We start from the raw sequence: 72,089 nt of genomic DNA, 5'->3' as shown, positions 1-72,089 counted from the left end.
CGTCTCTTAACATTTTGCCATAGCTCGCTTCGTTTCCGAGATATTTGCAGATTTATCTCAAGGGAAGGGGCCTAACGGACATATTTCGAGATATTTCTTCTTCTTGTTGTTCTTCTTCTGCACAGCTAAGCTGGAAGCGGCATTTGCGGCTCGCACTAGTGCAGAGTTATCTCAAAGAAAGGGGCCACGGTGTTTCTGTATCTCTGTTATGTTGGTGCGGTTTCGGAACTTTTAAATATCTTGATATATCTCGAGAACTACGCATCTGATCAAAAAATATCATAGAAGATAAAAAGTAGGAAACTTAATTCTCTACAAAAAAGGTCTCTTAACATTTTGCCATAGCTCGCTTCGTTTCCGAGATATTTGCAGATATATCTCAAGGGCAGGGGCCTGACGGACATATTTCGAGATATTTCTTCTTCTTGTTGTTCTTCTTCTGCACAGCTAAGCTGGAAGTGGCATTTGCGGCTCGCACTAGTGCAGAGTTATCTCAAAGAAAGGGGCCACGGTGTTTCTGTATCTCTATTATGTTGGTGCGGCTTCGGAACTTTTAAATATCTCGATATATCTCGAAAACTACGCTTCTGATCAAAAAATATCATAGAACATAAATTGTAGCAAACATAATTCTCTACAAAATACGTCTCTTAACATTTTACCATAGCTCGCTTCGTTTCCGAGATATTTGCAGATTTATCTCAAGGGAAGGGGCCTAACGGACATATTTCGAGATATTTCTTCTTCTTGTTGTTCTTCTTCTGCACAGCTAAGCTGGAAGCGGCATTTGCGGCTCGCACTAGTGCAGAGTTATCTCAAAGAAAGGGGCCACGGTGTTTCTGTATCTCTGTTATGTTGGTGCGGTTTCGGAACTTTTAAATATCTTGATATATCTCGAGAACTACGCATCTGATCAAAAAATATCATAGAACATAAATTGTAGGAAACATAATTCTCTACAAAAAAGGTCTCTTAACATTTTGCCATAGCTCGCTTCGTTTCCGAGATATTTGCAGATATATCTCAAGGGCAGGGGCCTGACGGACATATTTCGAGATATTTCTTCTTCTTGTTGTTCTTCTTCTGCACAGCTAAGCTGGAGGTGGCATTTACAGCTCGCAATAGTGCAGAGTTATCTCAAAGAAAGGGGCCACGGTGTTTCTGTATCTCTATTATGTTGGTGCGGCTTCGGAACTTTTAAATATCTTAATATATCTCGAGAACTACGCATCTGATCAAAAAATATCATAGAACATAAAAAGTAGGAAACATAATTCTGTACAAAAAAGGTCTCTTAACATTTTGCCATAGCTCGCTTCGTTTCCGAGATATTTGCAGATATATCTCAAGGGCAGGGGCCTGACGGACATATTTCGAGATATTTCTTCTTCTTGTTGTTCTTCTTCTGCACAGCTAATCTGGAAGTGGCATTTGCGGCTCGCACTAGTGCAGAGTTATCTCAAAGAAAGGGGCCACGGTGTTTCTGTATCTCTATTATGTTGGTGCGGCTTCGGAACTTTTAAATATTTCGATATATCTCGAAAACTACGCTTCTGATCAAAAAATATCATAGAACATAAATTGTAGGAAACATAATTCTCTACAAAAAACGTCTCTGAACATTTTGCCATAGCTCGCTTCGTTTCCGAGATATTTGCAGATTCAGCTCAAAGGAACGGGCCTGACGGACATATTTCGAGATACTTCTTCTTCTTGTTGTTCTTCCTCTGCACAGCTAAGCTGGAAGTGGCATTTGCAGCTCGCAATAGTGCAGAGTTATCTCAAAGAAAGGGGCCACGGTGTTTCTGTATCTCTATTATGTTGGTGCGGCTTCGGAACTTTTAAATATCTTGATATATCTCGAGAACTACGCATCTGATCAAAAAATATCATAGAACGTAAAAAGTAGGAAACTTAATTCTCTACAAAAAAGGTCTCTTAACATTTTGCCATAGCTCGCTTCGTTTCCGAGATATTTGCAGATTTATCTCAAGGGAAGGGGCCTGACGGACATATTTCGAGATATTTCTTCTTCTTGTTGTTCTTCTTCTGCACAGCTAAGCTGGAGGTGGCATTTACAGCTCGCAATAGTGCAGAGTTATCTCAAAGAAAGGGGCCACGGTGTTTCTGTATCTCTATTATGTTGGTGCGGCTTCGGAACTTTTAAATATCTTAATATATCTCGAGAACTACGCATCTGATCAAAAAATATCATAGAACATAAAAAGTAGGAAACATAATTCTGTACAAAAAAGGTCTCTTAACATTTTGCCATAGCTCGCTTCGTTTCCGAGATATTTGCAGATATATCTCAAGGGCAGGGGCCTGACGGACATATTTCGAGATATTTCTTCTTCTTGTTGTTCTTCTTCTGCACAGCTAATCTGGAAGTGGCATTTGCGGCTCGCACTAGTGCAGAGTTATCTCAAAGAAAGGGGCCACGGTGTTTCTGTATCTCTATTATGTTGGTGCGGCTTCGGAACTTTTAAATATTTCGATATATCTCGAAAACTACGCTTCTGATCAAAAAATATCATAGAACATAAATTGTAGGAAACATAATTCTCTACAAAAAACGTCTCTGAACATTTTGCCATAGCTCGCTTCGTTTCCGAGATATTTGCAGATTCAGCTCAAAGGAACGGGCCTGACGGACATATTTCGAGATACTTCTTCTTCTTGTTGTTCTTCCTCTGCACAGCTAAGCTGGAAGTGGCATTTGCAGCTCGCAATAGTGCAGAGTTATCTCAAAGAAAGGGGCCACGGTGTTTCTGTATCTCTATTATGTTGGTGCGGCTTCGGAACTTTTAAATATCTTGATATATCTCGAGAACTACGCATCTGATCAAAAAATATCATAGAACGTAAAAAGTAGGAAACTTAATTCTCTACAAAAAAGGTCTCTTAACATTTTGCCATAGCTCGCTTCGTTTCCGAGATATTTGCAGATTTATCTCAAGGGAAGGGGCCTGACGGACATATTTCGAGATATTTCTTCTTCTTGTTGTTCTTCTTCTGCACAGCTAAGCTGGAAGTGGCATTTGCAGCGCGCAATAGTGCAGAGTTATCTCAAAGAAAGGGGCCACGGTGTTTCTGTATCTCTATTATGTTGGTGCGGCTTCGGAACTTTTAAATATCTTGATACATCTCGAGAACTACGCATCTGATCAAAAAATATCATAGAAGATAAAAAGTAGGAAACTTAATTCTCTACAAAAAAGGTCTCTTAACATTTCGCCATAGCTCGCTTCGTTTCCGAGATATTTGCAGATTTATCTCAAGGGAAGGGGCCTGTCGGACATATTTCGAGATATTTCTTCTTCTTGTTGTTCTTCTTCTGCACAGCTAAGCTGGAAGTGGCATTTGCGGCTCGCACTAGTGCAGAGTTATCTCAAAGAAAGGGGCCACGGTGTTCCTGTATCTCTATTATGTTGGTGCGGCTTCGGAACTTTTAAATATCTCGATATATCTCGAAAACTACGCTTCTGATCAAAAAATATCATAGAACATAAATTGTAGGAAACATAATTCTCTACAAAAAACGTCTCTTAACATTTTGCCATAGCTCGCTTCGTTTCCGAGATATTTGCAGATTCAGCTCAAAGGAACGGGCCTGACGGACATATTTCGAGATACTTCTTCTTCTTGTTGTTCTTCCTCTGCACAGCTAAGCTGGAAGTGGCATTTGCAGCTCGCAATAGTGCAGAGTTATCTCAAAGAAAGGGGCCACGGTGTTTCTGTATCTCTATTATGTTGGTGCGGCTTCGGAACTTTTAAATATCTCGATATATCTCGAAAACTACGCTTCTGATCAAAAAATATCCTAGAACATAAATTGTAGGAAACATAATTCTCTACAAAAAACGTCTCTTAACATTTTGCCATAGCTCGCTTCGTTTCCGAGATATTTGCAGATTCAGCTCAAAGGAACTGGCCTGACGGACATATTTCGAGATATTTCTTCTTCTTGTTGTTCTTCCTCTGCACAGCTAAGCTGGAAGTGGCATTTGCAGCTCGCAATAGTGCAGAGTTATCTCAAAGAAAGGGGCCACGGTGTTTCTGTATCTCTATTATGTTGGTGCGGCTTCGGAACTTTTAAATATCTTGATATATCTCGAGAACTACGCATCTGATCAAAAAATATCATAGAACGTAAAAAGTAGGAAACTTAATTCTCTACAAAAAAGGTCTCTTAACATTTTGCCATAGCTCGCTTCGTTTCCGAGATATTTGCAGATTTATCTCAAGGGAAGGGGCCTGACGGACATATTTCGAGATATTTCTTCTTCTTGTTGTTCTTCTTCTGCACAGCTAAGCTGGAAGTGGCATTTGCAGCGCGCAATAGTGCAGAGTTATCTCAAAGAAAGGGGCCACGGTGTTTCTGTATCTCTATTATGTTGGTGCGGCTTCGGAACTTTTAAATATCTTGATACATCTCGAGAACTACGCATCTGATCAAAAAATATCATAGAAGATAAAAAGTAGGAAACTTAATTCTCTACAAAAAAGGTCTCTTAACATTTCGCCATAGCTCGCTTCGTTTCCGAGATATTTGCAGATTTATCTCAAGGGAAGGGGCCTGTCGGACATATTTCGAGATATTTCTTCTTCTTGTTGTTCTTCTTCTGCACAGCTAAGCTGGAAGTGGCATTTGCGGCTCGCACTAGTGCAGAGTTATCTCAAAGAAAGGGGCCACGGTGTTCCTGTATCTCTATTATGTTGGTGCGGCTTCGGAACTTTTAAATATCTCGATATATCTCGAAAACTACGCTTCTGATCAAAAAATATCATAGAACATAAATTGTAGGAAACATAATTCTCTACAAAAAACGTCTCTTAACATTTTGCCATAGCTCGCTTCGTTTCCGAGATATTTGCAGATTCAGCTCAAAGGAACGGGCCTGACGGACATATTTCGAGATACTTCTTCTTCTTGTTGTTCTTCCTCTGCACAGCTAAGCTGGAAGTGGCATTTGCAGCTCGCAATAGTGCAGAGTTATCTCAAAGAAAGGGGCCACGGTGTTTCTGTATCTCTATTATGTTGGTGCGGCTTCGGAACTTTTAAATATCTCGATATATCTCGAAAACTACGCTTCTGATCAAAAAATATCCTAGAACATAAATTGTAGGAAACATAATTCTCTACAAAAAACGTCTCTTAACATTTTGCCATAGCTCGCTTCGTTTCCGAGATATTTGCAGATTCAGCTCAAAGGAACTGGCCTGACGGACATATTTCGAGATATTTCTTCTTCTTGTTGTTCTTCCTCTGCACAGCTAAGCTGGAAGTGGCATTTGCAGCTCGCAATAGTGCAGAGTTATCTCAAAGAAAGGGGCCACGGTGTTTCTGTATCTCTATTATGTTGGTGCGGCTTCGGAACTTTTAAATATCTTGATATATCTCGAGAACTACACATCTGATCAAAAAATATCATAGAACATAAATTGTAGGAAACATAATTCTCTACAAAAAAGGTATCTTAACATTTTGCCATAGCTCGCTTCGTTTCCGAGATATTTGCAGATATATCTCAAGGGAAGGGGCCTGCCGGACATATTTCGAGATATTTCTTCTTCTTGTTGTTCTTCTTCTGCACAGCTAAGCTGGAAGTGGCATTTACAGCTCGCAATAGTGCAGAGTTATCTCAAAGAAAGGGGCCACGGTGTTTCTGTATCTCTATTATGTTGGTGCTGCTTCGGAACTTTTAAATATCTTGATATATCTCGAGAACTACGCATCTGATCAAAAAATATCGTAGAACATGAAAAGTAGGAAACTTAATTCTCTACAAAAAAGGTATCTTAACATTTTGCCATAGCTCCCTTCGTTTCCGAGATATTTGCAGATTTATCTCAAGGGAAGGGGCCTGACGGACATATTTCGAGATATTTCTTCTTCTTGTTGTTCTTCTTCTGCACAGCTAAACTGGAAGTGGCATTTCCAGCTCGCAATCGTGCAGAGTTATCTCAAAGAAAGGGGCCACGGTGTTTCTGTATCTCTATTATGTTGGTGCGGCTTCGGAACTTTTAAATATCTTGATATATCTCGAGAACTACGCATCTCATCAAAAAATATCATAGAACATAAAAAGTAGGAAACATAATTCTCTACAAAAAAGGTCTCTTAACATTTTGCCATAGCTCGCTTCGTTTCCGAGATATTTAGAGATTTATCTCAAGGGAAGGGGCCTGACGGACATATTTCGAGATATTTCTTCTTCTTGTTGTTCTTCTTCTGCACAGCTAAGCTGGAAGTGGCATTTGCAGCTCGCAATAGTGCAGAGTTATCTCAAAGAAAGAGGCCACGGTGTTTCTGTACCTCTATTATGTTGGTGCAGCTTCGGAACTTTTAAATATATTGATATATCTCGAGAACTACGCATCTGATCAAAAAATATCATAGAACATGAAAAGTAGGAAACTTAATTCTCTACAAAAAAGGTCTCTTAACATTTTGCCATAGCTCGCTTCGTTTCCGAGATATTTGCAGATATATCTCAAGGGAAGGGGCCTGCCGGACATATTTCGAGATATTTCTTCTTCTTGTTGTTCTTCTTCTGCACAGCTAAGCTGGAAGTGGCATTTGCAGCTCGCAATAGTGCAGAGCTATCTCAAAGAAAGGGGCCACGGTGTTTCTGTATCTCTATTATGTTGGTGCGGCTTCGGAACTTTTAAATATTTCGATATATCTCGAAAACTACGCTTCTGATCAAAAAATATCATAGAACGTAAATTGTAGGAAACATTATTCTCTACAAAAAAGGTCTCTCAACATTTTGCCATAGCTCGCTTCGTTTCCGAGATATTTGCAGATTTATCTCAAGGGAAGGGTCCTGATGGACATATTTCGAGATATTTCTTCTTCTTGTTGTTCTTCTTCTGCACAGCTAAACTGGAAGTGGCATTTCCAGCTCGCAATCGTGCAGAGTTATCTCAAAGAAAGGGGCCACGGTGTTTCTGTATCTCTATTACGTTGGTGCGGCTTCGGAACTTTTAAATATCTTGATATATCTCGAGAACTACGCATCTGATCAAAAAATATCATAGAAGATAAAAAGTAGGAAACCTAATTCTCTACAAAAAAGGTCTCTTAACATTTCGCCATAGCTCCCTTCGTTTCCGAGATATTTGCAGATTTATCTCAAGGGAAGGGGCCTGTCGGACATATTTCGAGATATTTCTTCTTCTTGTTGTTCTTCTTCTGCACAGCTAAACTGGAAGTGGCATTTCCAGCTCGCAATCGTGCAGAGTTATCTCAAAGAAAGGGGCCACGGTGTTTCTGTATCTCTATTATGTTGGTGCTGCTTCGGAACTTTTAAATATCTCGATATATCTCGAAAACTACGCTTCTGATCAAAAAATATCATAGAACATAAATTGTAGGAAACATAATTCTCTACAAAAAACGTCGCTTAACATTTTGCCATAGCTCGCTTCGTTTCCGAGATATTTGCAGATTCAGCTCAAAGGAACGGGCCTGACGGACATATTTCGAGATACTTCTTCTTCTTGTTGTTCTTCCTCTGCACAGCTAAGCTGGAACTGGCATTTGCAGCTCGCAATAGTGCAGAGTTATCTCAAAGAAAGGGGCCACGGTGTTTCTGTATCTCTATTATGTTGGTGCGGCTTCGGAACTTTTAAATATCTTGATATATCTCGAGAACTACGCATCTGATCAAAAAATATCACAGAACATAAAAATTAGGAAACTTAATTCTCTACAAAAAAGGTCTCTTAACATTTTGCCATAGCTCGCTTCGTTTCCGAGATATTTGCAGATTTATCCCAAGGGAAGGGGCCTGACGGACATATTTCGAGATATTTCTTCTTCTTGTTGTTCTTCTTCTGCACAGCTAAGCTGGAAGTGGCATTTGCGGCTCGCACTAGTGCAGAGTTATCTCAAAGAAAGGGGCCACGGTGTTTCTGTATCTCTATTATGTTGGTGCGGCTTCGGAACTTTTAAATATCTCGATATATCTCGAGAACTACGCATCTAATCAAAAAATATCATAGATCATAAAAAGTAGGAAACTTAATTCTCTACAAAAAAGGTCTCTTAACATTTTGCCATAGCTCTCTTCGTTTCCGAGATATTTGCAGATTTATCTCAAGGGAAGGGGCCTGACGGACATATTTCGAGGTATTTCTTCTTCTTGTTGTTCTTCTTCTGCACAGCTAAGCTGGAAGTGGCATTTGCAGCTCGCAATAGTGCAGAGTTATCTCAAAGAAAGGGGCCACGATGTTTCTGTATCTCTATTATGTTGGTGCGGCTTCGGAACTTTTAAATATCTTGATATATCTCGAGAACTACGCATCTGATCAAAAAATATCATAGAACATAAAAAGTAGGAAACTTAATTCTCTACAAAAAAGGTCTCTTAACATTTTGCCATAGCTCGCTTCGTTTCCGAGATATTTGCAGATTTATCTCAAGGGAAGGGGCCTGACGGACATATTTCGAGATATTTCTTCTTCTTGTTGTTCTTCTTCTGCACAGCTAAGCTGGAAGTGGCATTTCCGGCTCGCACTAGTGCAGAGTTATCTCAAAGAAAGGGGCCACGGTGTTTCTGTATCTCTATTATGTTGGTGCGGCTTCGGAACTTTTAAATATCTTGATATATCTCGAGAACTACGCATCTGATCAAAAAATATCATAGAACATAAAAAGTAGGAAACTTAATTCTCTACAAAGAAGGTCTCTTAACATTTTGCCATAGCTCGCTTCGTTCCCGAGATATTTGCAGATTTATCTCAAGGGAAGGGGCCTGACGGACATATTTCGAGATATTTCTTCTTCTTGTTGTTCTTCTTCTGCACAGCTAAGCTGGAAGTGGCATTTGCGGCTCGCACTAGTGCAGAGTTATCTCAAAGAAAGGAGCCACGGTGTTTCTGTATCTCTATTATGTTGGTGCGGCTTCGGAACTTTTAAATATCTCGATATATCTCGAAAACTACGCTTCTGATCAAAAAATATCATAGAACATAAATTGTAGGAAACATAATTCACTACAAAAAACGTCTCTTAACATTTTGCCATAGCTCGCTTCGTTTCCGAGATATTTGCAGATTCAGCTCAAAGGAACGGGCCTGACGGACATATTTCGAGATACTTCTTCTTCTTGTTGTTCTTCCTCTGCACAGCTAAGCTGGAAGTGGCATTTGCAGCTCGCAATAGTGCAGAGTTATCTCAAAGAAAGGGGCCACGGTGTTTCTGTATCTCTATTATGTTGGTGCGGCTTCGGAACTTTTAAATATCTTGATATATCTCGAGAACTACGCATCTGATCAAAAAATATCATAGAACATAAAAAATAGGAAACTTAATTCTCTACAAAAAAGGTCTCTTAACATTTTGCCATAGCTCGCTTCGTTCCCGAGATATTTGCAGATTTATCTCAAGGGAAGGGGCCTGACCGACATATTTCGAGATATTTCTTCTTCTTGTTGTTCTTCTTCTGCACAGCTAAGCTGGAAGTGGCATTTGCGGCTCGCACTAGTGCAGAGTTATCTCAAAGAAAGGGGCCACGGTGTTTCTGTATCTCTATTATGTTGGTGCGGCTTCGGAACTTTTAAATATCTCGATATATCTCGAAAACTACGCTTCTGACCAAAAAATATCATAGAACCTAAATTGTAGGAAACATAATTCTCTACAAAAAAGGTCTCTTAACATTTTGCCATAGGTCGCTTCGTTTCCGAGATATTTGCAGATTTATCTCAAGGGAAGGGGACTAACGGACATATTTCGAGATATTTCTTCTTCTTGTTGTCCTTCTTCTGCACAGCTAAACTGGAAGTGGCATTTCCAGCTCGCAATAGTGCAGAGTTATCTCAAAGAGAGGGGCCACGGTGTTTCTGTATCTCTATTATGTTGGTGCGGCTTCGGAACTTTTAAATATCTTGATATATCTCGAGAACTACGCATCTGATCAAAAAATATCATAGAGCATAGAAAGTAGGAAACTTAATTCTCTACAAAAAAGGTCTCTTAACATTTTGCCATAGCTCGCTTCGTTTCCGAGATATTTGCAGATTTATCCCAAGGGAAGGGGCCTGACGGACATATTTCGAGATATTTCTTCTTCTTGTTGTTCTTCTTCTGCACAGATAAGCTGGAAGTGGCATTTGCGGCTCGCACTAGTGCAGAGTTATCTCAAAGAAAGGGGCCACGGTGTTTCTGTATCTCTATTATGTTGGTGCGGCTTCGGAACTTTTAAATATCTCGATATATCTCGAGAACTACGCATCTGATCAAAAAATATCATAGAACATAAAAAGTAGGAAACTTAATTCTCTACAAAGAAGGTCTCTTAACATTTTGCCATAGCTCGCTTCGTTCCCGAGATATTTGCAGATTTATCTCAAGGGAAGGGGCCTGACGGACATATTTCGAGATATTTCTTCTTCTTGTTGTTCTTCTTCTGCACAGCTAAGCTGGAAGTGGCATTTGCGGCTCGCACTAGTGCAGAGTTATCTCAAAGAAAGGAGCCACGGTGTTTCTGTATCTCTATTATGTTGGTGCGGCTTCGGAACTTTTAAATATCTCGATATATCTCGAAAACTACGCTTCTGATCAAAAAATATCATAGAACATAAATTGTAGGAAACATAATTCACTACAAAAAACGTCTCTTAACATTTTGCCATAGCTCGCTTCGTTTCCGAGATATTTGCAGATTCAGCTCAAAGGAACGGGCCTGACGGACATATTTCGAGATACTTCTTCTTCTTGTTGTTCTTCCTCTGCACAGCTAAGCTGGAAGTGGCATTTGCAGCTCGCAATAGTGCAGAGTTATCTCAAAGAAAGGGGCCACGGTGTTTCTGTATCTCTATTATGTTGGTGCGGCTTCGGAACTTTTAAATATCTTGATATATCTCGAGAACTACGCATCTGATCAAAAAATATCATAGAACATAAAAAATAGGAAACTTAATTCTCTACAAAAAAGGTCTCTTAACATTTTGCCATAGCTCGCTTCGTTCCCGAGATATTTGCAGATTTATCTCAAGGGAAGGGGCCTGACCGACATATTTCGAGATATTTCTTCTTCTTGTTGTTCTTCTTCTGCACAGCTAAGCTGGAAGTGGCATTTGCGGCTCGCACTAGTGCAGAGTTATCTCAAAGAAAGGGGCCACGGTGTTTCTGTATCTCTATTATGTTGGTGCGGCTTCGGAACTTTTAAATATCTCGATATATCTCGAAAACTACGCTTCTGACCAAAAAATATCATAGAACCTAAATTGTAGGAAACATAATTCTCTACAAAAAAGGTCTCTTAACATTTTGCCATAGGTCGCTTCGTTTCCGAGATATTTGCAGATTTATCTCAAGGGAAGGGGACTAACGGACATATTTCGAGATATTTCTTCTTCTTGTTGTCCTTCTTCTGCACAGCTAAACTGGAAGTGGCATTTCCAGCTCGCAATAGTGCAGAGTTATCTCAAAGAGAGGGGCCACGGTGTTTCTGTATCTCTATTATGTTGGTGCGGCTTCGGAACTTTTAAATATCTTGATATATCTCGAGAACTACGCATCTGATCAAAAAATATCATAGAACATAGAAAGTAGGAAACTTAATTCTCTACAAAAAAGGTCTCTTAACATTTTGCCATAGCTCGCTTCGTTTCCGAGATATTTGCAGATTTATCCCAAGGGAAGGGGCCTGACGGACATATTTCGAGATATTTCTTCTTCTTGTTGTTCTTCTTCTGCACAGCTAAGCTGGAAGTGGCATTTGCGGCTCGCACTAGTGCAGAGTTATCTCAAAGAAAGGGGCCACGGTGTTTCTGTATCTCTATTATGTTGGTGCGGCTTCGGAACTTTTAAATATCTCGATATATCTCGAGAACTACGCATCTAATCAAAAAATATCATAGATCGTAAAAAGTAGGAAACTTAATTCTCTACAAAAAAGGTCTCTTAACATTTTGCCATAGCTCTCTTCGTTTCCGAGATATTTGCAGATTTATCTCAAGGGAAGGGGCCTGACGGACATATTTCGAGGTATTTCTTCTTCTTGTTGTTCTTCTTCTGCACAGCTAAGCTGGAAGTGGCATTTGCAGCTCGCAATAGTGCAGAGTTATCTCAAAGAAAGGGGCCACGATGTTTCTGTATCTCTATTATGTTGGTGCGGCTTCGGAACTTTTAAATATCTTGATATATCTCGAGAACTACGCATCTGATCAAAAAATATCATAGAACCTAAAAAGTAGGAAACTTAATTCTCTACAAAAAAGGTCTCTTAACATTTTGCCATAGCTCGCTTCGTTTCCGAGATATTTGCAGATTTATCTCAAGGGAAGGGGCCTGACGGACATATTTCGAGATATTTCTTCTTCTTGTTGTTCTTCTTCTGCACAGCTAAGCTGGAAGTGGCATTTCCGGCTCGCACTAGTGCAGAGTTATCTCAAAGAAAGGGGCCACGGTGTTTCTGTATCTCTATTATGTTGGTGCGGCTTCGGAACTTTTAAATATCTTGATATATCTCGAGAACTACGCATCTGATCAAAAAATATCATAGAACATAAAAAGTAGGAAACCTAATTCTCTACAAAAAAGGTCTCTTAACATTTTGCCATAGCTCGCTTCGTTCCCGAGATATTTGCAGATTTATCTCAAGGGAAGGGGCCTGACGGACATATTTCGAGATATTTCTTCTTCTTGTTGTTCTTCTTCTGCACAGCTAAGCTGGAAGTGGCATTTGCGGCTCGCACTAGTGCAGAGTTATCTCAAAGAAAGGAGCCACGGTGTTTCTGTATCTCTATTATGTTGGTGCGGCTTCGGAACTTTTAAATATCTCGATATATCTCGAAAACTACGCTTCTGATCAAAAAATATCATAGAACATAAATTGTAGGAAACATAATTCACTACAAAAAACGTCTCTTAACATTTTGCCATAGCTCGCTTCGTTTCCGAGATATTTGCAGATTCAGCTCAAAGGAACGGGCCTGACGGACATATTTCGAGATACTTCTTCTTCTTGTTGTTCTTCCTCTGCACAGCTAAGCTGGAAGTGGCATTTGCAGCTCGCAATAGTGCAGAGTTATCTCAAAGAAAGGGGCCACGGTGTTTCTGTATCTCTATTATGTTGGTGCGGCTTCGGAACTTTTAAATATCTTGATATATCTCGAGAACTACGCATCTGATCAAAAAATATCATAGAACATAAAAAATAGGAAACTTAATTCTCTACAAAAAAGGTCTCTTAACATTTTGCCATAGCTCGCTTCGTTCCCGAGATATTTGCAGATTTATCTCAAGGGAAGGGGCCTGACCGACATATTTCGAGATATTTCTTCTTCTTGTTGTTCTTCTTCTGCACAGCTAAGCTGGAAGTGGCATTTGCGGCTCGCACTAGTGCAGAGTTATCTCAAAGAAAGGGGCCACGGTGTTTCTGTATCTCTATTATGTTGGTGCGGCTTCGGAACTTTTAAATATCTCGATATATCTCGAAAACTACGCTTCTGACCAAAAAATATCATAGAACCTAAATTGTAGGAAACATAATTCTCTACAAAAAAGGTCTCTTAACATTTTGCCATAGCTCGCTTCGTTTCCGAGATATTTGCAGATATATCTCAAGGGAAGGGGCCTGACGGACATATTTCGAGATATTTCTTCTTCTTGTTGTTCTTCTTCTGCACAGCTAAGCTGGAAGTGGCATTTGCAGCTCGCAATAGTGCAGAGTTATCTCAAAGAAAGAGGCCACGGTGTTTCTGTACCTCTATTATGTTGGTGCAGCTTCGGAACTTTTAAATATATTGATATATCTCGAGAACTACGCATCTGATCAAAAAATATCATAGAACATGAAAAGTAGGAAACTTAATTCTCTACAAAAAAGGTCTCTTAACATTTTGCCAGAGCTCGCTTCGTTTCCGAGATATTTGCAGATATATCTCAAGGGAAGGGGCCTGCCGGACATATTTCGAGATATTTCTTCTTCTTGTTGTTCTTCTTCTGCACAGCTAAGCTGGAAGTGGCATTTGCAGCTCGCAATAGTGCAGAGCTATCTCAAAGAAAGGGGCCACGGTGTTTCTGTATCTCTATTATGTTGGTGCGGCTTCGGAACTTTTAAATATTTCGATATATCTCGAAAACTACGCTTCTGATCAAAAAATATCATAGAACGTAAATTGTAGGAAACATTATTCTCTACAAAAAAGGTCTCTCAACATTTTGCCATAGCTCGCTTCGTTTCCGAGATATTTGCAGATTTATCTCAAGGGAAGGGTCCTGATGGACATATTTCGAGATATTTCTTCTTCTTGTTGTTCTTCTTCTGCACAGCTAAACTGGAAGTGGCATTTCCAGCTCGCAATCGTGCAGAGTTATCTCAAAGAAAGGGGCCACGGTGTTTCTGTATCTCTATTATGTTGGTGCGGCTTCGGAACTTTTAAATATCTTGATATATCTCGAGAACTACGCATCTGATCAAAAAATATCATAGAAGATAAAAAGTAGGAAACTTAATTCTCTACAAATAAGGTCTCTTAACATTTTGCCATAGCTCGCTTCGTTTCCGAGATATTTGCAGATTTATCTCAAGGGAAGGGGCCTCACGGACATATTTCGAGATATTTCTTCTTCTTGTTGTTCTTCTTCTGCACAGCTAAGCTGGAAGTGGCATTTGCGGCTCGCACTAGTGCAGAGTTATCTCAAAGAAAGGGGCCACGGTGTTTCTGTATCTCTATTATGTTGGTGCTGCTTCGGAACTTTTAAATATCTCGATATATCTCGAAAACTACGCTTCTGATCAAAAAATATCATAGAACATAAATTGTAGGAAACATAATTCTCTACAAAAAACGTCTCTTAACATTTTGCCATAGCTCGCTTCGTTTCCGAGATATTTGCAGATTCAGCTCAAAGGAACGGGCCTGACGGACATATTTCGAGATGCTTCTTCTTCTTGTTGTTCTTCCTCTGCACAGCTAAGCTGGAAGTGGCATTTGCAGCTCGCAATAGTGCAGAGTTATCTCAAAGAAAGGGGCCACGGTGTTTCTGTATCTCTATTATGTTGGTGCGGCTTCGGAACTTTTAAATATCTTGATATATCTCGAGAACTACGCATCTGATCAAAAAATATCATAGAACATAAAAATTAGGAAACTTAATTCTCTACAAAAAAGGTCTCTTAACATTTTGCCATAGCTCGCTTCGTTTCCGAGATATTTGCAGATTTATCTCAAGGGAAGGGGCCTGACGGACATATTTCGAGATATTTCTTCTTCTTGTTGTTCTTCTTCTGCACAGCTGAGCTGGAAGTGGCATTTGCAGGTCGCAATAGTGCAGAGTTATCTCAAAGAAAGGGGCCACGGTGTTTCTGTATCTCTATTATGTTGGTGCGGCTTCGGAACTTTTAAATATCTTGATATATCTCGAGAACTACGCATCTGATCAAAAAATATCATAGAACATAAATTGTAGGAAACATAATTCTCTACAAAAAACGTCTCTTAACATTTTGCCATAGCTCGCTTCGTTTCCGAGATATTTGCAGATACAGCTCAAAGGAACGGGCCTGACGGACATATTTCGAGATACTTCTTCTTCTTGTTGTTCTTCCTCTGCACAGCTAAGCTGGAAGTGGCATTTGCAGCTCGCAATAGTGCAGAGTTATCTCAAAGAAAGGGGCCACGGTGTTTCTGTATCTCTATTATGTTGTTCTTCTTCTGCACAGCTGAGCTGGAAGTGGCATTTGCAGGTCGCAATAGTGCAGAGTTATCTCAAAGAAAGGGGCCACGGTGTTTCTGTATCTCTATTATGTTGGTGCGGCTTCGGAACTTTTAAATATCTCGATATATCTCGAAAACTACGCTTCTGACCAAAAAATATCATAGAACGTAAATTGTAGGAAACATTATTCTCTACAAAAAAGGTCTCTTAACATTTTGCCATAGCTCGCTTTGTTTCCGAGATATTTGCAGATTTATCTCAAGGGAAGGGTCCTGATGGACATATTTCGAGATATTTCTTCTTTTTGTTGTTCTTCTTCTGCACAGCTAAACTGGAAGTGGCATTTCCAGCTCGCAATCGTGCAGAGTTATCTCAAAGAAAGGGGCCACGGTGTTTCTGTATCTCTATTATGTTGGTGCGGCTTCGGAACTTTTAAATATCTTGATATATCTCGAGAACTACGCATCTGATCAAAAAATATCATAGAAGATAAAAAGTAGGAAACTTAATTCTCTACAGAAAAGGTCTCTTAACATTTCGCCATAGCTCGCTTCGTTTCCGAGATATTTGCAGATTTATCTCAAGGGAAGGGGCCTGTCGGACATATTTCGAGATATTTCTTCTTCTTGTTGTTCTTCTTCTGCACAGCTAAGCTGGAAGTGGCATTTGCGGCTCGCACTAGTGCAGAGTTATCTCAAAGAAAGGAGCCACGGTGTTTCTGTATCTCTATTATGTTGGTGCGGCTTCGGAACTTTTAAATATCTCGATATATCTCGAAAACTACGCTTCTGATCAAAAAATATCATAGAACATAAATTGTAGGAAACATAATTCACTACAAAAAACGTCTCTTAACATTTTGCCATAGCTCGCTTCGTTTCCGAGATATTTGCAGATTCAGCTCAAAGGAACGGGCCTGACGGACATATTTCGAGATACTTCTTCTTCTTGTTGTTCTTCCTCTGCACAGCTAAGCTGGAAGTGGCATTTGCAGCTCGCAATAGTGCAGAGTTATCTCAAAGAAAGGGGCCACGGTGTTTCTGTATCTCTATTATGTTGGTGCGGCTTCGGAACTTTTAAATATCTTGATATATCTCGAGAACTACGCATCTGATCAAAAAATATCATAGAACATAAAAAATAGGAAACTTAATTCTCTACAAAAAAGGTCTCTTAACATTTTGCCATAGCTCGCTTCGTTCCCGAGATATTTGCAGATTTATCTCAAGGGAAGGGGCCTGACCGACATATTTCGAGATATTTCTTCTTCTTGTTGTTCTTCTTCTGCACAGCTAAGCTGGAAGTGGCATTTGCGGCTCGCACTAGTGCAGAGTTATCTCAAAGAAAGGGGCCACGGTGTTTCTGTATCTCTATTATGTTGGTGCGGCTTCGGAACTTTTAAATATCTCGATATATCTCGAAAACTACGCTTCTGACCAAAAAATATCATAGAACCTAAATTGTAGGAAACATAATCCTCTACAAAAAAGGTCTCTTAACATTTTGCCATAGCTCGCTTCGTTTCCGAGATATTTGCAGATATATCTCAAGGGAAGGGGCCTGACGGACATATTTCGAGATATTTCTTCTTCTTGTTGTTCTTCTTCTGCACAGCTAAGCTGGAAGTGGCATTTGCAGCTCGCAATAGTGCAGAGTTATCTCAAAGAAAGAGGCCACGGTGTTTCTGTACCTCTATTATGTTGGTGCAGCTTCGGAACTTTTAAATATATTGATATATCTCGAGAACTACGCATCTGATCAAAAAATATCATAGAACATGAAAAGTAGGAAACTTAATTCTCTACAAAAAAGGTCTCTTAACATTTTGCCATAGCTCGCTTCGTTTCCGAGATATTTGCAGATATATCTCAAGGGAAGGGGCCTGCCGGACATATTTCGAGATATTTCTTCTTCTTGTTGTTCTTCTTCTGCACAGCTAAGCTGGAAGTGGCATTTGCAGCTCGCAATAGTGCAGAGCTATCTCAAAGAAAGGGGCCACGGTGCTTCTGTATCTCTATTATGTTGGTGCGGCTTCGGAACTTTTAAATATTTCGATATATCTCGAAAACTACGCTTCTGATCAAAAAATATCATAGAACGTAAATTGTAGGAAACATTATTCTCTACAAAAAAGGTCTCTCAACATTTTGCCATAGCTCGCTTCGTTTCCGAGATATTTGCAGATTTATCTCAAGGGAAGGGGCCTGACGGACATATTTCGAGATATTTCTTCTTCTTGTTGTTCTTCTTCTGCACAGCTGAGCTGGAAGTGGCATTTGCAGGTCGCAATAGTGCAGAGTTATCTCAAAGAAAGGGGCCACGGTGTTTCTGTATCTCTATTATGTTGGTGCGGCTTCGGAACTTTTAAATATCTTGATATATCTCGAGAACTACGCATCTGATCAAAAAATATCATAGAACATAAATTGTAGGAAACATAATTCTCTACAAAAAACGTCTCTTAACATTTTGCCATAGCTCGCTTCGTTTCCGAGATATTTGCAGATACAGCTCAAAGGAACGGGCCTGACGGACATATTTCGAGATACTTCTTCTTCTTGTTGTTCTTCCTCTGCACAGCTAAGCTGGAAGTGGCATTTGCAGCTCGCAATAGTGCAGAGTTATCTCAAAGAAAGGGGCCACGGTGTTTCTGTATCTCTATTATGTTGTTCTTCTTCTGCACAGCTGAGCTGGAAGTGGCATTTGCAGGTCGCAATAGTGCAGAGTTATCTCAAAGAAAGGGGCCACGGTGTTTCTGTATCTCTATTATGTTGGTGCGGCTTCGGAACTTTTAAATATGTCGATATATCTCGAAAACTACGCTTCTGACCAAAAAATATCATAGAACGTAAATTGTAGGAAACATTATTCTCTACAAAAAAGGTCTCTTAACATTTTGCCATAGCTCGCTTTGTTTCCGAGATATTTGCAGATTTATCTCAAGGGAAGGGTCCTGATGGACATATTTCGAGATATTTCTTCTTTTTGTTGTTCTTCTTCTGCACAGCTAAACTGGAAGTGGCATTTCCAGCTCGCAATCGTGCAGAGTTATCTCAAAGAAAGGGGCCACGGTGTTTCTGTATCTCTATTATGTTGGTGCGGCTTCGGAACTTTTAAATATCTTGATATATCTCGAGAACTACGCATCTGATCAAAAAATATCATAGAAGATAAAAAGTAGGAAACTTAATTCTCTACAGAAAAGGTCTCTTAACATTTCGCCATAGCTCGCTTCGTTTCCGAGATATTTGCAGATTTATCTCAAGGGAAGGGGCCTGTCGGACATATTTCGAGATATTTCTTCTTCTTGTTGTTCTTCTTCTGCACAGCTAAGCTGGAAGTGGCATTTGCGGCTCGCACTAGTGCAGAGTTATCTCAAAGAAAGGGGCCACGGTGTTTCTGTATCTCTATTATGTTGGTGCGGCTTCGGAACTTTTAAATATCTCGATATATCTCGAAAACTACGCTTCTGATCAAAAAATATCATAGAACATAAATTGTAGGAAACATAATTCTCTACAAAAAACGTCTCTTAACATTTTGCCATAGCTCGCTTCGTTTCCGAGATATTTGCAGATTCAGCTCAAAGGAACTGGCCTGACGGACAAATTTCGAGATATTTCTTCTTCTTGTTGTTCTTCCTCTGCACAGCTAAGCTGGAAGTGGCATTTCCAGCTCGCAATAGTGCAGAGTTATCTCAAAGAGAGGGGCCACGGTGTTTCTGTATCTCTATTATGTTGGTGCGGCTTCGGAACTTTTAAATATCTTGATATATCTCGAGAACTACGCATCTAATCAAAAAATATCATAGATCATAAAAAGTAGGAAACTTAATTCTCTACAAAAAAGGTCTCTTAACATTTTGCCATAGCTCTCTTCGTTTCCGAGATATTTGCAGATTTATCTCAAGGGAAGGGGCCTGACGGACATATTTCGAGGTATTTCTTCTTCTTGTTGTTCTTCTTCTGCACAGCTAAGCTGGAAGTGGCATTTGCAGCTCGCAATAGTGCAGAGTTATCTCAAAGAAAGGGGCCACGATGTTTCTGTATCTCTATTATGTTGGTGCGGCTTCGGAACTTTTAAATATCTTGATATATCTCGAGAACTACGCATCTGATCAAAAAATATCATAGAACATAAAAAGTAGGAAACTTAATTCTCTACAAAAAAGGTCTCTTAACATTTTGCCATAGCTCGCTTCGTTCCCGAGATATTTGCAGATTTATCTCAAGGGAAGGGGCCTGACGGACATATTTCGAGATATTTCTTCTTCTTGTTGTTCTTCTTCTGCGCAGCTAAGCTGGAAGTGGCATTTGCGGCTCGCACTAGTGCAGAGTTATCTCAAAGAAAGGAGCCACGGTGTTTCTGTATCTCTATTATGTTGGTGCGGCTTCGGAACTTTTAAATATCTCGATATATCTCGAAAACTACGCCTCTGATCAAAAAATATCATAGAACATAAATTGTAGGAAACATAATTCACTACAAAAAACGTCTCTTAACATTTTGCCATAGCTCGCTTCGTTTCCGAGATATTTGCAGATTCAGCTCAAAGGAACGGGCCTGACGGACATATTTCGAGATACTTCTTCTTCTTGTTGTTCTTCCTCTGCACAGCTAAGCTGGAAGTGGCATTTGCAGCTCGCAATAGTGCAGAGTTATCTCAAAGAAAGGGGCCACGGTGTTTCTGTATCTCTATTATGTTGGTGCGGCTTCGGAACTTTTAAATATCTTGATATATCTCGAGAACTACGCATCTGATCAAAAAATATCATAGAACATAAAAAATAGGAAACTTAATTCTCTACAAAAAAGGTCTCTTAACATTTTGCCATAGCTCGCTTCGTTCCCGAGATATTTGCAGATTTATCTCAAGGGAAGGGGCCTGACCGACATATTTCGAGATATTTCTTCTTCTTGTTGTTCTTCTTCTGCACAGCTAAGCTGGAAGTGGCATTTGCGGCTCGCACTAGTGCAGAGTTATCTCAAAGAAAGGGGCCACGGTGTTTCTGTATCTCTATTATGTTGGTGCGGCTTCGGAACTTTTAAATATCTCGATATATCTCGAAAACTACGCTTCTGACCAAAAAATATCATAGAACCTAAATTGTAGGAAACATAATTCTCTACAAAAAAGGTCTCTTAACATTTTGCCATAGCTCGCTTCGTTTCCGAGATATTTGCAGATATATCTCAAGGGAAGGGGCCTGACGGACATATTTCGAGATATTTCTTCTTCTTGTTGTTCTTCTTCTGCACAGCTAAGCTGGAAGTGGCATTTGCAGCTCGCAATAGTGCAGAGTTATCTCAAAGAAAGAGGCCACGGTGTTTCTGTACCTCTATTATGTTGGTGCAGCTTCGGAACTTTTAAATATATTGATATATCTCGAGAACTACGCATCTGATCAAAAAATATCATAGAACATGAAAAGTAGGAAACTTAATTCTCTACAAAAAAGGTCTCTTAACATTTTGCCATAGCTCGCTTCGTTTCCGAGATATTTGCAGACATATCTCAAGGGAAGGGGCCTGCCGGACATATTTCGAGATATTTCTTCTTCTTGTTGTTCTTCTTCTGCACAGCTAAGCTGGAAGTGGCATTTGCAGCTCGCAATAGTGCAGAGCTATCTCAAAGAAAGGGGCCACGGTGCTTCTGTATCTCTATTATGTTGGTGCGGCTTCGGAACTTTTAAATATTTCGATATATCTCGAAAACTACGCTTCTGATCAAAAAATATCATAGAACGTAAATTGTAGGAAACATTATTCTCTACAAAAAAGGTCTCTCAACATTTTGCCATAGCTCGCTTCGTTTCCGAGATATTTGCAGATTTATCTCAAGGGAAGGGTCCTGATGGACATATTTCGAGATATTTCTTCTTCTTGTTGTTCTTCTTCTGCACAGCTAAACTGGAAGTGGCATTTCCAGCTCGCAATCGTGCAGAGTTATCTCAAAGAAAGGGGCCACGGTGTTTCTGTATCTCTATTATGTTGGTGCGGCTTCGGAACTTTTAAATATCTTGATATATCTCGAGAACTACGCATCTGATCAAAAAATATCATACAAGATAAAAAGTAGGAAACTTAATTCTCTACAAAAAAGGTCTCTTAACATTTCGCCATAGCTCCCTCCGTTTCCGAGATATTTGCAGATTTATCTCAAGGGAAGGGGCCTGTCGGACATATTTCGAGATATTTCTTCTTCTTGTTGTTCTTCTTCTGCACAGCTAAGCTGGAAGTGGCATTTGCGGCTCGCACTAGTGCAGAGTTATCTCAAAGAAAGGGGCCACGGTGTTTCTGTATCTCTATTATGTTGGTGCTGCTTCGGAACTTTTAAATATCTCGATATATCTCGAAAACTACGCTTCTGATCAAAAAATATCATAGAACATAAATTGTAGGAAACATAATTCTCTACAAAAAACGTCTCTTAACATTTTGCCATAGCTCGCTTCGTTTCCGAGATATTTGCAGATTCAGCTCAAAGGAACGGGCCTGACGGACATATTTCGAGATACTCCTTCTTCTTGTTGTTCTTCTTCTGCACAGCTAAGCTGGAAGTGGCATTTGCAGCTCGCAATAGTGCAGAGTTATCTCAAAGAAAGGGGCCACGGTGTTTCTGTATCTCTATTATGTTGGTGCGGCTTCGGAACTTTTAAATATCTTAATATATCTCGAGAACTACGCATCTGATCAAAAAATATCATAGAACATAAAAAGTAGGAAACTTAATTCGCTACAAATAAGGTCTCTTAACATTTTGCCATAGCTCGCTTCGTTTCCGAGATATTTGCAGATTTATCTCAAGGGAAGGGGCCTGACGGACATATTTCGAGATATTTCTTCTTCTTGTTGTTCTTCTTCTGCACAGCTAAGCTGGAAGTGGCATTTGCGGCTCGCACTAGTGCAGAGTTATCTCAAAGAAAGGGGCCACGGTGTTTCTGTATCTCTATTATGTTGGTGCTGCTTCGGAACTTTTAAATATCTCGATATATCTCGAAAACTACGCTTCTGATCAAAAAATATCATAGAACATAAATTGTAGGAAACATAATTCTCTACAAAAAACGTCTCTTAACATTTTGCCATAGCTCGCTTCGTTTCCGAGATATTTGCAGATTCAGCTCAAAGGAACGGGCCTGACGGACATATTTCGAGATACTTCTTCTTCTTGTTGTTCTTCCTCTGCACAGCTAAGCTGGAAGTGGCATTTGCAGCTCGCAATAGTGCAGAGTTATCTCAAAGAAAGGGGCCACGGTGTTTCTGTATCTCTATTATGTTGGTGCGGCTTCGGAACTTTTAAATATCTTGATATATCTCGAGAACTACGCATCTGATCAAAAAATATCATAGAACATAAAAATTAGGAAACTTAATTCTCTACAAAAAAGGTCTCTCAACATTTTGCCATAGCTCGCTTCGTTTCCGAGATATTTGCAGATTTATCTCAAGGGAAGGGTCCTGATGGACATATTTCGAGATATTTCTTCTTCTTGTTGTTCTTCTTCTGCACAGCTAAACTGGAAGTGGCATTTCCAGCTCGCAATCGTGCAGAGTTATCTCAAAGAAAGGGGCCACGGTGTTTCTGTATCTCTATTATGTTGGTGCGGCTTCGGAACTTTTAAATATCTTGATATATCTCGAGAACTACGCATCTGATAAAAAAATATCATACAAGATAAAAAGTAGGAAACTTAATTCTCTACAAAAAAGGTCTCTTAACATTTCGCCATAGCTCCCTCCGTTTCCGAGATATTTGCAGATTTATCTCAAGGGAAGGGGCCTGTCGGACATATTTCGAGATATTTCTTCTTCTTGTTGTTCTTCTTCTGCACAGCTAAGCTGGAAGTGGCATTTGCGGCTCGCACTAGTGCAGAGTTATCTCAAAGAAAGGGGCCACGGTGTTTCTGTATCTCTATTATGTTGGTGCTGCTTCGGAACTTTTAAATATCTCGATATATCTCGAAAACTACGCTTCTGATCAAAAAATATCATAGAACATAAATTGTAGGAAACATAATTCTCTACAAAAAACGTCTCTTAACATTTTGCCATAGCTCGCTTCGTTTCCGAGATATTTGCAGATTCAGCTCAAAGGAACGGGCCTGACGGACATATTTCGAGATACTCCTTCTTCTTGTTGTTCTTCTTCTGCACAGCTAAGCTGGAAGTGGCATTTGCAGCTCGCAATAGTGCAGAGTTATCTCAAAGAAAGGGGCCACGGTGTTTCTGTATCTCTATTATGTTGGTGCGGCTTCGGAACTTTTAAATATCTTAATATATCTCGAGAACTACGCATCTGATCAAAAAATATCATAGAACATAAAAAGTAGGAAACTTAATTCGCTACAAATAAGGTCTCTTAACATTTTGCCATAGCTCGCTTCGTTTCCGAGATATTTGCAGATTTATCTCAAGGGAAGGGGCCTGACGGACATATTTCGAGATATTTCTTCTTCTTGTTGTTCTTCTTCTGCACAGCTAAGCTGGAAGTGGCATTTGCGGCTCGCACTAGTGCAGAGTTATCTCAAAGAAAGGGGCCACGGTGTTTCTGTATCTCTATTATGTTGGTGCTGCTTCGGAACTTTTAAATATCTCGATATATCTCGAAAACTACGCTTCTGATCAAAAAATATCATAGAACATAAATTGTAGGAAACATAATTCTCTACAAAAAACGTCTCTTAACATTTTGCCATAGCTCGCTTCGTTTCCGAGATATTTGCAGATTCAGCTCAAAGGAACGGGCCTGACGGACATATTTCGAGATACTTCTTCTTCTTGTTGTTCTTCCTCTGCACAGCTAAGCTGGAAGTGGCATTTGCAGCTCGCAATAGTGCAGAGTTATCTCAAAGAAAGGGGCCACGGTGTTTCTGTATCTCTATTATGTTGGTGCGGCTTCGGAACTTTTAAATATCTTGATATATCTCGAGAACTACGCATCTGATCAAAAAATATCATAGAACATAAAAATTAGGAAACTTAATTCTCTACAAAAAAGGTCTCTTAACATTTTGCCATAGCTCGCTTCGTTTCCGAGATATTTGCAGATTTATCTCAAGGGAAGGGGCCTGACGGACATATTTCGAGATATTTCTTCTTCTTGTTGTTCTTCTTCTGCACAGCTAAACTGGAAGTGGCATTTCCAGCTCGCAATCGTGCAGAGTTATCTCAAAGAAAGGGGCCACGGTGTTTCTGTATCTCTATTATGTTGGTGCGGCTTCGGAACTTTTAAATATCTTGATATATCTCGAGAACTACGCATCTGATCAAAAAATATCATAGAAGATAAAAAGTAGGAAACTTAATTCTCTACAAAAAAGGTCTCTTAACATTTCGCCATAGCTCCCTTCGTTTCCGAGATATTTGCAGATTTATCTCAAGGGAAGGGGCCTGTCGGACATATTTCGAGATATTTCTTCTTCTTGTTGTTCTTCTTCTGCACAGCTAAGCTGGAAGTGGCATTTGCGGCTCGCACTAGTGCAGAGTTATCTCAAAGAAAGGGGCCACGGTGTTTCTGTATCTCTATTATGTTGGTGCTGCTTCGGAACTTTTAAATATCTCGATATATCTCGAAAACTACGCTTCTGATCAAAAAATATCATAGAACATAAATTGTAGGAAACATAATTCTCTACAAAAAACGTCTCTTAACATTTTGCCATAGCTCGCTTCGTTTCCGAGATATTTGCAGATTCAGCTCAAAGGAACGGGCCTGACGGACATATTTCGAGATACTCCTTCTTCTTGTTGTTCTTCTTCTGCACAGCAAAGCTGGAAGTGGCATTTGCAGCTCGCAATAGTGCAGAGTTATCTCAAAGAAAGGGGCCACGGTGTTTCTGTATCTCTATTATGTTGGTGCGGCTTCGGAACTTTTAAATATCTTGATATATCTCGAGAACTACGCATCTGATCAAAAAATATCATAGAACATAAAAAGTAGGAAGCTTAATTCTCTACAAAAGAGGTCTCTTAACATTTTGCCATAGCTCGCTTCGTTTCCGAGATATTTGCAGATATATCTTAAGGGAAGGGGCCTGACGGACATATTTCGAGATATTTCTTCTTCTTGTTGTTCTTCTTCTGCACAGCTAAGCTGGAAGTGGCATTTGCGGCTCGCACTAGTGCAGAGTTATCGCAACGAAAGGGGCCACGGTGTTTCTGTATCTCTATTATGTTGGTGCGGCTTCGGAACTTTTACATATCTCGATATATCTCGAAAACTACGCTTCTGATCAAAAAATATCATAGAACATAAATTGTAGGAAACTTAATTCTCTACAAAAAAGGTCTCTTAACATTTTGCCATAGCTCGCTTCGTTTCCGAGATATTTGCAGATTTATCTCAAGGGAAGGGGCATGACGGACATATTTCGAGATATTTCTTCTTCTTGTTGTTCTTCTTCTGCACAGCTAAGCTGGAAGTGGCATTTGCGGCTCGCACTAGTGCAGAGTTATCTCAAAGAAAAGGGCCACGGTGTTTCTGTATCTCTATTATGTTGGTGCGGCTTCGGAACTTTTAAATATCTTGATATATCTCGAGAACTACGCATCTGATCAAAAAATATCATAGAACATAAAAAGTAGGAAACTTAATTCTCTACAAAAACGGTCTCTTAACATTTTGCCATAGCTCGCTTCGTTTCCGAGATATTTGCAGATTTATCTCAAGGGAAGGGGCCTGACGGACATACTTCGAGATATTTCTTCTTCTTGTTGTTCTTCTTCTGCACAGCTAAGCTGGAAGTGGCATTTGCGACTCGCACTAGTGCACAGTTATCTCAAAGAAAGGGGCCACGGTGTTTCTGTATCTCTATTATGTTGGTGCGGCTTCGGAACTTTTAAATATCTCGATATATCTCGAAAACTACGCTTCTGATCAAAAAATATCATAGAACATAAATTGTAGGAAACATAATTCTCTACAAATAAGGTCTCTTAACATTTTGCCATAGCTCGCTTCGTTTCCGAGATATTTGCAGATTTATCTCAAGGGAAGGGGCCTGACGGACATATTTCGAGATATTTCTTCTTCTTGTTGTTCTTCTTCTGCACAGCTAAGCTGGAAGTGGCATGTGCAGCTCGCAATAGTGCAGAGATATCTCAAAGAAAGGGGCCACGGTGTTTCTGTATCTCTATTATGTTGGTGCGGCTTCGGAACTTTTAAATATCTTGATATATCTCGAGAACTACGCATCTGATCAAAAAATATCATAGAACATAAAAAGTAGGAAACTTAATTCTCTACAAAAAAGGTCTCTTAACATTTTGCCATAGCTCGCTTCGTTTCCGAGATATTTGCAGGTTTATCTCAAGGGAAGGGGCCTAACGGACATATTTCGAGATACTTCTTCTTCTTGTTGTTCTTCTTCTGCACAGCTAAGCTGGAAGTGGCATTTGCGGCTCGCACTAGTGCACAGTTATCTCAAAGAAAGGGGCCACGGTGTTTCTGTATCTCTATTATGTTGGTGCGGCTTCGGAACTTTTAAATATCTCGATATATCTCGAAAACTACGCTTCTGATCAAAAAATATCATAGAACATAAATTGTAGGAAACTTAATTCTCTACAAAAAAGGTCTCTTAACATTTTGCCATAGCTCGCTTCGTTTCCGAGATATTTGCAGATTTATCTCAAGGGAAGGGGCATGACGGACATATTTCGAGATATTTCTTCTTCTTGTTGTTCTTCTTCTGCACAGCTAAGCTGGAAGTGGCATTTGCGGCTCGCACTAGTGCAGAGTTATCTCAAAGAAAAGGGCCACGGTGTTTCTGTATCTCTATTATGTTGGTGCGGCTTCGGAACTTTTAAATATCTTGATATATCTCGAGAACTACGCATCTGATCAAAAAATATCATAGAACATAAAAAGTAGGAAACTTAATTCTCTACAAAAACGGTCTGTTAACATTTTGCCATAGCTCGCTTCGTTTCCGAGATATTTGCAGATTTATCTCAAAGGAAGGGGCCTGACGGACATATTTCGAGATATTTCTTCTTCTTGTTGTTCTTCTTCTGCACAGCTAAGCTGGAAGTGGCATTTGCGGCTCGCACTAGTGCACAGTTATCTCAAAGAAAGGGGCCACGGTGTTTCTGTATCTCTATTATGTTGGTGCGGCTTCGGAACTTTTAAATATCTCGATATATCTCGAAAACTACGCATCTGATCAAAAAATATCATAGAACATAAAAAGTAGGAAACTTAATTCTCTACAAAAAAGTTCTCTTAACATTTTGCCATAGCTCGCTTCGTTTCCGAGATATTTGCAGATATATCTCAAGGGAAGGGGCCTGACGGACATATTTCGAGATACTTCTTCTTCTTGTTGTTCTTCTTCTGCACAGCTAACCTGGAAGTGGCATTTGCAGCTCGCAATAGTGCAGAGTTATCTCAAAGAAAGGGGCCACGGTGTTTCTGTATCTCTATTATGTTGGTGCGGCTTCGGAACTTTTAAATATCTTGATATATCTCGAGAACTACGCATCTGATCAAAAAATATCATAGAACATAAAAAGTAGGAAACTTAATTCTCTACAAAAAAGGTCTCTTAACATTTTGCCATAGCTCGCTTCGTTTCCGAGATATTTGCAGATCTATCTCAAGGGAAGGGGCCTGACGGACATATTTCGAGATATTTCTTCTTCTTGTTGTTCTTCTTCTGCACAGCTAAGCTGGAAGTGGCATTTGCAGCTCGCAATAGTGCAGAGTTATCTCAAAGAAGGGGGCCACGGTGTTTCTGTATCTCTATTATGTTGGTGCGACTTCGGAACTTTTAAATATCTTGATATATCTCGAGAACTACGCATCTGATCAAAAAATATCATAGAACGTAAAAAGTAGGAAACTTAATTCTCTACAAAAAAGGTCTCTTAACATTTTGCCATAGCTCTCTTCGTTTCCGAGATATTTGCAGATTTATCTCAAGGGAAGGGGCCTGACGGACATATTTCAAGGTATTTCTTATTCTTGTTGTTCTTCTTCTGCACAGCTAAGTTGGAAGTGGCATTTGCGGCTCGCACTAGTGCACAGTTATCTCAAAGAAAGGGGCCACGGTGTTTCTGTATCTCTATTATGTTGGTGCGGCTTCGGAACTTTTAAATATCTCGCTATATCTCGAAAACTACGCTTCTGATCAAAAAATATCATAGAACATAAATTGTAGGAAACTTAATTCTCTACAAAAAAGGTCTCTTAACATTTTGCCATAGCTCTCTTCGTTTCCGAGATATTTGCAGATTTATCTCAAGGGAAGGGGCCTGACGGACATATTTCGAGATATTTCTTCTTCTTGTTGTTCTTCTTCTGCACAGCTAAGCTGGAAGTGGCATTTGCAGCTCGCAATAGTGCAGAGTTATCTCAAAGAAAGGGGCCACGGTGTTTCTGTATCTCTATTATGTTGGTGCGGCTTCGGAACTTTTAAATATCTTGATATATCTCGAGAACTACGCGTCTGATCAAAAAATATCATAGAACATAAAAAGTAGGAAACATAATTCTCTACAAAAAAGGTCTCTTAACATTTTGCCATAGCTCGCTTCGTTTCCGAGATATTTGCAGATTTATCTCAAGGCAAGGGGCCTGACGGACATATTTCGAGATATTTCTTCTTCTTGTTGTTCTTCTTCTGCACCGCTAAGCTGGAAGTGGCATTTGCGGCTCGCACTAGTGCAGAGTTATCTCAAAGAAAGGGGCCACAGTGTTTCTGTATCTCTATTATGTTGGTGCGGCTTCGGAACTTTTAAATATCTCGATATATCTCGAAAACTACGCATCTGATCAAAAAATATCATAGAACATAAAAAGTAGGAAACTTAATTCTCTACAAAAAAGTTCTCTTAACATTTTGCCATAGCTCGCTTCGTTTCCGAGATATTTGCAGATATATCTCAAGGGAAGGGGCCTGACGGACATATTTCGAGATACTTCTTCTTCTTGTTGTTCTTCTTCTGCACAGCTAACCTGGAAGTGGCATTTGCAGCTGGCAATAGTGCAGAGTTATCTCAAAGAAAGGGGCCACGGTGTTTCTGTATCTCTATTATGTTGGTGCGGCTTCGAACTTTTAAATATCTTGATATATCTCGAGAACTACGCATCTGATCAAAAAATATCATAGAACATAAAAAGTAGGAAACTTAATTCTCTACACAAAAGGTCTCTGAACATTTTGCCATAGCTCGCTTCGTTTCCGAGATATTTGCAGATCTATCTCAAGGGAAGGGGCCTGACGGACATATTTCGAGATATTTCTTCTTCTTGTTGTTCTTCTTCTGCACAGCTAAGCTGGAAGTGGCATTTGCAGCTCGCAATAGTGCAGAGTTATCTCAAAGAAGGGGGCCACGGTGTTTCTGTATCTCTATTATGTTGGTGCGGCTTCGGAACTTTTAAATATCTTGATATATCTCGAGAACTACGCATCTGATCAAAAAATATCATAGAACGTAAAAAGTAGGAAACTTAATTCTCTACAAAAACGGTCTCTTAACATTTTGCCATAGCTCGCTTCGTTTCCGAGATATTTGCAGATTTATCTCAAGGGAAGGGGTCTGACGGACATATTTCGAGATATTTCTTCTTCTTGTTGTTCTTCTTCTGCACAGCTAAGCTGGAAGTGGCATTTGCGGCTCGCACTAGTGCACAGTTATCTCAAAGAAAGGGGCCACGGTGTTTCTGTATCTCTATTATGTTGGTGCGGCTTCGGAACTTTTAAATATCTCGATATATCTCGAAAACTACGCTTCTGATCAAAAAATATCATAGAACATAAATTGTAGGAAACATAATTCTCTACAAATAAGGTCTCTTAACATTTTGCCATAGCTCGCTTCGTTTCCGAGATATTTGCAGATTTATCTCAAGGGAAGGGGCCTGACGGACATATTTCGAGATATTTCTTCTTCTTGTTGTTCTTCTTCTGCACAGCTAAGCTGGAAGTGGCATTTGCGGCTCGCACTAGTGCAGAGTTATCTCAAAGAAAGGGGCCACGGTGTTTCTGTATCTCTATTATGTTGGTGCGGCTTCGGAACTTTTAAATATCTTGATATATCTCGAGAACTACGCATCTGATCAAAAAATATCATAGAACATAAAAAGTAGGAAACTTAATTCTCTACAAAAAAGGTCTCTTAACATTTTGCCATAGCTCGCTTCGTTTCCGAGATATTTGCATATTTATCTCAAGGGAAGGGGCCTGCCGGACATATTTCGAGATATTTCTTCTTCTTGTTGTTCTTCTTCTGCACAGCTAAGCTGGAAGTGGCATTTGCGGCTCTCACTAGTGCAGAGTTATCTCAAAGAAAGGGGCCACGGTGTTTCTGTATCTCTATTATGTTGGTGCGGCTTCGGAACTTTTAAATATCTCGATATATCTCGAAAACTACGCTTCTGATCAAAAAATATCATAGAACATAAAAAGTAGGAAACTTAATTCTCTACAAAAAAGGTCTCTCAACATTTTGCCATAGTTCGCTTCGTTTCCGAGATATTTGCAGATTCATCTCAAGGGAAGGGGTCTGACGGACATATTTCGAGATATTTCTTCTTCTTGTTGTTCTTCTTCTGCACAGCTAAGCTCGAAGTGGCATTTGCAGCTCGCAATAGTGCAGAGTTATCTCAAAGAAAGAGGCCACGGTGTTTCTGTACCTCTATTATGTTGGTGCAGCTTCGGAACTTTTAAATATCTTGATATATCTCGAGAACTACGCATCTGATCAAAAAATATCATCGAACATAAAAAGTAGGAAACTTAATTCTCTACAAAAAAGGTCTCTTAACATTTTGCCATAGCTCGCTTCGTTTCCGAGATATTTGCAGATTTATCTCAAGGGAAGGGGCCTGACGGACATATTTCGAGATATTTCTTCTTCTTGTTGTTCTTCTTCTGCACAGCTAAACTGGAAGTGGCATTTCCAGCTCGCAATAGTGCAGAGTTATCCCAAAGAAAGGGGCCACGATGTTTCTGTATCTCTATTATGTTGGTGCGGCTTCGGAACTTTTAAATATCTCGATATATCTCGAAAATTACGCTTCTGATCAAAAAATATCATAGAACATAAATTGTAGGAAACATAATTCCCTACAAAAAAGGTCTCTTAACATTTTGCCATAGCTCGCTTCGTTTCCGAGATATTTGCAGATTTATCTCAAGGGAAGGGGCCTGACGGACATATTTCGAGATATTTCTTCTTCCTGTTGTTCTTCTTCTGCACAGCTAAGCTGGAAGTGGCATTTGCAGCGCGCAATAGTGCAGAGTTATCTCAAAGAAAGGGGCCACGGTGTTTCTGTATCTCTATTATGTTGGTGCGGCTTCGGAACTTTTAAATATCTTGATATATCTCGAGAACTACGCATCTGATCAAAAAATATCATACTACATAAAAAGTAGGAAACTTAATTCTCTACAAGAAAGGTCTCTAAACATTTTGCCATAGCTCGATTCGTTTCCGAGATATTTGCAGATTTATCTCAAGGGAAGGGGCCTAAGGGACATATTTCCAGATATTTCTTCTTCTTGTTGTTCTTCTTCTGCACAGCTAAGCTGGAAGTGGCATTTGCAGCTCGCAATAGTGCAGAGTTATCTCAAAGAGAGGGGCCACGGTGTTTCTGTATCTCTATTATGTTGGTGCGGCTTCGGAACTTTTAAGTATCTTGATCTATCTCGAGAACTACGCATCTGATCAAAAAATATCATAGAAGATAAAAAGTAGGAAACTTAATTCTCTACAAAAAAGGTCTCTTAACATTTCGCCATAGCTCGCTTCGTTTCCGAGATATTTGCAGATTTATCTCAAGGGAAGGGGCCTGTCGGACACATTTCGAGATATTTCTTCTTCTTGTTGCTCTTCTTCTGCACAGCTAAGCTGGAAGTGGCATTTGCGGCTCGCACTAGTGCAGAGTTATCTCAAAGAAAGGGGCCACGGTGTTTCTGTATCTCTATTATGTTGGTGCGGCTTCGGAACTTTTAAATATCTCGATATATCTCGAAAACTACGCTTCTGATCAAAAAATATCATAGAACATAAATTGTAGGAAACATAATTCTCTACAAAAAACGTCTCTTAACATTTTGCCATAGCTCGCTTCGTTTCCGAGATATTTGCAGATTTATCTCAAGGGAAGTGGCCTGACGGACATATTTCGAGATATTTCTTCTTCTTGTTGTTCTTCTTCTGCACAGCTAAGCTGGAAGTGGCATTTACAGCTCGCAATAGTGCAGAGTTATCTCAAAGAAAGGGGCCACGGTGTTTCTGTATCTCTATTATGTTGGTGCGGCTTCGGAACTTTTAAATATCTTGATATATCTCGAGAACTACGCATCTGATCAAAAAATATCATAGAACATAAAAAGTAGGAAACCTAATTCTCTACAAAAAAGGTCTCTTAACATTTTGCCGTAGCTCGCTTCGTTTCCGAGATATTTGCAGATTTATCTCAAGGTAAGGGGCCTGACGGACATATTTCGAGATATTTCTTCTTCTTGTTGTTCTTCTTCTGCACAGCTAAGCTGGAAGTGGCATTTGCAGCTCGCAATAGTGCAGAGTTATCTCAAAGAGAGGGGCACGGTGTTTCTGTATCCCTATTATGTTGGTGCGGCTTCGGAACTTTTAAATATCTTGATATATCTCGAGAACTACGCATCTGATCAAAAAATATCATAGAACATAAAAAGTAGGAAACATAATTCTCTACAAAAAAGGTCTCTTAACATTTTGCCATAGCTCGCTTCGTCTCCGAGATATTTGCAGATATATCTCAAGGGAAGGGGCCTGACGGACATATTTCGAGATATTTCTTCTTCTTGTTGTTCTTCTTCTGCACAGCTAAGCTGGAAGTGGCATTTACAGCTCGCAGTAGTGCAGAGTTATCTCAAAGAAAGGGGCCACGGTGTTTCTGTATCTCTATTATGTTGGTGCGGCTTCGGAACTTTTAAATATCTTGATATATCTCGAGAACTACGCATCTGATCAAAAAATATCATAGAACATAAATTCTAGGAAACATAATTCTCTACAAAAAAGGTCTCTTAACATTTTGCCATAGCTCGCTTCGTTTCCGAGATATTTGCAGATATATCTCAAGGGAAGGGGCCTGACGGACATATTTCGAGATATTTCTTCTTCTTGTTGCTCTTCTTCTGCGCAGCTAAGCTGGAAGTGGCATTTGCAGCTCGCAATAGTGCAGAGATATCTCAAAGAAAGGGGCCACGGTGTTTCTGTATCTCTATTATGTTGGTGCGGCTTCGGAACTTTTAAATATCTTGATATATCTCGAGAACTACGCGTCTGATCAAAAAATATCATAGAACATACAAAGTAGGAAACTTAATTCTCTACAAAAAAGGTCTCTTAACATTTTGCCATAGCTCGCTTCGTCTCCGAGATATTTGCAGATATATCTCAAGGGAAGGGGCCTGACGGACATATTTCGAGATATTTCTTCTTCTTGTTGTTCTTCTTCTGCACAGCTAAGCTGGAAGTGGCATTTACAGCTCGCAATAGTGCAGAGTTATCTCAAAGAAAGGGGCCACGGTGTTTCTGTATCTCTATTATGTTGGTGCGGCTTCGGAACTTTTAAATATCTTGATATATCTCGAGAACTACGCATCTGATCAAAAAATATCATAGAACATAAAAAGTAGGAAACCTAATTCTCTACAAAAAAGGTCTCTTAACATTTTGCCATAGCTCTCTTCGTTTCCGAGATATTTGCAGATTTATCTCAAGGGAAGGGGCCTGACGGACATATTTCGAGATATTCCTTCTTCTTGTTGTTCCTCTTCTGCACAGCTAAGCTGGAAGTGGCATTTGCAGCTCGCAATTGTGCAGAGTTATCTCAAAGAGAGGGGCCACGATGTTTCTGTATCTCTATTATGTTGGTGCGGCTTCGGAACTTTTAAATATCTTGATATATCTCGAGAACTACGCATCTGATCAGAAAATATCATAGAAGATAAAAAGTAGGAAACTTAATTCTCTACAAAAAAGGTCTCTTAACATTTTCCCATAGCTGGCATCGTTTCCGAGATATTTGCAGATTTATCTCAAGGGAAGGGGCCTGACGGACATATTCCGAGATATTTCTTCTTCTTGTTGTTCCTCTTCTGCACAGGTAAGCTGGAAGTGGCATTTGCAGCTCGCAATAGTGCAGAGTTATCTCAAAGAAAGAGGCCACGGTGTTTCTGCACCTCTATTATGTTGTTGCAGCTTCGGAACTTTTAAATATCTTGATATATCTCGAGAACTACGCATCTGATCAAAAAATATCATAGAACATAAAAAGTAGGAAACTTAATTCTCTACAAAAAAGTCTCTTAACATTTTGCCATAGCTCGCTTCGTTTCCGAGATATTTGCAGATTTATCTCAAGGGAAGGGGCCTAAGGGACATATTTCCAGATATTTCTTCTTCTTGTTGTTCTTCTTCTGCACAGCTAAACTGGAAGTGGCATTTCCAGCTCGCAATAGTGCAGAGTTATCTCAAAGAGAGGGGCACGGTGTTTCTGTATCCCGATTATGTTGGTGCGGCTTCGGAACTTTTAAATATCTTGATATATCTCGAGAACTACGCATCTGATCAAAAAATATCATAGAACATAAGACGTAAGAAACTTAATTCTCTACAAAAAAGGTCTCTTAACATTTTGCCATAGCTCGCTTCGTTTCCGAGATATTTGCAGATTTATCTCAAGGGAAGGGGCCTAACGGACATATTTCGAGATATTTCTTCTTCTTGTTGTTCTTCTTCTGCACAGCTAAACTGGAAGTGGCATTTCCAGGTCGCAATAGTGCAGAGTTATCTCAAAGAAAGGAGCCACGGTGTTTCTGTATCTCTATTATGTTGGTGCGGCTTCGGAACTTTTAAATATCTTGATATATCTCGAGAACTACGCGTCTGATCAAAAAATATCATAGAACATAAAAAGTAGGAAACATAATTCTCTACACAAAAGGTCTCTTAACATTTTGCCATAGCTCGCTTCGTTTCCGAGATATTTGCAGATTTATCTCAAGGGAAGGGGCCTAACGGACATATTTCGTGATATTTCTTCTTCTTGTTGTTCCTCTTCTGCACAGCTAAGCTGGAAGTGGCATTTGCAGCTCGCAATAGTGCAGAGTTATCTCAAAGAAAGAGGCCACGGTGTTTCTGCACCTCTATTATGTTGGTGCAGCTTCGGAACTTTTAAATATCTTGATATATCTCGAGAACTACGCATCTGATCAAAAAATATCATAGAACATAAAAAGTAGGAAACTTAATTCTCTACAAAAAAGGTCTCTTAACGTTTTGCAATAGCTCGCTTTGTTTCCGAGATACTTGCCGATTTATCTCAAGGGAAGGGGCCTGACGGACATATTTCGAGATATTTCTTCTTCTTGTTGTTCTTCTTCTGCACAGCTAAGCTGGAAGTGGCATTTGCAGCTCGCAATTGTGCAGAGTTATCTCAAAGAGTGGGGCCACGGTGTTTCTGTATCTCTATTATGTTGGTGCGGCTTCGGAACTTTTAAATATCTTGATATATCTCGAGAACTACGCGTCTGATCAAAAAATATCATAGAACATAAATTGTAGGAAACATAATTATCTACAAAAAAGGTCTCTTAACATTTTGCCATAGCTCGCTTCGTTTCCGAGATATTTGCAGATTTATCTCATGGTAAGGGGCCTGACGGACATATTTCGAGATATTTCTTCTTCTTGTTGTTCTTCTTCTGCACAGCTAAGCTGGAAGTGGCATTTGCAGCTCGCAATAGTGCATAGTTATCTGAAAGAAAGGGGCCACGGTGTTTCTGTATCTCTATTATGTTGGTGCGGCTTCGGAACTTTTAAATATCTCGATATATCTCGAAAACTACGCTTCTGACCAAAAAATATCATAGAAGATAAAAAGTAGGAAACTTAATTCTCTACAAAAAAGGTCTCTTAACATTTTCCCATAGCTGGCATCGTTTCCGAGATATTTGCAGATTTATCTCAAGGGAAGGGGCCTGACGGACATATTCCGAGATATTTCTTCTTCTTGTTGTTCCTCTTCTGCACAGGTAAGCTGGAAGTGGCATTTGCAGCTCGCAATAGTGCAGAGTTATCTCAAAGAAAGAGGCCACGGTGTTTCTGCACCTCTATTATGTTGTTGCAGCTTCGGAACTTTTAAATATCTTGATATATCTCGAGAACTACGCATCTGATCAAAAAATATCATAGAACATAAAAAGTAGGAAACTTAATTCTCTACAAAAAAGTCTCTTAACATTTTGCCATAGCTCGCTTCGTTTCCGAGATATTTGCAGATTTATCTCAAGGGAAGGGGCCTAAGGGACATATTTCCAGATATTTCTTCTTCTTGTTGTTCCTCTTCTGCACAGCTAAGCTGGAAGTGGCATTTGCAGCTCGCAATAGTGCAGAGTTATCTCAAAGAAAGAGGCCACGGTGTTTCTGCACCTCTATTATGTTGGTGCAGCTTCGGAACTTTTAAATATCTTGATATATCTCGAGAACTACGCATCTGATCAAAAAATATCATAGAACATAAAAAGTAGGAAACTTAATTCTCTACAAAAAAGGTCTCTTAACGTTTTGCAATAGCTCGCTTTGTTTCCGAGATACTTGCCGATTTATCTCAAGGGAAGGGGCCTGACGGACATATTTCGAGATATTTCTTCTTCTTGTTGTTCTTCTTCTGCACAGCTAAGCTGGAAGTGGCATTTGCAGCTCGCAATTGTGCAGAGTTATCTCAAAGAGTGGGGCCACGGTGTTTCTGTATCTCTATTATGTTGGTGCGGCTTCGGAACTTTTAAATATCTTGATATATCTCGAAAACTACGCTTCTGATCAAAAAATATAATAGAACATAAATTGTAGGAAACATAATTCTCTACAAAAAAGGTCTCTTAACAGTTTGCCATAGCTCGCTTCGTTTCCGAGATATTTGCAGATATATCTCAAGGGAAGGGGCCTGACGGACATATTTCGAGATATTTCTTCTTCTTGTTGTTCTTCTTCTGCACAGCTAAGCTGGAAGTGGCATTTACAGCTCGCAATAGTGCATAGTTATCTGAAAGAAAGGGGCCACGGTGTTTCTGTATCTCTATTATGTTGATGCGGATTCGGAACTTTTAAATATCTTGATATATCTCGAGAACTACGCATCTGATCAAAAAATATCATACAAGATAAAAAGTAGGAAACTTAATTCTCTACAAAAAAGGTTTCTTAACATTTTCCCATAGCTGGCATCGTTTCCGAGATATTTGCAGATTTATCTCAAGGGAAGGGGCCTGACGGACATATTTCGAGATATTTCTTCTTCTTGTTGTTCCTCTTCTGCACAGCTAAGCTGGAAGTGGCATTTGCAGCTCGCAGTAGTGCAGAGTTATCTCAAAGAAAGAGGCCACGGTGTTTCTGCACCTCTATTATGTTGGTGCAGCTTCGGAACTTTTAAATATCTTGATATATCTCGAGAACTACGCATCTGATCAAAAAATATCATAGAACATAAAAAGTAGGAAACTCAATTCTCTACAAAAAAGGTCTCTTAACATTTTGCAATAGCTCGCTTCGTTTCCGAGATATTTGCAGATTTATCTCAAGGGAAGGGGCCTGACGGACATATTTCGAGATATTTCTTCTTCTTGTTGTTCTTCTTCTGCACAGCTAAGCTGGAAGTGGCATTTGCAGCTCGCACTAGCGCAGAGTTATCTCAAAGAAAGGGGCCACGGTGTTTCTGTATCTCTATTATGTTGGTGCGGCTTCGGAACTTTTAAATATCTCGATATATCTCGAAAACTACGCTTCTGATCAAAAAATATCATAGAACATAAAAAGTAGGAAACTTAATTCTCTACAAAAAAGTCTGTTAACATTTTCCCATAGCTCGCTTCGTTTCCGAGATATTTGCAGATTTATCTCAAGGGAAGGGGCCTAACGGACATATTTCGAGATATTTCTTCTTCTTGTTGTTCTTCTTCTGCACAGCTACACCGGAAGTGGCATTTCCAGCTCGCAATAGTGCAGAGTTATCTCAAAGAGAGGGGCCACGGTGTTTCTGTATCTCTATTATGTTGGTGCGGCTTCGGAACTTTTAAATATCTTGATATATCTCGAGAACTACGCATCTGATCAAAAAATATCATAGAACATAAATTGTAGGAAACATAATTGTCTACAAAAAAGGTCTCTCAACATTTTGCCATAGCTCGCTTCGTTTCCGAGATACTTGCCGATTTATCTCAAGGGAACGGGCCTGACGGACATATTTCGAGATATTTCTTCTTCTTGTTGTTCTTCTTCTGCACAGCTAAGCTGGAAGTGGCATTTACAGCTCGCAATAGTGCAGAGTTATCTCAAAGAAAGGGGCCACGGTGTTTCTGTATCTCTATTATGTTGGTGCGGCTTCGGAACTTTTAAATATCTCAATATATCTCGAAAACTACGCTTCTGATCAAAAAATATCATAGAACATAAATTGTAGGAAACATAATTCATTACAAAAAAGGTCTCTCAACATTTTGCCATAGCTCGCTTCGTTTCCGAGATATTTGCAGATTCAGCTCAAAGGAACTGGCCTGACGGACATATTTCGAGATATTTCTTCTTCTTGTTGTTCTTCCTCTGCACAGCTAAGCTGGAAGTGGCATTTGCAGCTCGCAAAAGTGCAGAGTTATCTCAAAGAAAGGGGCCACGGTGTTTCTGAATCTCTATTATGTTGGTGCGGCTTCGGAACTTTTAAATATCTTGATATATCTCGAGAACTACGCATCTGATCAAAAAATATCATAGAACATAAAAAGTAGGCAACTTAATTCTCTACAAAAAAGGTCTCTTATCATTTTGCCATAGCTCTCTTCGTTTCCGAGATATTTGCAGATTTATCTCAAGGGAAGGGGCCTGACGGACATATTTCGAGATATTTCTTCTTCTTGTTGTTCTTCTTCTGCACAGCTAAGCTGGAAGTGGCATTTGCAGCTCGCAATAGTGCAGAGTTATCTCAAAGAAACGGGCCACGGTGTTTCTGTATCTCTATTATGTTGGTGCGGCTTCTTAACTTTTAAATATCCTGATATATCTCGAGAACTACGCATCTGATCAAAAAATATCATAGAACATAAAAAGTAGGAAACTCAATTCTCTACAAAAAAGGTCTCTTAACATTTTGCAATAGCTCGCTTCGTTTCCGAGATATTTGCAGATTTATCTCAAGGGAAGGGGCCTGACGGACATATTTCGAGATATTTCTTCTTCTTGTTGTTCTTCTTCTGCACAGCTAAGCTGGAAGTGGCATTTGCAGCTCGCAATAGTGCAGAGTTATCTCAAAGAAAGGGGCCACGGTGTTTCTGTATCTCTATTATGTTGGTGCGGCTTCGGAACTTTTAAATATCTTGATATATCTCGAGAACTACGCGTCTGATCAAAAAATATCATAGAACATAAAAAGTAGGAAACTCAATTCTCTACAAAAAAGGTCTCTGTCTCGAATTTCCCGAAGCTATTATAAATTTAATATAAAAATAAATAAATGTTGGCTAAGCCGAACCCGCAGTTACCTTCAAGGCGAGACAGCTCGACTTCGATTTGCCGAGCATACGTCCACAGCAGGCATGGGTCACCAACACAACCTTTAAGGTGAATTCTAGATAGGTAGAAGGAATGTGAAACCGGGAGAGGAAATAATAAAGGCACAGTTGGAAAGGAAAATTAGGAATTTAATGGGCATAAAAAACCTCCACTCAGTGAGTGGAGGAAAAAGCCGTCAAGGAGAAAAATACAAATCAACAGGTCAAATACAATTGATAGTTGTTCATGATCGCATTCGAAAGCATACATATTATTTTCAATAGAGCGCTCTTACTAACTACACGAGTTTCGGAAACCCACCAGCTTGGTGGGAAATTCTGTTCAGATCTTAATAACGTGGGAGATGCCCCATGAAATCGTACCTGTGCAGACAGCGCGACCCTGACGTCTCAGGAACGGGTACAGCCCTCGTCGCGTGTTGCTGTTTGGGCAATGAAATGCCGCCTGATTGGGTGCATCCCAGAGAGAGATTGGCAGGGCAGATCTCCTCTACGAAGGCAGCCAGTGCCTCGTCCAGCTTGTGTATCTGTCCGGAAAAGCCGCGGCCCCCCCAGCAACCCGAACCTCCCTCCTATCGTCCCCGTACCGATCCCTCCTCTTTTTCTCATATCACCGCACATAAGCCGACGCTCGGCGCATCGCCACGAACTATTATTTCCATGACGAACGCACTCGTCCCTACATCCGGGCCTCAGCCGCTTGCTACTCATATCGCACGCCTCCTAAACTCCCCGCGTGTTACAAAATATGTTGTGATATGTCGGAAGCGCGTAACGCGCGAACATTCCGCCCGCCTTCGTCCGAAGGACGAATTGCCTAAATTTCTGCTTTATTCTTCAAGTTGCCTATTTCTCCGCTTCTATTCTTCGAGCTGCCTATTTCTCCGCTTCTCTTGTTCATTTCGGTAATCGATGTGTCGCCTCTGATTCCAATATCAGAGGACACAAGCGAGCGATATGTCGACGGAAGGTGTTGGTGGCCGTCTTCACAGTGACGACCCTCACTAGTCCGTCCGATCCTGGGTGCACCTCTATCACTCGTCCTAGGTGCCATTTTGCAGGGGGGTAGCGCTCATCTCTCATGAGCACGAGTTGGCCTACGGCAAAGTTCGCCGTTGGATCCCGCCACTTGCCTCTTTCCTGTAGGTGTTGTAAATATTCGTCGGACCAACGTTTCCAAAATTGGTTGCGAATTCGCTGAAGCAACTGGAATCGATTTAAACGGTTTTCAGGCGCTGATGATGGTTCCGCATCCGGAACTAAGGCAGACGCTGTGCCTATCAGAAAGTGTGCTGGTGTTAGAACATTTAAATCGTCGGTATCCGAAGTCAAGGGGCACAACGGGCGAGAGTTGAGGCAAGCCCCAATTTCTGTCAAAACCGTGGAGAATTCTTCAAAGGTTAGAGTGTGTTCGCCGACCACTCGCCTGAGATGATGTTTCACCGATTTAACTCCAGCCTCCCAGAGGCCACCGTAATGCGGGGTGGTAGGTGGGATAAAGCTCCAAGCAGTTCCATCATTAGCTAGCGTCGAAGCGACCGCTTGATAAAATTCCGATGCCTCTTCGAACATCGTCCGCAACTCGGTATCTGCTCCTTTGAACGTCGTCGCATTGTCACTGTAGAGGCGATGACAGATTCCTCTTCTGCTTACAAAGCGACGATAGGCAGCAATGAACGTAGATGCGGTGAGATCACTGACTAGCTCCAAATGGATTGCCCGTGTCGCAAAACAGACAAAAAGGGCGATATATCCTTTGTAGGCGCGATGCCCTCGGCCCTTTGTAGTGCGGATATGGAAAGGCCCGGCGTAATCTAGGCCAGTCGTGGTGAATGGACGTGCTGGAGTCACCCGCGCCGCAGGAAGGTCACCCATCAGCTGATGAGCTAAACGCGGTTTTACACGCTGGCAGGTGAGGCAGTTCCGAATCGCAGTTTTAACCAAAGATTTCCCGCCTACAACCCACGCGTATCGTAAGAGGACACTCGACGTTAGCGTAGGTCCGCCGTGAAGAGCGGCGTGGTGCGCGTATCGCACGAATAAGCGACTGAGGCCCGAGTGTCGCGGTAAGATCGGGGGGTGTTTGCGCTCGCTAGTTAAGTTCGACCATGAAAGACGGCCTCCAACGCGCAAAATACCATCTTCTTTGTCTAAAAGCGGATTTAACCTTCTCAACGCACTAGATTTAGGTAAAGGCTTCCCGCTCTTCAGCCTCTCTATTTCGCTCGCGAAAGCATGCGCTTGTGCTAGGCGTATAATCGTTGAACGAGCGTCCGAGAGCTCCGAAGTTGTCAGATAGGCTGGTAAGGGGTTCAATCCACCCTTACGCCTCCGCAAGTGTTTCACGGGTCTTAAACAATAGGCTACGACGCGTATTAGCCTAGTCAAGGTGGAATGTCGCGAAAGAATATCCGGTTCTGGCGGTTTCACCTCCGCGTGAAGGACCTGCGCGGTCTCTGAAGGCTGAGGCCAGTGTTCAGGTTGTAGGTTAAGCCAAGAGGGCCCATACCACCACAAACTCGACTCATGTAATTCAGACGGACGCGACCCGCGAGTAGCGCAGTCCGCTGGATTTTGTTTAGTGGGAACGTAAGCCCATGTGGCGGAAGGTAGTTCCGTTTGTATTAGAGAGACCCGATTCGCTACGAACGTTTTCCAGTGACAAGGATGCTTGTTCAACCACGCGAGGACCACTCGGCTATCCGACCACAGAAAAACTGGGTGCCTTTTAAGAAAGTCTAATTTCCTCAAATGACAAACAAGTCTGACCAGAAGTAAAGCTCCGCACAACTCAAGATTGGGAATGCTTACTGTTTTCACCGGAGCGACTCTTGTTTTCGCAGCTAAGAGTGAAACCCGAACGTGACCGTCGCCTTCGTCAGTGCGAAGGTATATTACCGCTGCATAAGCTCTAGAGGACGCGTCAGAGAACCCATGAATTTGACCAGCTGACTCAGAAGGCGATCCAAACCAACGGCTGATTGTTAAAGTGGGGAGCGAGGAAAGTGAACGGCAATAATCAATCCACCGCCCGCGAGCCTCAGCCGGCAGAGGGGAGTCCCAATCACACTTTAAAATCCACAAATCCTGCATAAGAATCTTAGCTGTTATTGTAATTGGGGATAGCCAGCCTAACGGATCAAATAAACGAGCAATATTAGAGAGTACGGCTCGCTTGGTCAAAACCCCAAGCAAGCCATTCGCCTTTAAAACACTAAAACTGAACTCGTCCTGAGTCGGTTTCCAGTGCACCCCTAATGTTTTAATGGACTCATCCTGTACAATGTCCCTAACCAAATCGTCCGTGATCGGACGCTTATGCGCCGGAAGAATATCTGGATGATTTGCCGCCCATTTGTCTAATTCGATACCGGCAGTCCCTAAGATTTGGATCAATTCCGTGCGTTTACGAATGGCAAGCGGCAGTTCATCCGCTCCAATGAACATATCGTCCACGTATACGTTTGATTCCAAACAACGCGCGCCCAACGGAAAACGAGATTTTTCGTCTACCGCTAATTGTGCAAGTGTGCGTATTGCTAAGTATGGAGCACAAGCGGTGCCGTAGGTGACTGTAGTCAGCCGATATTCTATGGGAGGTTCTTCGGGGTTAGGTGCCCATACAATTCTCTGCAGATCCTGATCTCGAGGCACGACGAGAATTTGCCGAAACATTTTTACGATGTCCGCAGTAAAGACGTACTTATATCGACGCCAGTTTAAAAGGACTAATGAAAGATCCTGCTGGAGGGGAGGACCGGACATGAGAAAGTCATTTAGACGATACTGTTCGTGCGTCCGTCGCGAAGCGTCAAAAACAACCCGAACCTTATACTGCGTAGGTGTGGACTGTACGACCGCATGGTGAGGCAAATACCATGAACGCGGATTGATGCTCTCGGCTGCAGGAACGCGTGTCATGTGCCCTAGTGCCTCATAGGTGCGCATGAATTCTCGATACGCGGAAGCCAATTCCGGATCGCGTGTGAACTTCCGGTGGATATGTGCGAGCGAACCCACGGCCATACGTCGTGTCTCCGCGGAAACCTTTGGAGGATCTGACTTCAACGGAAGTTGTACGACGTAGCGCCCGCCTGCGTCTCGCGAATGAGTAGCAACGAATTGATTCTCGCAAGCTTCGTCCTCGGGTCCCAAGATACGGACAGAAGACGGCAATTCCTCGAGCCTCCAGAATTGTTGCAAACACTCGTTTAAATCATCCTCCGATGCGCAATGTAAAGCCCTTAGAGGCTCTTGAGAGGAGCCCTCCGCCCGCCGTGAAGAACTCGACTGCGCGGAGCCCGAGATGACCCACCCAAGCACAGTGTTTTGGGCAACTAACCGGGATCCAGTTAAGTGTTGCAAGCCTGGTCGGAGGAGTTGACCGTACAAATCTGCTCCCAATATAAGGTCTACCGAATCAGGGACGTTAAAATGAGGATCGGCTAGAGATAACTCTCCGAACTGCTCAAGGTCGATTTCTATCAGACTGCGAGTTGGTAATTGGGAGGTAAGCCGGGAAAGAACTAAAGCCTCGGCCTCAATTTTAAACTCAGAGTTCACTAACGACTGCATTGTAAATTTGACAGCAAATCTAGCAGTGCCGGCTGCACTGCTTCCGAGACCTGTTAGAGGAATTTGAACGCGTTGCTTTGGTAGAGCGAGTAGTTGAACGATTGCTTCCGAGACAAATGAGGCCTCAGCTCCCTGATCTAAAAGCGCGCGAACCCGCGTGTGAGTTCCCTGAGGGCCTACGACGTTAACCTGTGCGGTGGCTAAAATGACCGGGTATCTAATGGCCGGTAGACTCGCGGTGTGCGCGCTAACCCCTGGTACCGTGGGTGCAGGTTTTTCGTCGCGAAGTTTAATTTCTAAACCGCTGGTAGAAGGTTGAGATGTCTGCGATGGATCGTAATGCAACAGTGAATGGTGCTTGCCTTGACAGGTGCGGCAACGACCGGAAGATGGGCAGGATTTAAATTTATGGCCGCCCATGCAATTAAAGCAAAGATACAAGCGGCGCACCTCAGCACGACGATCGCTAGACGATTTCGCGAGAAACTTTGGGCATTTAGAAATAAAATGTGGTCCTGAACAGAGGGTACAGCTAAACGAAGCGACCTTACTGTTAGTCCGCTGCAGAGCATTTGCATGAAATATTTTCCGCGAGACCGGAGTCGGCTTAAACATCGTATTTGCTCGTTTACAATCCCCAGCGCTCATCATACTTAGGGCTTGAGCTCGCCTTTCTAGGAATTCAGCCAACTCGGAGAATTTCGGGAATCTAGCTAGCGGATCGGGCTCTTTGGCGCCTGTATCTGTACGCGCAATCACCTCACGATCTCTCGCACTCAGTTCCGACTCCCAATCTTTCCTCGATTCCGGATCTAATCGCGAAGCCAAAACGTGCACAAACCAAATGTCCCAATGCTCAACCGGCATTTGCAGATTCCTCAGTGCGCGAACGATCCTCTGAGCCTCGTCAGCGAACGAGCGCAACTCGTCGGCCGATTCCCTTTTCAGCGAATTCATTTTCAAAAGCGCGTTCAAATGGTTGGTAACCGTTAGCCGCGGATTGTGAAAGCGCGCCCTCAAAGCCAGCCAGGTCGAGGCATAGTTCGCGCTAGTCGAGGCCACATCTTTAACTAAGTCGGCAGCTACGCCTTTAAGGCAAGATTTTAAATACTGCAATTTTGTCGCATCGGCTACTCGCGGAGCATCGTGTACAAGAGTCGTGAAAAGGTCACAGAAGCTATCCCAATCCTCATAACGACCGGAAAACGTTGGTAGGTCTAACTTCGGCAGCTTTGCCGGACGTAAGTCTAAACCGGACGCGTTTCCCTCCACGGTTCTAATCGCTTGAGTTGATCCTGCAGCGGCTTCACACTCGGTTTTCAGTGTCAAAAAATAATCGAGTGTGTCTTCGTAGGCACACTGCATGCGCGCAAACACGTTATCAATTACATAAGGATCTGAGTTAGCGTCGTCTCGCGTGACAATTTCGACATGGGTTTTACGCGCCTCCGCCCAGATACCGATGATCGCGTCAAGCCTTGCTTGGACTATGTTTTTATTGAGAGTGCTGCGCGCCTTCTCTCTAAACCGCGTGCCCATAGAATTGATTTCTGCCAAATGTGCATTTTGCACCGCAATTAATCTTTTCAAAGTGGTGGAAGGCATATTAAGATTGTATCTACAAGAAAAGTCACAACAAGGAGAAACGGTGTAAATCAAATTTTAGAATTTTATAAAGATCAACGGATAATAAAGTGATTTGAATCGAATACACCGAATGCGCAACTCGAAAGAACGTTTGTAAATAAAGAAGTAAAATCTGAGAATCCAACAAATTGTATGCAATAATGGCGGCCGAACACAGCGCACCTCGACGAACGTACAATGACAGCGAAACACGCTTAATGTATAAAGAACGATAAATCAACACGCAAGCCCGACTCCAAGAGAGTACGCGCAACAAATCTCAATTAAATCAACGAATCTACTTAAATCTAATATGTAACAAATACAACGCAAGAACAAATTATAACAAATAAACGAAAGAACAAAGGTAAAGAATATGCTTGATATAAAATAATTTACGCTGCACTAAGCCTTATGCTTTACAAGAACGACAAGAGATAACGCAAATTAGGAACACGGATTATGTAATTTAAACAACTAACCTTGTAAGACGCAAATCTACCAAGGTGAACGCCGAAAGGTTTACAATTAGTATGCTTGCGAATGCGATTGATGGATGCTTCCGAATACGATTGAAGTATGCTTGCGAAAACGATTGACTTCTCCTAGCAACAACCGTCAACAGCGCCTACGCGATGACTCTCTCCAATTCACATTCCTCACCCGGGGCACCAAACTAAATGTCTCGAATTTCCCGAAGCTATTATAAATTTAATATAAAAATAAATAAATGTTGGCTAAGCCGAACCCGCAGTTACCTTCAAGGCGAGACAGCTCGACTTCGATTTGCCGAGCATACGTCCACAGCAGGCATGGGTCACCAACACAACCTTTAAGGTGAATTCTAGATAGGTAGAAGGAATGTGAAACCGGGAGAGGAAATAATAAAGGCACAGTTGGAAAGGAAAATTAGGAATTTAATGGGCATAAAAAACCTCCACTCAGTGAGTGGAGGAAAAAGCCGTCAAGGAGAAAAATACAAATCAACAGGTCAAATACAATTGATAGTTGTTCATGATCGCATTCGAAAGCATACATATTATTTTCAATAGAGCGCTCTTACTAACTACACGAGTTTCGGAAACCCACCAGCTTGGTGGGAAATTCTGTTCAGATCTTAATAACGTGGGAGATGCCCCATGAAATCGTACCTGTGCAGACAGCGCGACCCTGACGTCTCAGGAACGGGTACAGCCCTCGTCGCGTGTTGCTGTTTGGGCAATGAAATGCCGCCTGATTGGGTGCATCCCAGAGAGAGATTGGCAGGGCAGATCTCCTCTACGAAGGCAGCCAGTGCCTCGTCCAGCTTGTGTATCTGTCCGGAAAAGCCGCGGCCCCCCCAGCAACCCGAACCTCCCTCCTATCGTCCCCGTACCGATCCCTCCTCTTTTTCTCATATCACCGCACATAAGCCGACGCTCGGCGCATCGCCACGAACTATTATTTCCATGACGAACGCACTCGTCCCTACATCCGGGCCTCAGCCGCTTGCTACTCATATCGCACGCCTCCTAAACTCCCCGCGTGTTACAAAATATGTTGTGATATGTCGGAAGCGCGTAACGCGCGAACAGTCTCTTAACATTTTGCAATAGCTCGCTTCGTTTCCGAGATATTTGCAGATTTATCTCAAGGGAAGGGGCCTGACGGACATATTTCGAGATATTTCTTCTTCTTGTTGTTCTTCTTCTGCACAGCTAAGCTGGAAGTGGCATTTGCGGCTCGCACTAGTGCAGAGTTATCTCAAAGAAAGGGGCCACGGTGTTTCTGTATCTCTATTATGTTGGTGCGGCTTCGGAACTTTTAAATATCTCGATATATCTCGAAAACTACGCTTCTGATCAAAAAATATCATAGAACATAAAAAGTAGGAAACTTAATTCTCTACAAAAAAGTCTGTTAACATTTTGCCATAGCTCGCTTCGTTTCCGAGATATTTGCAGATTTATCTCAAGGGAAGGGGCCTAACGGACATATTTCGAGATATTTCTTCTTCTTGTTGTTCTTCTTCTGCACAGCTAAACCGGAAGTGGCATTTCCAGCTCGCAATAGTGCAGAGTTATCTCAAAGAGAGGGGCCACGGTGTTTCTGTATCTCTATTATGTTGGTGCGGCTTCGGAACTTTTAAATATCTTGATATATCTCGAGAACTACGCATCTGATCAAAAAATATCATAGAACATAAATTGTAGGAAACATAATTGTCTACAAAAAAGGTCTCTTAACATTTTGCCATAGCTCGCTTCGTTTCCGAGATACTTGCCGATTTATCTCAAGGGAAGGGGCCTGACGGACATATTTCGAGATATTTCTTCTTCTTGTTGTTCTTCTTCTGCACAGCTAAGCTGGAAGTGGCATTTACAGCTCGCAATAGTGCAGAGTTATCTCAAAGAAAGGGGCCACGGTGTTTCTGTATCTCTATTATGTTGGTGCGGCTTCGGAACTTTTAAATATCTTGATATATCTCGAGAACTACGCATCTGATCAAAAAATAGCATAGAAGATAAAAAGTAGGAAACTTAATTCTCTACAAAAAAGGTCTCTTAACATTTTCCCATAGCTGGCATCGTTTCCGAGATATTTGCAGATTTATCTCAAGGGAAGGGTCCTGACGGACATATTTCGAGATATTTCTTCTTCTTGTTGTTCTTCTTCTGCACAGCTAAACTGGAAGTGGCATTTCCAGCTCGCAATAGTGCAGAGTTATCCCAAAGAAAGGGGCCACGGTGTTTCTGTATCTCTATTATGTTGGTGCGGCTTCGGAACTTTTAAATATCTCGATATATCTCGAAAACTACGCTCCTGATCAAAAAATATCATAGAACATAAATTGTAGGAAACATAATTCTCTACAAAAAAGGTCTCTTAACAGTTTGCCATACCTCGCTTCGTTTCCGAGATATTTGCAGATATATCTCAAGGGAAGAGGCCTGACGGACATATTTCGAGATATTTCTTCTTCTTGTTGTTCTTCTTCTGCACAGCTAAGCTGGAAGTGGCATTTACAGCTCGCAATAGTGCATAGTTATCTGAAAGAAAGGGGCCACGGTGTTTCTGTATCTCTATTATGTTGATGCGGATTCGGAACTTTTAAATATCTTGATATATCTCGAGAACTACGCATCTGATCAAAAAATATCATACAAGATAAAAAGTAGGAAACTTAATTCTCTACAAAAAAGGTTTCTTAACATTTTCCCATAGCTGGCATCGTTTCCGAGATATTTGCAGATTTATCTCAAGGGAAGGGGCCTGACGGACATATTCCGAGATATTTCTTCTTCTTGTTGTTCCTCTTCTGCACAGCTAAGCTGGAAGTGGCATTTGCAGCTCGCAATAGTGCAGAGTTATCTCAAAGAAAGAGGCCACGGTGTTTCTGCACCTCTATTATGTTGGTGCAGCTTCGGAACTTTTAAATATCTTGATATATCTCGAGAACTACGCATCTGATCAAAAAATATCATAGAACATAAAAAGTAGGAAACTTAATTGTCTACAAATAAGGTCTCTTAACATTTTGGCATAGCTCGCTTCTTTCCGAGATACTTGCCGATTTATCTCAAGGGAAGGGGCCTGACGGACATATTTCGAGATATTTCTTCCTCTTGTTGTTCTTCTTCTGCACAGCTAAGCTGGAAGTGGCATTTGCAGCTCGCAATAGTGCAGAGTTATCTCAAAGAGAGGGGCCACGGTGTTTCTGTATCTCTATTATGTTGGTGCGGCTTCGGAACTTTTAAATATCTTGATATATCTCGAGAACTGCGAATCTGGTCAGAAAATATCATAGAAGATAAAAAGTAGGAAACTTAATTCTCTACAAAAAAGGTCTCTTAACATTTTGCCATAGCTCGCTTCGTTTCCGAGATATTTGCAGATTTATCTCAAGGTAAGGGGCCTGACGGACATATTTCGAGATATTTCTTCTTCTTGTTGTTCTTCTTCTGCACAGCTAAGCTGGAAGTGGCATTTGCAGCTCGCAATAGTGCATAGTTATCTGAAAGAAAGGGGCCACAGTGTTTCTGTATCTCTATTATGTTGGTGCGGCTTCGGAACTTTTAAATATCTCGATATATCTCGAAAACTACGCTTCTCATCAAAAAATATCATAGAACATAAATTGTAGGAAACATAATTCTCTACAAAAAAGGTCTCTTAACATTTTGCCATAGCTCGCTTTGTTTCCGAGATATTTGCAGATATATCTCAAGGGAAGGGGCCCGACGGACATATTTCGAGATATTTCTTCTTCTTGTTGTTCTTCTTCTGCACAGCTAAGCTGGAAGTGGCATTTACAGCTCGCAATAGTGCAGAGTTATCTCAAAGAAAGGGGCCACGGTGTTTCTGTATCTCTATTATGTTGGTGCGGCTTCGGAACTTTTAAATATCTTGATATATCTCGAGAATTACGCATCTGATCAAAAAATATCATAGAAGATAAAAAGTAGGAAACTTAATCCTCTACAAAAAAGGTTTCTTAACATTTTCCCATAGCTGGCATCGTTTCCGAGATATTTGCAGATTTATCTCAAGGGAAGGGGCCTGACGGACATATTCCGAGATATTTCTTCTTCTTGTTGTTCCTCTTCTGCACAGCTAAGCTGGAAGTGGCATTTGCAGCTCGCAATAGTGCAGAGTTATCTCAAAGAAAGAGGCCACGGTGTTTCTGCACCTCTATTATGTTGGTGCAGCTTCGGAACTTTTAAATATCTTGATATATCTCGAGAACTACGCATCTGATCAAAAAATATCATAGAACATAAAAATTAGGAAACTTAATTGTCTACAAATAAGGTCTGTTAACATTTTGGCATAGCTCGCTTCGTTTCCGAGATATTTGCAGATTTATCTCAAGGGAAGGGGCCTGACGGACATATTTCGAGATATTTCTTCTTCTTGTTGTTCTTCTTCTGCACAGCTAAGCTGGAAGTGGCATTTGCAGCTCGCAATAGTGCAGAGTTATCGCAAAGAAAGGGGCCACGGTGTTTCTGTATCTCTATTATGTTGGTGCGGCTTCGGAACTTTTAAATATCTCGATATATCTCGAAAACTACGCTTCTGATCAAAAAATATCAGAGAACGTAAATTGTAGGAAACATAATTCTCTACAAAAAAGGTCTCTTAACATTTTGCCATAGCTCGCTTCGTTTCCGAGATATTTGCAGATTTATCCCAAGGGAAGGGGCCTGACGGACATATTTCGAGATATTTCTTCTTCTTGTTGTTCTTCTTCTGCACAGCTAAGCTGGAAGTGGCATTTGCAGCTCGCAGTAGTGCAGAGTTATCTCAAAGAAAGGGGCCACGGTGTTTCTGTATCTCTATTATGTTGGTGCGGCTTCGGAACTTTTAAATATCTTGATATATCTCGAGAACTACGCATCTGATCAAAAAATATCATAGAACATAAATTGTAGGAAACATAATTCTCTACGAAAAAGGTCTCTTAACATTTTGCCATAGCTCGCTTCGTTTCCGAGATATTTGCAGATTTATCTCAAGGGAAGGGTCCTGATGGACATATTTCGAGATATTTCTTCTTCTTGTTGTTCTTCTTCTGCACAGCTAAGCTGGAAGTGGCATTTGCAGCTCGCAATAGTGCAGAGTTATCTCAAAGAAAGGGGCCACGGTGTTTCTGTACCTCTATTATGTTGGTGCAGCTTCGGAGCTTTTAAATATCTTGATATATCTCGAGAACTACGCATCTGATCAAAAAATATCATAGAACATAAAAAGTAGGAAACTTAATTCGCTACAAAAAAGGTCTCTTAACGTTTTGCAATAGCTCGCTTCGTTTCCGAGATATTTGCAGATTTATCTCAAGGGAAGGGGCCTGACGGACATACTTCCAGATATTTCTTCTTCTTGTTGTTCTTCTTCTGCACAGCTAAGCTGGAAGTGGCATTTGCAGCTCGCAATAGTGCAGAGTTATCTCAAAGAAAGGGGCCACGGTGTTTCTGTATCTCTATTATGTTGGTGCGGCTTCGGAACTTTTAAATATCTCGATATATCTCGAAAACTACGCTTCTGATCAAAAAATATCAGAGAACGTAAATTGTAGGAAACATAATTCTCTACAAAAAAGGTCTCTTAACATTTTGCCATAGCTCGCTTCGTTTCCGAGATATTTGCAGATTTATCCCAAGGGAAGGGGCCTGACGGACATATTTCGAGATATTTCTTCTTCTTGTTGTTCTTCTTCTGCACAGCTAAGCTGGAAGTGGCATTTGCAGCGCGCAATAGTGCAGAGTTATCTCAAAGAAAGGGGCCACGGTGTTTCTGTATCTCTATTATGTTGGTGCGGCTTCGGAACTTTTTAATATCTTGATATATCTCGAGAACTACGCATCTGTTCAAAAAATATCATAGAACATAAAAAGTAGGAATCCTAATTTTCTACAAAAAAGGTCTCTTAACATTTTGCCGTAGCTCGCTTCGTTTCCGAGATATTTGCAGATTTATCTCAAGGGAAGGGGCCTGACGGACATATTTCCAGATATTTCTTCTTCTTGTTGTTCTTCTTCTGCACAGCTAAGCTGGAAGTGGCATTTGCAGCTCGCAATAGTGCAGAGTTATCTCAAAGAAAGGGGCCACGGTGTTTCTGTATCTCTATTATGTTGTTGCGGCTTCGGAACTTTTAAATATCTTGATATATCTCGAGAACTACGCATCTGATCAAAAAATATCATAGAACATAAAAAGTAGGAAACTTAATTCTCTACAAAAAAGGTCTCTTAACGTTTTGCAATAGCTCGCTTCGTTTCCGAGATATTTGCAGATTTATCTCAAGGGAAGGGGCCTGACGGACATATTTCGAGATATTTCTTCTTCTTGTTGTTCTTCTTCTGCACAGCTAAGCTGGAAGTGGCATTTGCAGCTCGCAATAGTGCAGAGTTATCTCAAAGAAAGGGGCCACGGTGTTTCTGTATCTCTATTATGTTGGTGCGGCTTCGGAACTTTTAAATATCTTGATATATCTCGAGAACTACGCATCTGATCAAAAAATATCGTAGAACATAAAAAGTAGGAAACTTAATCCTCTACAAATAAGGTCTCTTAACATTTTGCCATAGCTCGCTTGGTTTCCGAGATATTTGCAGATTTATCTCAAGGGAAGGGGCCTGAGGGACATATTTCGAGATATTTCTTCTTCTTGTTGTTCTTCTTCTGCACAACTAAGCTGGAAGTGGCATTTGCAGGTCGCTATAGTGCAGAGTTATCTCAAAGAAAGGGGCCACGGTGTTTCTGTATCTCTATTATGTTGGTGCGGCTTCGGAACTTTTAAATATCTCGATATATCTCGAAAACTACGCTTCTGATCAAAAAATATCAGAGAACGTAAATTGTAGGAAACATAATTCTCTACAAAAAAGGTCTCTTAACATTTTGCCATAGCTCGCTTCGTTTCCGAGATATTTGCAGATTTATCTCAAGGGAAGGGGCCTGACGGACATATTTCGAGATATTTCTTCTTCTTGTTGTTCTTCTTCTGCACAGCTAAGCTGGAAGTGGCATTTGCAGCGCGCAATAGTGCAGAGTTATCTGAAAGAAAGGGGCCACGGTGTTTCTGTATCTCTATTATGTTAGTGCGGCTTCGGAACTTTTAAATATCTTGATATATCTCGAGAACTACGCATCTGGTCAAAAAATATCATAGAACATAAAAAGTAGGAATCCTAATTTTCTACAAAAAAGGTCCCTTAACATTTTGCCGTAGCTCGCTTCGTTTCCGAGATATTTGCAGATTTATCTCAAGGGAAGGGGCCTGACGGACATATTTCCAGATATTTCTTCTTCTTGTTGTTCTTCTTCTGCACAGCTAAGCTGGAAGTGGCATTTGCAGCTCGCAATAGTGCAGAGTTATCTCAAAGAAAGGGGCCACGGTGTTTCTGTATCTCTATTATGTTGGTGCGGCTTCGGAACTTTTAAATATCTCGATATATCTCGAAAACTACGCTTCTGATCAAAAAATATCAGAGAACGTAAATTGTAGGAAACATAATTCTCTACAAAAAAGGTCTCTTAAGATTTTGCCATAGCTCGCTTCGTTTCCGAGATATTTGCAGATTTATCTCAAGGGAAGGGGCCTGACGGACATATTTCGAGATATTTCTTCTTCTTGTTGTTCTTCTTCTGCACAGCTAAGCTGGAAGTGGCATTTGCAGCTCGCAATAGTGCAGAGTTACCTCAAAGAAAGGGGCCACGGTGTTTCTGTATCTCTATTATGTTGGTGCCGCTTCGGAACTTTTAAATATCTGGATATATCTCGAGAACTACGCATCTGATCAAAAAATATCATAGAACATAAAAAGTAGGAAACTTAATTCTCTACAAAAAAGGTCTCTTAACATTTTGCCATAGCTCGCTTCGTTTCCGAGATATTTGCAGATTTATCTCAAGGGAAGGGGCCTGACGGACATATTTCGAGATATTTCTTCTTCTTGTTGTTCTTCTTCTGCACAGCTAAGCTGGAAGTGGCATTTGCAGCTCGCAGTAGTGCAGAGTTATCTCAAAGAAAGGGGCCACGGTGTTTCTGTATCTCTATTATGTTGGTGCGGCTTCGGAACTTTTAAATATCTTGCTATATCTCGAGAACTACGCATCTGATCAAAAAATATCATAGAACATAAAAAGTAGGAAACTTAATTCTCTACAAAAAAGGTCGCGTAACATTTTGCCGTAGCTCGCTTCGTTTCCGAGATATTTGCAGATTTATCTCAAGGGAAGGGGCCTAACGGACATATTTCGAGATATTTCTTCTTCTTGTTGTTCTTCTTGTGCACAGCTAAACTGGAAGTGGCATTTCCAGCTCGCAATAGTGCAGAGTTATCTCAACGAGAGGGGCCACGGTGTTTCTGTATCTCTATTTTGTTGGTGCGGCTTCGGAACTTTTAAATATCTCGATATATCTCGAAAACTACGCTTCTGATCAAAAAATATCATAGAACATAAATTGTAGGAAACATAATTCTCTACAAAAAAGGTCTCTTAACATTTTGCCATAGCTCGCTTCGTTTCCGAGATATTTGCAGATATATCTCAAGGGAAGGGGCCTGACGGACATATTTCGAGATATTTCTTCTTCTTGTTGTTCTTCTTCTGCACAGCTAAGCTGGAAGTAGCATTTACAGCTCGCAATAGTGCAGAGTTATCTCAAAGAAAGGGGCCACGGTGTTTCTGTATCTCTATTATGTTGGTGCGGCTTCGGAACTTTTAAATATCTTGATATATCTCGAGAACTACGCATCTGATCAAAAAATATCATAGAACATAAAAAGTAGGAAACTTAATTCTCTACAAAAAAGGTCTCTTAACATTTTGCCATAGCCCGCTTCGTTTCCGAGATATTTGCAGATTTATCTCAAGGGAAGGGGCCTGACGGACATATTTCGAGATATTTCTTCTTCTTGTTGTTCTTCTTCTGCACAGCTAAGCTGGAAGTGGCATTTGCGGCTCGCACTATTGCAGAGTTATCTCAAAGAAAGGGGCCACGGTGTTTCTGTATCCCTATTATGTTGGTGCGGCTTCTGAACTTTTTATATCTCGATATATCTCGAAAACTACGCTTCTGATCAAAAAATATCATAGAACATAAATTGTAGGAAACATAATTCTCTACAAAAAACGTCTCTTAACATTTTGCCATAGCTCGCTTCGTTTCCGAGATATTTGCAGATTCAGCTCAAACGAACTGGCCTGACGGACATATTTCGAGATATTTCTTCTTCTTGTTGTTCTTCCTCTGCACAGCTAAGCTGGAAGTGGCATTTGCAGCTCGCAATAGTGCAGAGTTATCTCAAAGAAAGGGGCCACGGTGTTTCTGTATCTCTATTATGTTGGTGCGGCTTCGGAACTTTTAAATATCTTTATATATCTCGAGAACTACGCATCTGATCAAAAAATATCATAGAACATAAAAAGTAGGAAACTTAATTCTCTACAAAAAAGGTCTCTTAACATTTTGCCATAGCTCGCTTTGTTTCCGAGATATTTGCATATTTATCTCAAGGGAAGGGGCCTGACGGACATATTTCGAGATATTTCTTCTTCTTGTTGTTCTTCTTCTGCACAGCTAAGCTGGAAGTGGCATTTGCAGCTCGCAATAGTGCAGAGTTATCTCAAAGAAAGGGGCCACGGTGTTTCTGTATCTCTATTATGTTGGTGCGGCTTCGGAACTTTTAAATATCTTGATATATCTCGAGAACTACGCATCTGATCAAAAAATATCGTAGAACATAAAAAGTAGGAAACTTAATCCTCTACAAATAAGGTCTCTTAACATTTTGCCATAGCTCGCTTGGTTTCCGAGATATTTGCAGATTTATCTCAAGGGAAGGGGCCTGAGGGACATATTTCGAGATATTTCTTCTTCTTGTTGTTCTTCTTCTGCAAACTAAGCTGGAAGTGGCATTTGCAGGTCGCAATAGTGCAGAGTTATCTCAAAGAAAGGGGCCACGGTGTTTCTGTATCTCTATTATGTTGGTGCGGCTTCGGAACTTTTAAATATCTTGATATATCTCGAGAACTACGCATCTGATCAAAAAATATCATAGATCATAAAAAGTAGGAAACTTAATTCTCTACAAAAAAGGTCTCTTAACATTTTGCCATAGCTCGCTTCGTTTCCGAGATATTTGCAGATTTATCTCAAGGGAAGGGGCCTGACGGACATATTTCGAGATATTTCTTCTTCTTGTTGTTCTTCTTCTGCACAGCTAAGCAGGAAGTGGCATTTGCGGCTCGCACTAGTGCAGAGTTATCTCAAAGAAAGGGGCCACGTGTGTTTCTGTATCTCTATTATGTTGGTGCGGCTTCGGAACTTTTAAATATCTTGATATATCTCGAGAACTACGCATCTGATCAAAAAATATCGTAGAATATAAAAAGTAGGAAACTTAATTCTCTACAAATAAGGTCTCTTAACATTTTGCCATAGCTCGCTTGGTTTCCGAGATATTTGCAGATTTATCTCAAGGGAAGGGGCCTGAGGGACATATTTCGAGATATTTCTTCTTCTTGTTGTTCTTCTTCTGCACAGCTAAGCTGGAAGTGGCATTTGCAGGTCGCAATAGTGCAGAGTTATCTCAAAGAAAGGGGCCACGGTGTTTCTGTATCTCTATTATGTTGGTGCGGCTTCGGAACTTTTAAATATCTCGATATATCTCGAAAACTACGCTTCTGATCAAAAAATATCAGAGAACGTAAATTGTAGGAAACATAATTCTCTACAAAAAAGGTCTCTTAACATTTTGCCATAGCTCGCTTCGTTTCCGAGATATTTGCAGATTTATCTCAAGGGAAGGGGCCTGACGGACATATTTCGAGATATTTCTTCTTCTTGTTGTTCTTCTTCTGCACAGCTAAGCTGGAAGTGGCATTTGCAGCTCGCAGTAGTGCAGAGTTATCTCAAAGAAAGGGGCCACGGTGTTTCTGTATCTCTATTATGTTGGTGCGGCTTCGGAACTTTTAAATATCTTGATATATCTCGAGAACTACGCATCTGATCAAAAAATATCATAGATCATAAAAAGTAGGAAACTTAATTCTCTACAAAAAAGGTCTCTTAACATTTTGCCATAGCTCGCTTCGTTTCCGAGATATTTGCAGATTTATCTCAAGGGAAGGGGCCTGACGGACATATTTCGAGATATTTCTTCTTCTTGTTGTTCTTCTTCTGCACAGCTAAGCTGGAAGTGGCATTTGCAGCGCGCAATAGTGCAGAGTTATCTGAAAGAAAGGGGCCACGGTGTTTCTGTATCTCTATTATGTTGGTGCGGCTTCGGAACTTTTAAATATCTTGATATATCTCGAGAACTACGCATCTGATCAAAAAATATCGTAGAACATAAAAAGTAGGAAACTTAATTCTCTACAAATAAGGTCTCTTAACATTTTGCCATAGCTCGCTTGGTTTCCGAGATATTTGCAGATTTATCTCAAGGGAAGGGGCCTGAGGGACATATTTCGAGATATTTCTTCTTCTTGTTGTTCTTCTTCTGCACAGCTAAGCTGGAAGTGGCATTTGCAGGTCGCAATAGTGCAGAGTTATCTCAAAGAAAGGGGCCACGGTGTTTCTGTATCTCTATTATGTTGGTGCGGCTTCGGAACTTTTAAATATCTCGATATATCTCGAAAACTACGCTTCTGATCAAAAAATATCAGAGAACGTAAATTGTAGGAAACATAATTCTCTACAAAAAAGGTCTCTTAACATTTTGCCATAGCTCGCTTCGTTTCCGAGATATTTGCAGATTTATCTCAAGGGAAGGGGCCTGACGGACATATTTCGAGATATTTCTTCTTCTTGTTGTTCTTCTTCTGCACAGCTAAGCTGGAAGTGGCATTTGCAGCTCGCAGTAGTGCAGAGTTATCTCAAAGAAAGGGGCCACGGTGTTTCTGTATCTCTATTATGTTGGTGCGGCTTCGGAACTTTTAAATATCTTGATATATCTCGAGAACTACGCATCTGATCAAAAAATATCATAGATCATAAAAAGTAGGAAACTTAGTTCTCTACAAAAAAGGTCTCTTAACATTTTGCCATAGCTCGCTTCGTTTCCGAGATATTTGCAGATTTATCTCAAGGGAAGGGGCCTGACGGACATATTTCGAGATATTTCTTCTTCTTGTTGTTCTTCTTCTGCACAGCTAAGCTGGAAGTGGCATTTGCAGCGCGCAATAGTGCAGAGTTATCTGAAAGAAAGGGGCCACGGTGTTTCTGTATCTCTATTATGTTAGTGCGGCTTCGGAACTTTTAAATATCTTGATATATCTCGAGAACTACGCATCTGGTCAAAAAATATCATAGAACATAAAAAGTAGGAATCCTAATTTTCTACAAAAAAGGTCCCTTAACATTTTGCCGTAGCTCGCTTCGTTTCCGAGATATTTGCAGATTTATCTCAAGGGAAGGGGCCTGACGGACATATTTCCAGATATTTCTTCTTCTTGTTGTTCTTCTTCTGCACAGCTAAGCTGGAAGTTGCATTTGCAGCTCGCAATAGTGCAGAGTTATCTCAAAGAAAGGGGCCACGGTGTTTCTGTATCTCTATTATGTTGGTGCGGCTTCGGAACTTTTAAATATCTCGATATATCTCGAAAACTACGCTTCTGATCAAAAAATATCAGAGAACGTAAATTGTAGGAAACATAATTCTCTACAAAAAAGGTCTCTTAAGATTTTGCCATAGCTCGCTTCGTTTCCGAGATATTTGCAGATTTATCTCAAGGGAAGGGGCCTGACGGACATATTTCGAGATATTTCTTCTTCTTGTTGTTCTTCTTCTGCACAGCTAAGCTGGAAGTGGCATTTGCAGCTCGCAATAGTGCAGAGTTACCTCAAAGAAAGGGGCCACGGTGTTTCTGTATCTCTATTATGTTGGTGCCGCTTCGGAACTTTTAAATATCTGGATATATCTCGAGAACTACGCATCTGATCAAAAAATATCATAGAACATAAAAAGTAGGAAACTTAATTCTCTACAAAAAAGGTCTCTTAACATTTTGCCATAGCTCGCTTCGTTTCCGAGATATTTGCAGATTTATCTCAAGGGAAGGGGCCTGACGGACATATTTCGAGATATTTCTTCTTCTTGTTGTTCTTCTTCTGCACAGCTAAGCTGGAAGTGGCATTTGCAGCTCGCAGTAGTGCAGAGTTATCTCAAAGAAAGGGGCCACGGTGTTTCTGTATCTCTATTATGTTGGTGCGGCTTCGGAACTTTTAAATATCTTGCTATATCTCGAGAACTACGCATCTGATCAAAAAATATCATAGAACATAAAAAGTAGGAAACTTAATTCTCTACAAAAAAGGTCGCGTAACATTTTGCCGTAGCTCGCTTCGTTTCCGAGATATTTGCAGATTTATCTCAAGGGAAGGGGCCTGACGGACATATTTCGAGATATTTCTTCTTGTTGTTGTTCTTCTTCTGCACAGCTAAGCTGGAAGTGGCATTTGCAGCTCGCAGTAGTGCAGAGTTATCTCAAAGAAAGGGGCCACGGTGTTTCTGTATCTCTATTATGTTGGTGCGGCTTCGGAACTTTTAAATATCTTGATATATCTCGAGAACTACGCATCTGATCAAAAAATATCATAGAACATAAAAAGTAGGAAACTTAATTCTCTACAAAAAAGGTCTCTCAACATTTTGCCGCAGCTCGCTTCGTTTCCGAGATATTTGCAGATTTATCTCAAGGGAAGGGTCCTGATGGACATATTTCGAGATATTTCTTCTTCTTGTTGTTCTTCTTCTGCACAGCTAAACTGGAAGTGGCATTTCCAGCTCGCAATCGTGCAGAGTAATCTCAAAGAAAGGGGCCACGGTGTTTCTGTATCTCTATTATGTTGGTGCGGCTTCGGAACTTTTAAATATCTTGATATATCTCGAGAACTACGCATCTGATCAAAAAATATCATAGAACATAAAAAGTAGGAAACTTAATTCTCTATAAAAAAGGTCTCTTAACATTTTGCCATAGCTCTCTTCGTTTCCGAGATATTTGCAGATTTATCTCAAGGGAAGGGGCCTGACGGACATATTTCGAGATATTTCTTCTTCTTGTTGTTCTTCTTCTGCACAGCTAAGCTGGAAGTGGCATTTGCAGCTCGCAGTAGTGCAGAGTTATCTCAAAGAAAGGGGCCACGGTGTTTCTGTATCTCTATTATGTTGGTGCGGCTTCGGAACTTTTAAATATCTTGATATATCTCGAGAACTAAGGCATCTGATCAAAAAATATCATAGAACATAAAAAGTAGGAAACTTAATTCTCTACAAAAAAGGTCTCTCAACATTTTGCCGCAGCTCGCTTCGTTTCCGAGATATTTGCAGATTTATCTCAAGGGAAGGGGCCTGACGGACATATTTCGAGATATTTCTTCTTCTTGTTGTTCTTCTTCTGCACAGCTAAGCTGGAAGTGGCATTTGCAGCTCGCAATAGTGCAGAGATATCTCAAAGAAAGGGGCCACGGTGTTTCTGTATCTCTATTATGTTGGTGCGGCTTCGGAACTTTTAAATATCTTGATATATCTCGAGAACTACGCGTCTGATCAAAAAATATCATAGAACATAAAAAGTAGGAAACATAATTCTCTACAAAAAAGGTCTCTCAACATTTTGCCATAGCTCGCTTCGTTTCCGAGATATTTGCAGATTTATCTCAAGGGAAGTGGCCTGACGGACATATTTCGAGATATTTCTTCTTCTTGTTGTTCTTCTTCTGCACAGCTAAGCTGGAAGTGGCATTTGCGGCTCGCACTAGTGCAGAGTTATCTCAAAGAAAGGGGCCACGGTGTTTCTGTATCTCTATTATGTTGGTGCGGCTTCGGAACTTTTAAATATCTTGATATATCTCGAGAACTACGCATCTGATCAAAAAATATCATAGAACATAAAAAGTAGGAAACTTAATTCTCTACAAAAAAGGTCTCTTAACATTTTGCCATAGCTCGCTTCGTTTCCGAGATATTTGCAGATTTATCTCAAGGGAAGGGGCCTGACGGACATATTTCGAGATATTTCTTCTTCTTGTTGTTCTTCTTCTGCACAGCTAAGCTGGAAGTGGCATTTGCAGCTCGCAGTAGTGCAGAGTTATCTCAAAGAAAGGGGCCACGGTGTTTCTGTATCTCTATTATGTTGGTGCGGCTTCGGAACTTTTAAATATCTTGCTATATCTCGAGAAGTACGCATCTGATCAAAAAATATCATAGAACATAAAAAGTAGGAAACTTAATTCTCCACAAAAAAGGTCTCTCAACATTTTGCCATAGCTCGCTTCGTTTCCGAGATATTTGCAGATTTATCTCAAGGGAAGGGGCCTGACGGACATATTTCCAGATATTTCTTCTTCTTGTTGTTCTTCTTCTGCACAGCTAAGCTGGAAGTAGCATTTACAGCTCGCAATAGTGCAGAGTTATCTCAAAGAAAGGGGCCACGGTGTTTCTGTATCTCTATTATGTTGGTGCGGCTTCGGAACTTTTAAATATCTTGATATATCTCGAGAACTACGCATCTGATCAAAAAATATCATAGAACATAAAAAGTAGGAAACTTAATTCTCTACAAAAAAGGTCTCTTAACATTTTGCCATAGCCCGCTTCGTTTCCGAGATATTTGCAGATTTATCTCAAGGGAAGGGGCCTGACGGACATATTTCGAGATATTTCTTCTTCTTGTTGTTCTTCTTCTGCACAGCTAAGCTGGGAGTGGCATTTGCGGCTCGCACTATTGCAGAGTTATCTCAAAGAAAGGGGCCACGGTGTTTCTGTATCCCTATTATGTTGGTGCGGCTTCGGAACTTTTTATATCTCGATATATCTCGAAAACTACGCTTCTGATCAAAAAATATCATAGAACATAAATTGTAGGAAACATAATTCTCTACAAAAAACGTCTCTTAACATTTTGCCATAGCTCGCTTCGTTTCCGAGATATTTGCAGATTCAGCTCAAACGAACTGGCCTGACGGACATATTTCGAGATATTTCTTCTTCTTGTTGTTCTTCCTCTGCACAGCTAAGCTGGAAGTGGCATTTGCAGCTCGCAATAGTGCAGAGTTATCTCAAAGAAAGGGGCCACGGTGTTTCTGTATCTCTATTATGTTGGTGCGGCTTCGGAACTTTTAAATATCTTGATATATCTCGAGAACTACGCATCTGATCAAAAAATATCATAGAACATAAAAAGTAGGAAACTTAATTCTCTACAAAAAAGGTCTCTTAACATTTTGCCATAGCTCGCTTTGTTTCCGAGATATTTGCATATTTATCTCAAGGGAAGGGGCCTGACGGACATATTTCGAGATATTTCTTCTTCTTGTTGTTCTTCTTCTGCACAGCTAAGCTGGAAGTGGCATTTGCAGCTCGCAATAGTGCAGAGATATCTCAAAGAAAGGGGCCACGGTGTTTCTGTATCTCTATTATGTTGGTGCGGCTTCGGAACTTTTAAATATCTTGATATATCTCGAGAACTACGCGTCTGATCAAAAAATATCATAGAACATAAAAAGTAGGAAACATAATTCTCTACAAAAAAGGTCTCTCAACATTTTGCCATAGCTCGCTTCGTTTCCGAGATATTTGCAGATTTATCTCAAGGGAAGTGGCCTGACGGACATATTTCGAGATATTTCTTCTTCTTGTTGTTCTTCTTCTGCACAGCTAAGCTGGAAGTGGCATTTGCGGCTCGCACTAGTGCAGAGTTATCTCAAAGAAAGGGGCCACGGTGTTTCTGTATCTCTATTATGTTGGTGCGGCTTCGGAACTTTTAAATATCTTGATATATCTCGAGAACTACGCATCTGATCCAAAAATATCATAGAACATAAATAGTAGGAAACTTAATTCTCCACAAAAAAGGTCTCTCAACATTTTGCCATAGCTCGCTTCGTTTCCGAGATATTTGCAGATTTATCTCAAGGGAAGGGGCCTGACGGACATATTTCCAGATATTTCTTCTTCTTGTTGTTCTTCTTCTGCACAGCTAAGCTGGAAGTGGCATTTGCAGCTCGCAATAGTGCAGAGTTATCTCAAAGAAAGGGGCCACGGTGTTTCTGTATCTCTATTATGTTCGTGCGGCTTCGGAACTTTTAAATATCTTGATATATCTCGAGAACTACGCATCTGATCAAAAAATATCATAGAACATAAAAAGTAGGAAACTTAATTCTCTACAAAAAAGGTCTCTTAACATTTTGCCATAGCTCGCTTCGTTTCCGAGATATTTGCAGATTTATCTCAAGGGAAGGGGCCTGACGGACATATTTCGAGATATTTCTTCTTCTTGTTGTTCTTCTTCTGCACAGCTAAGCTGGAAGTGGCATTTGCAGCTCGCAGTAGTGCAGAGTTATCTCAAAGAAAGGGGCCACGGTGTTTCTGTATCTCTATTATGTTGGTGCGGCTTCGGAACTTTTAAATATCTTGCTATATCTCGAGAAGTACGCATCTGATCAAAAAATATCATAGAACATAAAAAGTAGGAAACTTAATTCTCCACAAAAAAGGTCTCTCAACATTTTGCCATAGCTCGCTTCGTTTCCGAGATATTTGCAGATTTATCTCAAGGGAAGGGGCCTGACGGACATATTTCCAGATATTTCTTCTTCTTGTTGTTCTTCTTCTGCACAGCTAAGCTGGAAGTGGCATTTGCAGCTCGCAATAGTGCAGAGTTATCTCAAAGAAAGGGGCCACGGTGTTTCTGTATCTCTATTATGTTCGTGCGGCTTCGGAACTTTTAAATATCTTGATATATCTCGAGAACTACGCATCTGATCAAAAAATATCATAGAACATAAAAAGTAGGAAACTTAATTCTCTACAAAAAAGGTCTCTTAACATTTTGCCATAGCTCGCTTCGTTTCCGAGATATTTGCAGATTTATCTCAAGGGAAGGGGCCTGACGGACATATTTCGAGATATTTCTTCTTCTTGTTGTTCTTCTTCTGCACAGCTAAGCTGGAAGTGGCATTTGCAGCTCGCAGTAGTGCAGAGTTATCTCAAAGAAAGGGGCCACGGTGTTTCTGTATCTCTATTATGTTGGTGCGGCTTCGGAACTTTTAAATATCTTGCTATATCTCGAGAAGTACGCATCTGATCAAAAAATATCATAGAACATAAAAAGTAGGAAACTTAATTCTCCACAAAAAAGGTCTCTCAACATTTTGCCATAGCTCGCTTCGTTTCCGAGATATTTGCAGATTTATCTCAAGGGAAGGGGCCTGACGGACATATTTCCAGATATTTCTTCTTCTTGTTGTTCTTCTTCTGCACAGCTAAGCTGGAAGTAGCATTTACAGCTCGCAATAGTGCAGAGTTATCTCAAAGAAAGGGGCCACGGTGTTTCTGTATCTCTATTATGTTGGTGCGGCTTCGGAACTTTTAAATATCTTGATATATCTCGAGAACTACGCATCTGATCAAAAAATATCATAGAACATAAAAAGTAGGAAACTTAATTCTCTACAAAAAAGGTCTCTTAACATTTTGCCATAGCCCGCTTCGTTTCCGAGATATTTGCAGATTTATCTCAAGGGAAGGGGCCTGACGGACATATTTCGAGATATTTCTTCTTCTTGTTGTTCTTCTTCTGCACAGCTAAGCTGGAAGTGGCATTTGCGGCTCGCACTATTGCAGAGTTATCTCAAAGAATGGGGCCACGGTGTTTCTGTATCCCTATTATGTTGGTGCGGCTTCGGAACTTTTTATATCTCGATATATCTCGAAAACTACGCTTCTGATCAAAAAATATCATAGAACATAAATTGTAGGAAACATAATTCTCTACAAAAAACGTCTCTTAACATTTTGCCATAGCTCGCTTCGTTTCCGAGATATTTGCAGATTCAGCTCAAACGAACTGGCCTGACGGACATATTTCGAGATATTTCTTCTTCTTGTTGTTCTTCCTCTGCACAGCTAAGCTGGAAGTGGCATTTGCAGCTCGCAATAGTGCAGAGTTATCTCAAAGAAAGGGGCCACGGTGTTTCTGTATCTCTATTATGTTGGTGCGGCTTCGGAACTTTTAAATATCTTGATATATCTCGAGAACTACGCATCTGATCAAAAAATATCATAGAACATAAAAAGTAGGAAACTTAATTCTCTACAAAAAAGGTCTCTTAACATTTTGCCATAGCTCGCTTTGTTTCCGAGATATTTGCATATTTATCTCAAGGGAAGGGGCCTGACGGACATATTTCGAGATATTTCTTGTTCTTGTTGTTCTTCTTCTGCACAGCTAAGCTGGAAGTGGCAATTGCGGCTCGCACTAGTGCAGAGTTATCTCAAAGAATGGGGCCACGGTGTTTCTGTATCTCTATTATGTTGGTGCGGCTTCGGAACTTTTTAATATCTCGATATATCTCGAAAACTACGCTTCTGATCAAAAAATATCATAGAACATAAATTGTAGGAAACATAATTCTCTACAAAAAAGGTCTCTTAACATTTTGGGATAGCTCGCTTCGTTTCCGAGATATTTGCAGATATATCTCAAGGGAAGGGGCCTGACGGACATATTTCGAGATATTTCTTCTTCTTGTTGTTCTTCTTCTGCACAGCTAAGCTGGAAGTGGCATTTGCGGCTCGCACTAGTGCAGAGTTATCTCAAAGAAAGGGGCCACGGTGTTTCTGTATCTCTATTATGTTGGTGCGGCTTCGGAACTTTTAAATATCTTGATATATCTCGAGAACTACGCATCTGATCCAAAAATATCATAGAACATAAATAGTAGGAAACTTAATTCTCCACAAAAAAGGTCTCTCAACATTTTGCCATAGCTCGCTTCGTTTCCGAGATATTTGCAGATTTATCTCAAGGGAAGGGGCCTGACGGACATATTTCCAGATATTTCTTCTTCTTGTTGTTCTTCTTCTGCACAGCTAAGCTGGAAGTGGCATTTGCAGCTCGCAATAGTGCAGAGTTATCTCAAAGAAAGGGGCCACGGTGTTTCTGTATCTCTATTATGTTCGTGCGGCTTCGGAACTTTTAAATATCTTGATATATCTCGAGAACTACGCATCTGATCAAAAAATATCATAGAACATAAAAAGTAGGAAACTTAATTCTCTACAAAAAAGGTCTCTTAACATTTTGCCATAGCTCGCTTCGTTTCCGAGATATTTGCAGATTTATCTCAAGGGAAGGGGCCTGACGGACATATTTCGAGATATTTCTTCTTCTTGTTGTTCTTCTTCTGCACAGCTAAGCTGGAAGTGGCATTTGCAGCTCGCAGTAGTGCAGAGTTATCTCAAAGAAAGGGGCCACGGTGTTTCTGTATCTCTATTATGTTGGTGCGGCTTCGGAACTTTTAAATATCTTGCTATATCTCGAGAAGTACGCATCTGATCAAAAAATATCATAGAACATAAAAAGTAGGAAACTTAATTCTCCACAAAAAAGGTCTCTCAACATTTTGCCATAGCTCGCTTCGTTTCCGAGATATTTGCAGATTTATCTCAAGGGAAGGGGCCTGACGGACATATTTCCAGATATTTCTTCTTCTTGTTGTTCTTCTTCTGCACAGCTAAGCTGGAAGTGGCATTTGCAGCTCGCAATAGTGCAGAGTTATCTCAAAGAAAGGGGCCACGGTGTTTCTGTATCTCTATTATGTTCGTGCGGCTTCGGAACTTTTAAATATCTTGCTATATCTCGAGAACTACGCATCTGATCAAAAAATATCATAGAACATAAAAAGTAGGAAACTTAATTCTCTACAAAAAAGGTCGCTTAACATTTTGCCGTAGCTCGCTTCGTTTCCGAGATATTTGCAGATTTATATCAAGGGAAGGGGCCTAACGGACATATTTCGAGATATTTCTTCTTCTTGTTGTTCTTCTTGTGCACAGCTAAACTGGAAGTGGCATTTCCAGCTCGCAATAGTGCAGAGTTATCTCAAGGAGAGGGGCCACGGTGTTTCTGTATCTCTATTTTGTTGGTGCGGCTTCGGAACTTTTAAATATCTCGATATATCTCGAAAACTACGCTTCTGATCAAAAAATATCATAGAACATAAATTGTAGGAAACATAATTCTCTACAAAAAAGGTCTCTTAACATTTTGCCATAGCTCGCTTCGTTTCCGAGATATTTGCAGATATATCTCAAGGGAAGGGGCCTGACGGACATATTTCGAGATATTTCTTCTTCTTGTTGTTCTTCTTCTGCACAGCTAAGCTGGAAGTAGCATTTACCGCTCGCAATAGTGCAGAGTTATCTCAAAGAAAGGGGCCACGGTGTTTCTGTATCTCTATTATGTTGGTGCGGCTTCGGAACTTTTAAATATCTTGATATATCTCGAGAACTACGCATCTGATCAAAAAATATCATAGAACATAAAAAGTAGGAAACTTAATTCTCTACAAAAAAGGTCTCTTAACATTTTGCCATAGCCCGCTTCGTTTCCGAGATATTTGCAGATTTATCTCAAGGGAAGGGGCCTGACGGACATATTTCGAGATATTTCTTCTTCTTGTTGTTCTTCTTCTGCACAGCTAAGCTGGAAGTGGCATTTGCGGCTCGCACTATTGCAGAGTTATCTCAAAGAAAGGGGCCACGGTGTTTCTGTATCCCTATTATGTTGGTGCGGCTTCGGAACTTTTTATATCTCGATATATCTCGAAAACTACGCTTCTGATCAAAAAATATCATAGAACATAAATTGTAGGAAACATAATTCTCTACAAAAAAGGTCTCTTAACATTTTGGGATAGCTCGCTTCGTTTCCGAGATATTTGCAGATATATCTCAAGGGAAGGGGCCTGACGGACATATTTCGAGATATTTCTTCTTCTTGTTGTTCTTCTTCTGCACAGCTAAGCTGGAAGTGGCATTTGCAGCTCGCAATAGTGCAGAGTTATCTCAAAGAAAGGGGCCACGGTGTTTCTGTATCTCTATTATGTTCGTGCGGCTTCGGAACTTTTAAATATCTTGATATATCTCGAGAACTACGCATCTGATCAAAAAATATCATAGAACATAAAAAGTAGGAAACTTAATTCTCTACAAAAAAGGTCTCTTAACATTTTGCCATAGCTCGCTTCGTTTCCGAGATAGTTGCATATTTATCTCAAGGGAAGGGGCCTGACGGACATATTTCGAGATATTTCTCCTTCTTGTTGTTCTTCTTCCGCACAGCTAAACTGGAAGTGGCATTTCCAGCTCGCAATAGTGCAGAGTTATCCCAAAGAAAGGGGCCACGGTGTTTCTGTATCTCTATTATGTTGGTGCGGCTTCGGCACTTTTAAATATCTCGATATATCTCGAAAACTACGCTTCTGATCAAAAAATATCATAGAACATAAAAAGTAGGAAACTTAATTCTCTATAAAAAAGGTCTCTTAACATTTTGCCATAGCTCTCTTCGTTTCCGAGATATTTGCAGATTTATCTCAAGGGAAGGGGCCTGACGGACATATTTCGAGATATTTCTTCTTCTTGTTGTTCTTCTTCTGCACAGCTAAGCTGGAAGTGGCATTTGCAGCTCGCAGTAGTGCAGAGTTATCTCAAAGAAAGGGGCCACGGTGTTTCTGTATCTCTATTATGTTGGTGCGGCTTCGGAACTTTTAAATATCTTGATATATCTCGAGAACTAAGGCATCTGATCAAAAAATATCATAGAACATAAAAAGTAGGAAACTTAATTCTCTACAAAAAAGGTCTCTCAACATTTTGCCGCAGCTCGCTTCGTTTCCGAGATATTTGCAGATTTATCTCAAGGGAAGGGGCCTGACGGACATATTTCGAGATATTTCTTCTTCTTGTTGTTCTTCTTCTGCACAGCTAAGCTGGAAGTGGCATTTGCAGCTCGCAATAGTGCAGAGATATCTCAAAGAAAGGGGCCACGGTGTTTCTGTATCTCTATTATGTTGGTGCGGCTTCGGAACTTTTAAATATCTTGATATATCTCGAGAACTACGCGTCTGATCAAAAAATATCATAGAACATAAAAAGTAGGAAACATAATTCTCTACAAAAAAGGTCTCTCAACATTTTGCCATAGCTCGCTTCGTTTCCGAGATATTTGCAGATTTATCTCAAGGGAAGTGGCCTGACGGACATATTTCGAGATATTTCTTCTTCTTGTTGTTCTTCTTCTGCACAGCTAAGCTGGAAGTGGCATTTGCAGCTCGCAATAGTGCAGAGATATCTCAAAGAAAGGGGCCACGGTGTTTCTGTATCTCTATTATGTTGGTGCGGCTTCGGAACTTTTAAATATCTTGATATATCTCGAGAACTACGCATCTGATCCAAAAATATCATAGAACATTAATAGTAGGAAACTTAATTCTCCACAAAAAAGGTCTCTCAACATTTTGCCATAGCTCGCTTCGTTTCCGAGATATTTGCAGATTTATCTCAAGGGAAGGGGCCTGACGGACATATTTCCAGATATTTCTTCTTCTTGTTGTTCTTCTTCTGCACAGCTAAGCTGGAAGTGGCATTTGCAGCTCGCAATAGTGCAGAGTTATCTCAAAGAAAGGGGCCACGGTGTTTCTGTATCTCTATTATGTTCGTGCGGCTTCGGAACTTTTAAATATCTTGATATATCTCGAGAACTACGCATCTGATCAAAAAATATCATAGAACATAAAAAGTAGGAAACTTAATTCTCTACAAAAAAGGTCTCTTAACATTTTGCCATAGCTCGCTTCGTTTCCGAGATAGTTGCATATTTATCTCAAGGGAAGGGGCCTGACGGACATATTTCGAGATATTTCTCCTTCTTGTTGTTCTTCTTCCGCACAGCTAAACTGGAAGTGGCATTTCCAGCTCGCAATAGTGCAGAGTTATCCCAAAGAAAGGGGCCACGGTGTTTCTGTATCTCTATTATGTTGGTGCGGCTTCGGCACTTTTAAATATCTCGATATATCTCGAAAACTACGCTTCTGATCAAAAAATATCATAGAACATAAAAAGTAGGAAACTTAATTCTCTATAAAAAAGGTCTCTTAACATTTTGCCATAGCTCTCTTCGTTTCCGAGATATTTGCAGATTTATCTCAAGGGAAGGGGCCTGACGGACATATTTCGAGATATTTCTTCTTCTTGTTGTTCTTCTTCTGCACAGCTAAGCTGGAAGTGGCATTTTCAGCTCGCAGTAGTGCAGAGTTATCTCAAAGAAAGGGGCCACGGTGTTTCTGTATCTCTATTATGTTGGTGCGGCTTCGGAACTTTTAAATATCTTGATATATCTCGAGAACTAAGGCATCTGATCAAAAAATATCATAGAACATAAAAAGTAGGAAACTTAATTCTCTACAAAAAAGGTCTCTCAACATTTTGCCGCAGCTCGCTTCGTTTCCGAGATATTTGCAGATTTATCTCAAGGGAAGGGGCCTGACGGACATATTTCGAGATATTTCTTCTTCTTGTTGTTCTTCTTCTGCACAGCTAAGCTGGAAGTGGCATTTGCAGCTCGCAATAGTGCAGAGATATCTCAAAGAAAGGGGCCACGGTGTTTCTGTATCTCTATTATGTTGGTGCGGCTTCGGAACTTTTAAATATCTTGATATATCTCGAGAACTACGCGTCTGATCAAAAAATATCATAGAACATAAAAAGTAGGAAACATAATTCTCTACAAAAAAGGTCTCTCAACATTTTGCCATAGCTCGCTTCGTTTCCGAGATATTTGCAGATTTATCTCAAGGGAAGTGGCCTGACGGACATATTTCGAGATATTTCTTCTTCTTGTTGTTCTTCTTCTGCACAGCTAAGCTGGAAGTGGCATTTGCGGCTCGCACTAGTGCAGAGTTATATCAAAGAAAGGGGCCACGGTGTTTCTGTATCTCTATTATGTTGGTGCGGCTTCGGCACTTTTAAATATCTCGATATATCTCGAAAACTACGCTTCTGATCAAAAAATATCATAGAACATAAAAAGTAGGAAACTTAATTCTCTACAAAAAAGGTCTCTCAACATTTTGCCGCAGCTTGCTTCGTTTCCGAGATATTTGCAGATTTATCTCAAGGGAAGGGTCCTGATGGACATATTTCGAGATATTTCTTCTTCTTGTTGTTCTTCTTCTGCACAGCTAAACTGGAAGTGGCATTTCCAGCTCGCAATCGTGCAGAGTAATCTCAAAGAAAGGGGCCACGGTGTTTCTGTATCTCTATTATGTTGGTGCGGCTTCGGAACTTTTAAATATCTTGATA

At 40.7% G+C, this 72,089-nt stretch overlaps 1 protein-coding gene across 1 annotated transcript; it reads right to left on the bottom strand.

Moving 5' to 3' along the window:
* Positions 1-41,142: 41,142 nt before the first annotated feature.
* Positions 41,143-46,425, bottom strand: LOC143306370 (uncharacterized). The gene has a single exon (XM_076693052.1). The coding sequence runs from the start codon at positions 46,423-46,425 to the stop codon at positions 41,143-41,145; it is 5,283 nt and encodes a 1,760-aa protein (XP_076549167.1).
* Between the last annotated feature and the right edge of the window lie 25,664 nt (positions 46,426-72,089).

Source organism: Osmia lignaria, unplaced genomic scaffold (genome assembly GCF_051020975.1).
Source record: "Osmia lignaria lignaria isolate PbOS001 unplaced genomic scaffold, iyOsmLign1 scaffold0007, whole genome shotgun sequence".
NCBI classification, from domain to species: Eukaryota; Metazoa; Arthropoda; class Insecta; order Hymenoptera; family Megachilidae; genus Osmia; species Osmia lignaria.
This window is presented reverse-complemented; position numbering and strand designations above follow the sequence as displayed.

What these genes read in the sequence shown, in the direction of transcription:
- LOC143306370 (XM_076693052.1), bottom strand. Translation starts at nt 46,425, where the DNA reads ATGCCTTCCACCACTTTGAAAAGATTAATTGCGGTGCAAAATGCACAT.